At 33.2% G+C, this 71,194-nt stretch overlaps 7 protein-coding genes across 13 annotated transcripts in view; 2 read left to right on the plus strand and 5 right to left on the minus strand.

Annotated features, from left to right (window-relative positions):
• The window catches only part of LOC108987159 (probable GABA transporter 2), a 5,809-nt gene extending 3,131 nt beyond the window's left edge, over window positions 1-2,678 (minus strand). The window contains exons 1-4 of the mRNA XM_018960027.2: window positions 2,245-2,678; window positions 1,888-2,118; window positions 853-950; window positions 202-388 (exon numbers count right to left, since the gene is read on the minus strand). Of these exons, the coding sequence (XP_018815572.1) occupies window positions 202-388; window positions 853-950; window positions 1,888-2,118; window positions 2,245-2,329 (601 nt within the window). The 5' untranslated portion in view covers window positions 2,330-2,678. The remainder of the gene's footprint in view (window positions 1-201; window positions 389-852; window positions 951-1,887; window positions 2,119-2,244) is intronic.
• Window positions 2,679-14,865: 12,187 nt separating this feature from the next.
• On the minus strand, window positions 14,866-17,617 carry LOC108987126 (high mobility group B protein 6-like). Its single transcript, XM_018959989.2, has 9 exons — window positions 17,093-17,617; window positions 16,661-16,795; window positions 16,303-16,571; window positions 16,116-16,221; window positions 15,950-16,015; window positions 15,700-15,870; window positions 15,515-15,618; window positions 15,325-15,409; window positions 14,866-15,236 (listed from the first exon to the last, which is right to left on the minus strand). The coding sequence occupies exons 1-9, from the start codon at window positions 17,555-17,557 to the stop codon at window positions 15,108-15,110; spliced, it is 1,530 nt and encodes a 509-aa protein (XP_018815534.2). The 5' UTR covers window positions 17,558-17,617; the 3' UTR covers window positions 14,866-15,107.
• An 863-nt stretch (window positions 17,618-18,480) lies between these two features.
• On the minus strand, window positions 18,481-22,086 carry LOC108987161 (protein trichome birefringence-like 23). Its single transcript, XM_018960032.2, has 3 exons — window positions 21,635-22,086; window positions 20,826-21,103; window positions 18,481-19,719 (listed from the first exon to the last, which is right to left on the minus strand). The coding sequence occupies exons 1-3, from the start codon at window positions 21,861-21,863 to the stop codon at window positions 18,946-18,948; spliced, it is 1,281 nt and encodes a 426-aa protein (XP_018815577.2). The 5' UTR covers window positions 21,864-22,086; the 3' UTR covers window positions 18,481-18,945.
• Window positions 22,087-24,066: 1,980 nt separating this feature from the next.
• LOC108987149 lies at window positions 24,067-29,525 on the minus strand. 2 transcript variants are annotated; one of them, XM_018960017.2, is made up of 6 exons: window positions 28,928-29,525; window positions 26,831-28,680; window positions 26,331-26,695; window positions 25,324-25,384; window positions 24,997-25,220; window positions 24,067-24,267 (listed from the first exon to the last, which is right to left on the minus strand). In XM_018960017.2, exons 1-6 carry the CDS (start codon window positions 29,040-29,042, stop codon window positions 24,213-24,215), a joined length of 2,670 nt encoding a protein of 889 aa, XP_018815562.2. In that variant the 5' UTR covers window positions 29,043-29,525; the 3' UTR covers window positions 24,067-24,212. The 2 variants fall into 2 exon arrangements, with proteins under 2 accessions (XP_018815562.2, XP_018815561.2); XM_018960016.2 differs by having other exon boundaries at window positions 26,331-28,680; window positions 28,928-29,524.
• Window positions 29,526-35,128: 5,603 nt separating this feature from the next.
• LOC108987147 (mitochondrial adenine nucleotide transporter ADNT1-like) lies at window positions 35,129-40,136 on the plus strand. The gene is made up of 8 exons (XM_018960014.2): window positions 35,129-35,488; window positions 36,557-36,605; window positions 36,852-37,015; window positions 37,118-37,155; window positions 37,461-37,573; window positions 37,750-37,863; window positions 38,927-39,271; window positions 39,594-40,136. Exons 1-8 carry the CDS (start codon window positions 35,322-35,324, stop codon window positions 39,675-39,677), a joined length of 1,074 nt encoding a protein of 357 aa, XP_018815559.1. The 5' UTR covers window positions 35,129-35,321; the 3' UTR covers window positions 39,678-40,136.
• A 275-nt stretch (window positions 40,137-40,411) lies between these two features.
• Window positions 40,412-50,445, minus strand: LOC108987143 (COP1-interactive protein 1-like). Of its 2 annotated transcripts, XM_018960006.2 has the most exons (5): window positions 50,307-50,445; window positions 49,607-49,684; window positions 46,516-46,691; window positions 41,323-46,314; window positions 40,412-41,037 (listed from the first exon to the last, which is right to left on the minus strand). In XM_018960006.2, exons 3-4 carry the CDS (start codon window positions 46,607-46,609, stop codon window positions 41,342-41,344), a joined length of 5,067 nt encoding a protein of 1,688 aa, XP_018815551.2. In that variant the 5' UTR covers window positions 46,610-46,691; window positions 49,607-49,684; window positions 50,307-50,445; the 3' UTR covers window positions 40,412-41,037; window positions 41,323-41,341. The 2 variants fall into 2 exon arrangements, with proteins under 2 accessions (XP_018815551.2, XP_018815550.2); XM_018960005.2 differs by lacking the exon at window positions 40,412-41,037 and having other exon boundaries at window positions 41,162-46,314.
• Window positions 50,446-69,219: 18,774 nt separating this feature from the next.
• The window catches only part of LOC109021155, a 5,716-nt gene continuing 3,741 nt past the window's right edge, over window positions 69,220-71,194 (plus strand). For 4 of the 5 annotated variants that reach the window (XM_035687499.1, XM_035687502.1, XM_035687501.1 and 1 more), the window contains exon 1: window positions 69,220-69,793. In XM_035687499.1, coding sequence (XP_035543392.1) covers window positions 69,319-69,793 — 475 coding nt within the window. In that variant the 5' untranslated portion in view covers window positions 69,220-69,318. Of the gene's footprint in view, window positions 69,794-70,577; window positions 70,625-71,194 lie in introns of all 5 variants that reach the window. The other variant, XR_004800853.1, reaches the window with a different exon arrangement.

Below are 71,194 nucleotides of genomic sequence, written 5' to 3' on the forward strand. Positions count from 1 at the left end.
TTATAAAAAAAATGAATCCTACTATAAAAAATTATTATTTATTAGTAGAGTCCACTTTTTTACGAGTGTATATGCATGCATTTATACTGTTAGATTATATCATTCCAAGAGCCATAAGTATGATTAAAGTTTTAAAAGTCCATTTTTTAATGATAAGCTTTCTCCATATATAATACCATGGTTAGTTTGATTATTACGTACCTGCATAAATACAAGCAGCAACCACAAGGGAAGTGTAGCCCAAGCTAAGAAGAAGCGAACCCAGGTTGATGTGTCTGAGAGAGTGAAAGGTTGGAAGTTGTGAGAGAACTATCATTGCAAGCGTCACCATGGCTATGAATTCGTACAATTTCAGGGACCCGTTAGGAACAAGGTTCGAATAGACGATCTTTGACGGCCCATTAAAAGAGATAGAGAGAGAGAGAGACAAACACAGGAAAAATGTAAAAATGTTAATAGAAATTAATACCAAAATGAAAAGAAAAAGAGTAGCATTTTAGATCAAAATTACATCTTTAATTAATTTGTTCCAATATGTAATCATTCAATAGAAGAAGAAAATTAAGTAGCAACAGTCCTTGTGGGACCATAAGTATTCCAACCGATGTTGAAAATTTGAGGATCGAGATCATGACTGAATTGAGCATTTATCCATTATATATATATATATATATTGATGGTATTATGTTTTTATTGTTGAATATTTGTGTGTTGATTACGGATCATAGCATCACTTGTCCCGTACCAACTCCAAATCATGATTCTTTTTCACAACTTATTATTGTGAATAATCAGATAAAAAATGGTAGAAATTAAAAAAAAAAAAAAAAAAAAAAAAAAAAAAAACCATACTTCAAGGCATTCTGCTGCAAGTAGAATTGCTCCTATTCCAATTCCAGTGTTGATAGCCGTCTGAATGAATATTACAAAATAAAACATCCATCCCGAGCCTGTTTAAGAAAGCGCGCGCACACAGTTATAAATCACTTTTTTCTTGTTATTTTCTTTTAACTACGTACTCAGATCTATACGATATTGATCCTTTTAAAACATCTAACCTCAAAGATGAGTTCACCTCCCCACATATACACGTATGTATAATTTTACGCATAACATTATTAATATTGAATAACAATTTCATTTATCAGTCTTTTTTTTAATTTAAATTTTAAAATAAATCAGCATATATAATTATATGAATACGTGTAAACTACTTGAAAAATAAAAATCAATACCTTTCAAACGGTATATATCGAGTATGTACACGTCCATGCCACTTATTTATTACTCTTTCGTATAACATTTTAATTTTTTAATATTTTTAATAAAATGACACAACGAAAAGGAATAGCAAAAATAAAAAAAAAAAATTAATACTTGTAATCGTGAATCGTGATTGTGTAAATACCGTACAGTTATTTTAAAAAAATAAATAAATATAAAATTTACTTAAAAAAAATTAATTTTTTAATAATAAATTTTTTTTTTTTTTTAAACAACCGTATGAAATTTAAACATTCTACAATTTTACATAATATTACTAAAAAAAAAAAAAACAAATATCTTACGAATATGGCTATTAATGATATCATTAAGATTACACCACGTGCAGTGGTACACCACACTCCTTGATATTTTCTAGTCATTATCACATTGCTTTATTAATTTCCCGAAAAAGAATTAATCAAAATACGAAAATTTGTTTAAAATTCCGAATCGTTCGGGAATGTTGCTCAGTTGCTGTGATCCGTGATCATATTATATAAACGTAAACGCAACTTTTTCGCAGCAAGTGAAGGAGAAAAAAAAGACTTTTTAAAACTGGAAAGAAAACGTTTACGATATTTTAGACGGGAGCAAAAGAGTTTTGGTGCGGTGTTGATTTACCTAACACGTCTGCGGCGAGCTCTCGGAATCGGATGTGTCGGCGACCTTCTTTCTCACAGTGTTGGAGCACCTTCGTCATGAGGTAGTATGAGTAAAAAGTCACGACTCCCATTACCGTCAGGCAGAAGAACCCTAGGCCCCACCCTAACCCTCTGAACACGAACGGCAGCGCCAGTATCGTCGGCCCCACGATCGCCGTCGTCAGATGAAAACCCGCGTGCCACCATTGTCCTATAAGAAAAATCCAGAATCTATTTCATTTACATATATATGGCCTAGAAAATGTCGGAGAAAACCCTTTATATATAATACACTGTTACAGAGATTGCTCCCGGCGGAGGAGGCCGGACGTGACACCTTTTGATTGGAGGACGAAAACGGCTCCGGCATCTTCCTCCCGGCTGTTCTCGGGGAATGGGTCAACTCGTGGACGTTCACCCATATATTGGTGTATATATATATATATATGCGAGAGAGGAGGAGGGAGAGGGCGGGGGCGCAAGATATGGTATGGCGGTCTCAGTCAAGAGATCAGCACGTTAGTTTTAAGACGGAGGAGGAGATACAGGGTGTTGGAACAGGTGGGGGGTTCATAGGATGCGTCGAAACAAAGCTAAAATGCACCGTGGGGTAATTTGTGCTCTGCCGATCGCGACTATGTATAGAATATAGAAAAAGATACAAATCCTAAAGCATCGCATTCGATATTTGCATATAAAACGAGATAATTGAGCTGGAGACTTGGGAGAACAATAGCTATTTAATTAGGAGGTTCTTCGTCAACTATGAAGTAGACAACATTAGAGATATAGGAATATATAGATTACAGATAATAAAATATATATTTATGGATTTGTTAGAGTGACCAGTGGGCTCGAGAAACTAAAAGGAATGCTTTTGACATTTTCATCCAAGGAAATTGCTATAAACCGTCCGGCCATTTTGCCATCTGCGTTCATATTAAATTATTAAAAATTTATTTATAATTTATTGTTTACGCTCCTTTGAATGTTGAGATTAATCATTTCTTTTCATTTTTTTTCAAATATTATTTAAATATAAATATTTGATAATTTTAAATTTTTAACTTTCTTCATCTAATAATTATTTAATTATTATAATTTTTAAAATTTTTAAATAAAATTTAAAAAATAATTTAACTTTTTTAAATTTAAAAAAATTATAACAATATTATAATTTTATAATATTTTGATTCAATTTTTTTCTCTTATTTTATAAAATATTTTATTTTATTTTATTTTATTATTATTCTTATATTATTTTATCTCATTTCAACGTTTAAACAAGATGATAGCATAGCGACAGGAAAAGGTGGTCAAGAGGATGGTAAGAAAATTTTTTTTTATAAAACCAAAAGTTACAAGATTATCCATGATTTTTTTTTCATTAAACTATTAACAATATAAGGAATTTAATATTTAAATATAAAGGACAGTATTTTCCTTCCAATTTTTTTAAAAGTTATTTCACAACTCATTTTAAATCATTGTAATTGTGAAACTTCATTAAAAATAATTTTAATTTTACATAATTACATTTGATTTAAAACATAGTTAAAAAAAATTATAGCTTCATCATTTTCCTTCTCAAGATCAACACATATAAGATAGTTTTATACCATTTATTATTTATACATGTGTGTTTGTTAGACAGCATAAAATACTTTGTAAAACTGCTTATCTCTTTCATATAGAATTTTCAAATTCACATAAAAAAATTATAGGGATTTAAGTTCTTAATTACTAACTTTACTAAAATATCATAAGTCAGCATGGGTTAGATTAATTCTTAATTATTACTTATCATTCATATATCATACACACCAATGTATAATTTATTATTTAAAAAATATTTGAGCCACCAAAAAGTAGTTTCAAGACATTTTTTCAATTCAATTTTTTTCATTTTTACTTAGTGATTAAGAAGGAATTTTTTACTGATATTACAGATTTTTCTTTTTAAAATATTTAAGATATAAAAAAATATATGAAAAAAAATTTTAAAAATAAATAAATGACCTTATTGGGAGGATCCTCTGTAAGTGTGTGCTATCCTTGTCATTTTTATTTTTTTTATTTAAACTCAAATATCTACGCATAAAAGGTTGCTTTGTAACTTTGTTTTGAGTTCCGTAGGAATCGGCAGGACGATCACTTTTATGCCGTTTCGCTGTACACAGCGTGTCCTCCACTCCCTTTCACCAATAGGCTATAGCTTTGAATAACGTGTGCGTGTGGTTTTCTCCTTTCTCCTTTGGATAAAAGGAACAAACACAGGCAATGATTAAAGAAACTGGTGGCCGGTTTGTAGCTAAATCCTCGTAATTCATTTTATTTAATTATTATAATTTTTTTAATTATAAAATAAAATAAAATAAATAATTTATTTTTTAAATTTTAAAATAATAATATTATTAAAAAATAATATTTTAACAATATTTTATTTAACTTTTAATTTTCATATCAACTCAACTTAATTCAGTTCAACATTCAAATAAAATCTGAATATTAAAAATCTATTTAAAATTTGTTCAGATAATTTTAAACACTGACATGATGGAATGAAAATAAAAAGTTAAATAAAATATTATTAAAATATTATATATTATTATTATTATTTTATAATTTAAAAAAGTTAAATAGTTTATTATATTTTAATTAAAAATTTGAAAAAATTATAATAATTAAATAAAATAAGATAAAATATTTTTTGTATCCAAGGAGTGTTTGACAACGAGTATAAATGATATTTACAATTTTAAAAATTATAAATTTTATATATTTTTAAAAAGAATAGACAAATCTAAAATTCACATATTTTTATAATAATAAATTTTGTTTTATTTTAAAAGAAGTGTGCAGCGCTTACCATAATCACTGATTAATGATCACTTAATTGGAGAAGTGAGGTGCATTGATTAATTAATGATCACTTATTTTTTAAATCTTGATGGAGGGGACGGAGTTGAGGTCAATCCAAGTTCGGTTTACTCGCCTGCGGACTAGAGGTTGGACAAACATTATGGTAATTGATGATCACTAGGAAGACAAACCTCTACGATTTATTGGGTGTCATGCCACCATATAGGCATCCTAAGGAGAGTATTCATTAATTATCTTTTAATTATTATTATTTTATTATCTAATTGAAAATTTCTTATTAACTTGCCTTGCTTATTAATTCCTAAAATTTCTACACTTCAGTTCCATTTTTACGGGGTATCATGTTATCTTTGAATTGCTGTGTTTTTTTATTTATTATTATTATTATTTTGAATTTGCAAGCGCAGGGGAAGTGGAGCATTTTTTGTTTTGGAGAAAGGCATTCCACGTTGGCTTCGCTTCTGAATGCTAGTGATCAATGAGTTCAACATATATTCCGTTAAAAATCTTTAAGTATGTCTTGTGATATCAACAACGGATAAGAACATTAGGCTTCGTTTGGTTAGTTAACTACTCTCAACTTATCTCAATTCATCATTACAACTTTTTTAAATTTCAACACAAAATATAATAAACAATTCAACTTTTTCAAATTTCAAAATAATAATAATATTAAAAAATAATATTCTAATAATATTTTATTATCTCAACTCAACTCACTTCAACATCTAGGCTTTTATTTATTTATTTATTTAAATTATGTCTGCCTACTACATTTCACAATGGGAAAGATAATTGTTATTGGTTTTCTTTTCAACATAATACAGGTTAAATCTGTACAAAAACTAATAACAAAATATACAAAAGTCATCTATTACAAAAATTATCTAGATTGTAAAATATGAACATAAACTGATAGAGGACTAAGGAGTATCAAATTATAGCAACTTCCCATCTCTTCTTCCATATCTGTTATTATGAAAAAATCAACACCAAATCAATAATAGCACATCAAATAATTCAAGTCAATACCAAAGTAATTTAGTTTCTCTAACAAATGAGTGAAAATGAAAAGCATACCATCATGCAAACCATAAGTCTTGAATTACTCCTCATCAATATAAGTAAAGCTTGATTTTGAATCGAATTCTAAAAAAACACATGATGATTATTAAATTATATAAAAATAAACATTATAAAAATTTTAATAAATATGTAAATAAGAAATAAGTTCATTATCCAATTTCGCCTCAAACTTTCAATATTATCCAGGAAGGCACGAAAACAATGAAAATTTGATCTTTCAACCAATTTTGTGTACAAATGAGTGATTCAACTAGTCTTAGAGATAGTGAAGATACTTTACTTCATTGATCTTCCACCACTCCAAAATATCAAAATTCGGAACTCGTGCCTCACAACCATGTTCTAAATACTAATCAATCTCTGATTTGTTCATCAAATTAGAATCAATAATTTCTTACTCATACTCAATCCAAAAACTCTGTTGAGAATTAGAATCAATCATAATAGAATCAACTGAGGAAAGTGGCTCAGAATAGGAAACTCCACTTAAACTCCCATATACAACATTATATTCTCTATAAATGTCAATCATCATTTTGTTTTACTTTTACAATCATTTCTTGACTAAATTACCACCATATATTTTTATGAACAAAAAATGCAAAAGACTAAATCTGCATCTTAGATCAAGAACAATAGCAATAAATATCACCAAATTAGTCTTTTCGATTGATTCACAATATTTGTCATACTTAATCTTCATATTTGCCGTCATACATTTCAATACTGCATCATTACTTTGACTCATTTTTTACAAATGCGATTGGATATTACAAAACTCCTAAAAATATGCATTAAATCTGACAAACAAAGAGTCAAAAAGTCTCACAATAGCATCATAAAAAATCTTCAAAAATTTTATCAATACTCTAACTCTCTCCCAATCACTAGAGTTTGGGGGGCTCAAGTTCACACTACGACAATAACGAAAAAAAGAATTATCATCATTCTCCAATCGTAAAAATGGTTTTTTAAATATTTTTACAACTTCTAGCATTAGATTAAGTCAAATTCTATCTTGTAGAAACATCAAGGCATACCAATTTTGTACAACCAGTTTTCTCCTTCTCTATACACTTTTTGAATTTATCCATTATTGTGAGAGATGATCTAACATACCTAACCGCATTGCGCACCCTTGTGATTGATTCATCACAATCTTGTAGCCCATCATTCACAATGAGGTTCATAATATGAGCACAACATGCACCTTATGTGAATATTCTTCCTTATGTGAATATTCTTCCATTCAAACAAATGACCTTCCACGAACTTCCTTAAACACTCGATGGTAACATCATTTGAGGAAACATTGTCAACTGTAACAATAAAAATATTGTCAATACCCCAATCTTGTAGACATGAATCTACACACTTTTCAATAGTTTCTCCTTTGTGGTTAGGGATTATACAAAAGTTTATAATTCTTTTGTGTAGTTTCCATATACAGTTAATAAAGTGTACAGTAATACACATATAATTTAAGCTTTGAATCGACGTCCATGTGTCAGTAGTTAAACTAACCCACCCAACCGTCTTAAATATTTTCCTTAACTTCTCCATCTCCATTTTAAATAGTTTAATACAGTCTCTCGCTGCAATGGTTCGAGATGGCACTTGGAACCTTGGTTCAAGTGATCTGCATACCTTCCTAAATCTCTGGGCTTCTACTATCCTAAATAGAAGCTTATTGGAAATTATCATTTCAGTAATTACCATTCGTACATTTTCCGAATCAAACTTATGTACATTTTCTGAGTAATTCACATCACTATTTCAAATTATCTCAAGAGTCCCCTCACGACTCATAATTTGTTGATCCGTAAGTCTGATTTTATGAGGATGTTACTTACAAGTACCAAGATGCTGCAACATACTTGATACACCATGTCTTTTGAGATGACGAGTAAATCTTGTGACAATAATTACACTTCACTTTTGGGTCATTTAAAGGACATCTATCTATTTTAGTGAAATGGTCTCACACTGCTGAAAGGTCCTTATTTGTAAGGTTGTCAAATCATGTTAACGGGTCGTATTCATGTCGTGTCAAGATATGTATATTATACTATATGAGTCAACCCTAACTCGACCTGTTAAACTTATCGTGTCAAAATCTCAAATTCTAACACGACCCATTAATATAACGGATCTGTCGTGTCAACTTGTTTTGATCCGTTAATAAATATTATGAAATAGGTTAACACGACATGACCCGTTTCGATCCATTTATATAAATGGATTGAGCAGACCCGAAATTAACCCGTTTGACATATTAAATTTAGCATAATTTTAAATAAATGTTAAAATCATAATATCTATAAAAAATATATATATATATATATAAAACTAACTACAAGTTTAAAATTACAATCCAAACAATAAAAATAACAAAATTAAAATTCTAACAATTTTACTTTTAGGTATAAGAATATAATTTTAATTTTAATTTTCTTAACAGATTATAATGGATTATAATGGGTCAAAACAGGTTGATACATTATCAATCCGTTAAGCAATCTTGTCTTAACATATTAACATGTTTTGACCAGTACTTGTTATTATCGTGTCATGTTTATGTTGGATTAACGGGTCATGTCACATATTGTCTCTCCTAGTTATTTGCCCTCTTTATATGAGAAGGGAGACTTGTGTCACTAGACAAGTTAATATCTGAAGCCATTTGTGATCGATTTTCTAAAGGAATAGCAGTCTCATTATCTCTTAAATTTGTATGAATGTCACTTTTGAAGCAATTCATATATGAATTGACATATAATATAACATACAAAAATCAAAATATTACCATTTGGGCCCAACAACGCAATGAATAATAACAATAATAATAATGATAATAATAGATAATTTAGATTATTGTCTCAACTGGCTGAAGTTTGGTGTAGATAGGCTTGGCTTTACCAAGATTTTATGTCCAGTTTTAAGTTAAAAAGAGACAGAAACCATGTTCTATCACCACATAAGGCGATCTCACGAAGATCCAATTGATTCGTTCTAAAAAATTGGAATTACATAAAATGTTCCACTAAACTATTAGCCACAAGGATTTATTACATATATTACTTGGTGCTTTGAAACATCATTCCATAATAAAAGCAAGAGCTCAGCACAAAAGATGTATAAAAAAAGGGTAAAAACACCACCTTGAAGAAAAAAATGGATTATTTCCTGAGATCTGTATATAATAGCGATATTAATCCAGTGGATGGCAAATTAGAATTTCTGGCACACAAAACGACATATATTTCAAACACCACCTCCAACCACTATAATTTTCATACAAACAGTCACTGTACATCTTACTTAAATCACACAAATGCAAATTAGCTAAGGCAGGAAAAACTAACACAAGAACAGAACGGAGTGCAAATATGTTAATGCAGGCTTCTGCAACTGGTCAATGCTTAGGCTGCTTCTTCACAGTGTTAAGTTGCCTCTATCCTTATCTTGCTCGTTAAGTCTACAATAAACATATGCCCATAATTTTCGATTCTAATGACAAATAAGCATCTTTAACTCTATTATTAAAGAAAGGATATGTTTTCGATGATCAGTTTCGACAGATAATGGGATGTTTAAACCCGTATGAGAGTTACACCCGATGAACCTGGGTGGGCCATGTTGGATATCACAAACGGATAAGGTTTAGGGTCTTTTATGCACGTGCCTAAAGAGAATGATCAGCTCCATTATTGAGCTTTTTTTATGAGCAATATTTCTTTAAACTAAAAGAAAATACAAAACGAAGAAATGGGTAACTATGACAAATACTCTCTTATAACATACACAATGCATATAAATGTGAAGAAAAAACAGTCATGGTATCAAAAATATGATACGACACCATATTCTTCAATTCTAATGAGTAAAAACTGTTCATCTGGACCAGATTTTTTGTTATCTCAATCCGAAATTTTAGTAATCGGGAGATGTTTTAATATGAAATTTTTACTTCGCATTAATCTCATTCAGATTTTATCAACTTGATTGTATGATATGAAACATCTAATAATTTTTTCTCTAGGTATAAAACAAACCCGTGATTAATGAAATAGATAATACATGAGTAGTGCTTGCTTATATACCAAAATACTTTCAAGGTTGATATTTAACTTTAGTACTTTCCTTACCCTAATGATGACAATAGCTGATAACCACAAGACGGAAATTAGGACTTTAATGATGGGGTACACTAGTGATATGGAGTCATGTGCTGAGATTGAGGGGTACACGGAAGATGCAGGAAAGACCATAACACTATGAGATGCGCATGCGAATGATTGATTTTTAGTTTTATTTTCCCCTTTCTGCCATTATATATCTATATATATATATATATATATATATATCATCTAGAATCAAATTACAAGTGTTTGGACATTGGATCACATTGTGTGGAAACCTAAATCAAACGACAATCGGATGAAAATACCTAGAAAACTACTTCGTGCTGTAGAGGATGCTTTTCTATTCTTTCTTTCTTTCTTTCTTTTTTTTTTTTTTTCAGGGCTGCTATGATATTGAGGTGGACTCGGAATCTGGGATGTGTTTTTGGTGATGAGAAATTATAGTTACAGTTGTGAGTATGTAAGTATCGTGTAATCATTTTAAAAAAGTAAATAAATAAAGAATTTACATGAAAAAATAATAATTTTTTAATCATAAATCTTATTTTTTTTTCAAAATTATTGCACAATACTGCATACTCTACGATTACTTGTAACATTATTGTTTTCGTGACAGGATTGGGTCTATCTTTAAGAACTAAACAAGCATCAGTGGGCGTCCGATGATGTTGGTCTTGTGATATCCGAGAAAATATTCCTGAGCGTGAAGTTTTATGTCCTGTAATGCTTTGATTGCGGGGTACATAAAAGACTGAGCTGCTGAGGATTGTTTCATTTTTCCCTTACGATGTTGACTTGCACTAAGGATTAGAAGCGTGACACATACAACTATTATCATTCCGATCACAATATAATTATTTCTTCAAAATTGGTTAGGCTACAAAGTACAAACTATATGCTATATATTTCATGGATCAAGCTGTGATTAACGAAATCCAAATCGCCAACGTAGTCTTTCTAGAGGTGTCAAGTCGTATTAAATAGTTCCAGAGGAACAACTTAATCTTAAGATTTTTGGTTTGATTTGTTTTTTAAAAATAAATTGACCCAATAAACCTTAAATTTCTTTTTTGGAAGGGGAGGCATGCAATTTTGGCCCCCCTAGTTTCGTCTTTATGTAGTGTGGCGTTGGTGCATTGATATTTCTTTTGAAGTGTTTTTCATTTCTACTTTTTAGGGTACTCGTATATTTTGTTTCTAAATTTTCTTAGATTTGTACAAGTCTTATTTTTTGGAAGGGGAGTTTACTTTTTTAGGTGTTCTTGTGACTAAGATTTAAGTCTCATTTTCAATATTTTTAAACTCGTAAAAATTTCTCAAAGATGGCAACGAATTTAGTGGTTTCAGATTTTTCCTCGAGTAATGTTAGATGAAAAATTCTATTAATCATCCTCATACACCACTCACTATACTTCTTTCAAAAAAAAATATGGTCTATTATTATGTAGATTTCATATTTACTCATTTTTTTTTAAAATGAGTTCACAACGCTTACACACTCTATGATTGTAAATATAATTTCTCTGTTTTCTCTATTGACACATTGAAAATGTTGTTGATATTTTTTTAGAGAAAAATCATAATACTCAACATCATTTTATTTAACAAAATATTATTTTTATACAATCAATTTTTACTTACATAACAAGACGTGTTATATCATGTAAGCTATTTGATATGTTGAAAAGATTATGAAATTTTAAATTTTAAATTTAAATTTAAATTTAAAAAGAAAACTGATAAAATAAGTGTACATAATAAATAAAATTATAAATACATCTATTTTAATTATCAACATCTCACTATCTCTTTACTTGGGGCACCTGAGTTGATTTTTATATAAAATGATGACAAAAATGACTATTGGATGATAAAATCAATTTTTAAAAATTAAGTTTGGTTATTTTTTATGCAAGTTAATTCATTTATTTGCCACGTTTTTTAGTCATATAAAAAATATATTGCTGCTAAAACTTTTCTGAGACCAGTTATTTTTACAAAATATCTATTATATTTAACAAATTTACAAAATGTGCAGTTAGCAAATTAGTGCAATAATTATTATCTAGTAACAAATTTACAAAATGTGTAGTTCGGTTCACATGGAAAGGAAAAGAGTATGTGGCTGGGCCGGGCCGAACCGAATTATCTGAACCGAACTACCTAACCTAGAACGAAATGGGTGTGAAACGAAAGAATTCCATTTGACTTTCAAAATCATTCGGCTAAATCGGTTAATACCCGATAATCGTATTTATTGAAAAAAAAAACGTTGTTTTTGCTTTCTTTTATCGATGACCTTCTTTCAGACTCACGCACTTCCTTTAGCAATCTCAAGCTCTCAGATTTCTTTCTCACTCAGTCTCTTGACACTCTTCTCTCAAAAGTTCAAAACTCAGCCGTCAGCCCTCTCGCACTTTGCCCTCAGTCTCACTCTCGATCTCTCAATCGGACATCCACTCGGGCATTTCAGCATTTCTTTCTCACTCTCAGTCTCTCAGACACTCTCCTCTCAGAACTCAACCCTCTCGCACTCTGCCCTCTGACTATCGGTGTTTTAATCTCTCTCTCATACAAAAGGTATGGATGATTTGAACCGTCGGGGTTCTTGAGTTTGGGTTGATATTGGTTGTTGAACTTTTGGATATTATGGATTTTATGTTTTCTTCATGATTTTCTGCTCTCTAGCTTTTCTGTTGAATTTATATCCTATTTTTAGGTATAGTCTTAGCACATTTCACCAAGTGATGTTGACATTGGCTCTTTATCTGTGTATTGGAAATCCCCTTTGTGTTGATTAGCTTATCATCATCATTTCTACAACTGAGATTTTTTTTTTTCTTGAAACTACACGTGGCTCTATAGTTCTCAAAATGTTGAAACATTTTTCAGAAGTGTGAGAGTCAAAGCACAATGGCTCTGTAGTGCTAAATAAATGGGTTGAGGACAGATGGCGTTCTGAATTTAATCACAATGGGATTGAATTTGTTGCATTTGGTTTCAGTTTGAATTGGTAATTGTAGGGACTAGGGATGCGGGGAAATCAGTTTATCATAGGTGTGAATTCCATGCGGTTTAATGTTTGTTTGGCTTTTACCTCTTGATCTAGTTTTCTATTGCTGCGGTGGATGAAATTGGCACTTTTGGTAGTCATAGTTACTGCAGTTTCTTTTTATGGGTGATGATGATATGTTGAAAATTATGTCGAAGATGATGCTGTTGAAATATGACAAGTATTGGGGAGATTTTGAGAAAGTAAATAAAATCTTATTTATTGCAGTTATGCTTGATCCGCGCGCCAAGTTGGAAGTTTTGGAGTTTTGGCTTACAGATTTTCTTGGCCATGAGCGAGCGTCCGAACTTACTATAAGATTAAGGAGAATGATTGAGCGGATGTATAAACAATATTCAAAATCCAATGTAGGTTCAAGTGTGTATGAGAGTCAAAGCAACACAACGTCTTATAATGTGGAGGATATTTATAGTAGGTATCGGCAGTATCAAGCATCAAGGGGTGTTGTAGAGTCCAAATCAGAGTTAGATCAATATTTTATGGGGAGCCCCTTGAAGGATTGACACCCAACTTTAATATTTTAATGTGGTGAAAAATTAATTCAATCAATTTTTCGATTCTTGCCAATATAGCTCAAGATGTGTTAGTTATTCACATATCTACTGTTGCTTTTGAGTAGGCATTTAGCGTTGGAGGTCGTGTCTTAGATTCATTCCGTAGCTTATTGGCCCTTGCAATAGTTTAAGCTCTTATCTGCACACAAAATTAGTTGATAGCTCCTTCCGTTAATGATGACTCCCAAGATGTAATGGAAGATGCGGAAATCTACAAGTTAGATACTGGTAAAATTCATATTTGAAGAATATTTTCATATAATCATTTCAATTAATTATATTTTTAACATAATTATTTTTTTCATGTAGAGAGATGATGATGAATATTTTAAATGAGACCGATTGAAGATTACTTAAATTTTCCTTACTAACTCACGGTAATTATTGAAATTCCTTATTTGATTGTTTTCCATATATGCTGGCTGCTTCAAATATGCTTGATAAGAGGAGTCTTATACAATTTGTATGCTTGAATTACATTTGCAGGTGGGTAGTCCAAGAAGTTCTTCACTGAGTTGTGAGATTTGTCACTAGACTAGGAAATAAGTTGTAAAGTCTCCTTTCAAACTTATTATGTTATTCTGACTTGTCCACTTAAGTTTGGAAATGATACTCAGGATGAATACCATTATGATCATTTTATACCATACTTTTTGTATGTATGATACACATATTATTTATTGATGAGTGAGTATTTAGTTGGGCGGCTGTTTTTTGTTCGTCTTAAGTATTCAGTTGTGATTGAATTCGGTAATCATTCTCAACTTTCATAAACCCAACTGGATCGGGGGGGAAACAAACGGAAAGCCGAAGGGCACACCAATAGTATTTTGAGTGTGTTGACAATGTTGTTATAATTTACTCATTTAACTTGTAGAACCAAAAGCAGGAAGGTATTTACACCAAAAGGATTAACCAAACTATTTAGGTTCATCATAGATCAACACTACACAACTATCATAGATCAACACCATGATCACTTGTGACCATTTTCTACTCATAACCATTTCTGGTTCGGTTAATCAGCTAACCGGTTCAGTTAATCGGGTAATAGTTTCAGGTCAGAATAGTGGTTTTCGGGTCGGGCCGGTTGAACAGGCCCCAGGCATAAAAAGGGCTCAGTGGACATTGGATCATTTTGCGTTCAGCCTTGCTGACAAAATTACTAGTGTTTTCTTCGCATGAGCTTTATGATTTTTGGCCCAATCATCCGTAGGGTTTTTTAGTGACTCGAGGGAGTGTGATTCGTGAGAAAGCTCTAGAAGAGCTGGAAAATATGCAAATTGCCAAGACGCGCGTATATAAATGGACTTCTGGATTTTCATTCAGTTTGATAGGCAAGTTGCCATGGAGGAGGAGGAGTCCAAGTAATACTACAAAATATCAAAGATTAGCTATCAGTTTGATAGCCAAGTTGTCAACGCTACTGTTAGAACTTCCAACTATCGAAAAAAGCTTTTCATTTTGAGGGGTTCTGATCCAAGGTTGCAGCAGCAGACTTGTTGTAGTTCTCCATTTCCTTTTTGTAGGCTTCCATTGCCTCAGCAGCTTTGTCATTCCAAGTTTTTCTCTCTACTTCATTCAATTCCTGTAACCGTGGGCAAAGAGATTATTGAAGCCTCTCTCTCTCATACGTTCCTAACAAAAAGTTCATCTAAAAAACAAATAAAATATACCTTCCATTTCACAGAAATAAGAGCATTGAGGGTAGAGTTATTAATCCCAGGTCGCTCTTCCAATAGATTCTTCCTTGCATCTTTGCTGCATCAACAAAAAGCATGACACTTACAAATAAATCTTTTTTCTTGATTGCCACACTGAATTTAGCGCGCATTTAAGATTGAAGATGATTTGTAAACACCTTACCTGAATAGAAGGTAAGAGGATGCAGGCCTTTTAGGCTTGTTAGGATCAGACTTCTTGTCCTCCTTCTGCTGCTGCTTCTTCTTCTGCTGAATTTCTTTCGTTTTCTGCACATTGGAGAACTATATATTAGCAGCAGTAAAAAGGCATAAAAAAAATATTTTATGATTGATTGTTTGTTAACGTACCTTGATTATATTTTCAGTTTTCTCCTTCTTCTTCAGAAGCTGAAAGGCCTCATGCTTCTGAAGTTTCATATGCTCTTCCTCTTCCTTTCTGAGATTGGCAGCTTCTTCATCTTTCTTCTGCTTGTAAGCTTCCATTTCTTGCAAATACTTTTCCTTATTTTTCTTTGCCATCTGCAAGTTTCAAACAGAGAGAATTGTGAGACTCGAACTAAACAGGAATTTAAGCCCGGGCAGTTGAAAATGAGTTAACCTCTTCATAAGGTCCTTTCTGTTCTTCTGTCATGTTTTTCCACTCTTCACCAGTGATCCTTGCAACCTATTATTACGAAGCCCAAATTCATCAAATTAGGGGTGAGCAGATGGGCTAACAACTAGAACAATTTTGAAAATGAGAATTGTGATTATAAATAAAATACCTCTAAAACATTCTTCTTCTCCGCAAGCAGTGCAGCTCGCCTATCGTTTGTGAACAAGAAGAATGATGACATTGGATGCTTGGGTTTCAATGGATCCTTATCCTTCCTGTGAACAAAAACCAGAAATGTTAGTAACCCCGTGATGAGAGAGTAGAGACTATTTGAAGAAATAGATAATGTGATTTACTTCTTCTTGGTTTCTTTTTCTGCTTCTTGTTTGAAATGGAGATACTGTTCAAGCAATTCCATAGCAGTCTTCTGTTTGTGCTCCTCATCCAAAAGCTTCATAGCTTCACTCTCGCGCTTCTCCTTCGCAATCACCTGCAAATAGACTTCCTTTTCAGCCTGATACTTCTCCTCGTAAGGCTTCTTCTCTTCTGCAGTGACATTCTTCCATTTCGCTCCCAAAATGTTGGAAATTTCTTTGAATTCAGCCTCTGGATTTTCTTTCTTAGCCTAATAAAAAAATCCCACCAAAACAGTCACCTATATGTACATAGATCCAAACATCTTGTTAATTCACAAAACCCATTTCCTGTTTTTACCTCATTCCAGTTGTCTTTGCACCATAGGATGTACGGTGGAGAAGGCTTTTTCTTTTCAGGACACGCCTTCTTCTTCTTGTTCTCTTTCTTGTCTTTCTCCTTGTCTCCCAGAGATTGACCAATAATAGGGAAAGTCTGAACAAAGAATAAATGAAAGAAATGATAGAGACTTCAGATCCCATGCCAACTTAAAGAATTAAAAAAAAGAAAAAAAGGAGCTTTCCTATACTTTCAAAGTCTTTTCTTTAATTTTCTTTATTTCTGAGCAACCAAACTGAAAATCATATTGCCGATTTAGAAAAGACGGTCCTTTCGAATTTATAGATCGAGAATAATTTAAAATCAAACCAAATGATTAATTATAAAATTTCTCTTCATTTTGTGATCAAACAAACGAGGAGAACGTAGAACAAGAAGGTCAAGAAAACGTACCACCGTGGGTTTAAACTCCTTCAACTTCTGCAACTTCTTCAACTCCATCTGAAGGTTCTCGTGCTGTCGGTCTCTGTTCTCAAGCTCTTCCTCCTTATGCTTCAACATCTCATCCTTGGCCTTCAAGAGCTCCTCGGCCTTGTCCTTCTCGAGTCTCAACTGCTGCAGCTTCTCTTGCATTTCCAGCAAGTCATTCTCAAAAGATTGCGGTTGCTTCTTTGACTGCTTCTTGGAGGCCGCTTTGCCCTTCTTGGGCGAGGACCGTGGCTGCGAGAGGCTCTCGTGGTTCTCCTTTTCTGGGTTATCGGCCGGCGGAACGGGGATCGGTGAGGGCTCGGAGACCTTCCCGGACAGGATGTTGGCCTCTTTCGCTGATGAGTTTTTCTCCTTGAGTGCCTTTCTGTTGTTTCTAGTCTTTTTTGTAGGGATTGGGCCAATGGGCATCTCGGCAACGGTCTCAGCCATGGTGGAAGAGAGAAACAGAAATACTAACAGAGAACAAGGGGTTTGGGTTGGTACGATTTACATTGTGAAGGAAGGGTTTCTTATAGTGAAGGCATGCAACGGTAAGATTTTTCAAATTTCAAATGGATTTTGAGGATTGGAGAGCTGTTTGGGATCCAAGTTTTATCTATTAAGCTAAATTTGACCGTTGGTAGCCTTAGATAATTCTTACTGCCAAATAAAGAGGGCGATTTGAGGTTTTAAAATTTAAAAGGCTTCCATGCCAAATATGTCTGTCTGTAACCAGTATTATAGAAGAAAATGCTACTCAATCGTCAGATGTATTGCTTGGCTTGTTTTTAGTGTATTAATTTTTTTTTCTTTCCAATATTTTTTAAACTTCTTTAAACATTTAAAAAAATATATCAATTTACTAATAGTCATTTCCTTAACTATTAAGTAAATAAAATAAAATACACGTGCGGTCAAAATAAGAGAGCAAAACTGTAACATTTTTCTATTATATATGATGGTATTGGAAAGGTACAAGACCTTACAACTTCAAGCTGTAAGATCGTGATTCGTGGGGGCATTGAAAGGACTGTTCCATAAAAAATGTTGGCACTTTCAATTGTTATTGATTTGTTGATGATTAAATAGAAAATAACCAAATTACTGCTTAATTTGCCTAAAATTAAATTTCTAACATGTTATTACAATCATGATTGGTAATGTAAGCTCAAGATTTGTGCTGACATTACTCTTTATTTTATGAGATGTTGGGAAAAATATTACATCAAAATATTAAAGATTACAAATTAATAATCTATTGTCAATACCAATTTGTACCACACTACCAAAGAGAAATTACTTACATCAGCCTACTGTTAATGTAAGCCTCAGCACATCAAGTGTTGTTGAGTTTAAAAAAAAATATATATATATATATATAACCACAGTGTGCAGAGAGTGCGGCTGATGCGTAGCCGCACTCCACTACCAAATGCCATTAAAGGGGTTGGAGTTGTAGTCATCCACCCGGTGCTTGGGTTTAAGATTGATCTTACATGAAGAATTTTACACCTCAGCTAAAATATGCACAACTGTTTATTTTTGTATTCTAACAACATTTCACACTATGCTAAATCACCGGTGGTTCTAAAAGACTTAGATAAATTTAATTATTTAATTTATAATTTATAAAAACACTGAACAGATTACCCAAAGGAAAGATGAGCTGAATGGGATCCTGAAACCAAATGGATCTGAAAAGTGTAGTATAACATACGTGGTGTGGGAATGTACCATTTGTCTACAGCTCTGGAAAGAAGAATGCCGCATCCAATATTTTCTCATAGCCTGAAATGGTTGAATTATGGATTTCATGCACCAAAACTATGGATGAATTTTTAACCATTTACAAGCATCTCCATTATCACGTCATTCCAAGAGTCTATTGGCCCAGGTAAGCACCAATGCAAACAGTCGGTCTGAACTTTTGCGTTTTTGTCGCCTGCAAATGGATGGAACTCTCTGTACGCACCTGGATGCCCATCAGGCCGCAATAAGGAAAGCAAGGTGAGGTCAAGAAGTTTAAGGTTCACGCCATCTCTGGAAGCTTCGGGTGCTGCCTTCTCAAACTCCACGAGTTCTATGTTGCGCAAAACCCTGTTCAAGTCCTTCAATTCAATCTCACCTTCTTTGACTGGTGCTGTTTTGGGGCAATTCCCTCCACTAGACCACTCTCCATTCTCGAAGTGATCTGGTGTGGAAGTCCTAAAGAATATCAGGCCCTTGTGATTGGATGTTACAATGAAGTTTAATACATATTGGAGGGCTTTGCGATAAGAAAAAACAAATCCCAACTCTGTCAAATTCCTTTTAGGACAGTTATGGCAACCCACAACAGTGTTGTTCTCGTGAAAGATTGCAGATTTGAGAAACCATTTGCCGCTTGAAAATATTATGTAATCCAAGTTCTGGTATATATCCGTCCATTTCTTGTCCAGTTTGTCAAGATACAGCTCAACTTCAGATGTTGAAACACCATTGAAATCCTCAAAAATAGCAGATTCGACAAGGAAAGGGGACCAAATATACGAGATGGTGAAGTTGTACGAGGGAAAGTGCCATCTTCTGGACCTATATTGTTCATCATGGTAAACTTCAACAGCTTCTTCCACCTGAGGGCAGTATAGGTCAACTGAATAGGCCAGACATCAGAAAATGAATGCCAGTCTCTAAGTAAAGATGCAAATGATAATTCAAGATCATCAACACCCAAAATAGTGACAAAACTAAATTAAAAGTCACAATAATCCAATTCCCAAGAAAGCATTTGAAATCAAAATAACACAATCCATAGCCTCCAAGACATGTTAAAATCATGACAAAGTGTCAGTGAGAATGGTCCCTTGACTAAGGAAAAGCAACTGGCCCAAAGTATGGGCCAAGATGAAGTCATATAGGTCAAGTACTTGACAAGGTTAATAGTAATTGGGCCTTCATGAATCCAATGTTGAGCTACAGCGTATAAATACCATTCACTCATTCAGGGAAAAAATGAAAATCCATTTATATACTGCATACTAACAAAGAGCAATACAAAGTCAGAGATAAAAAAATGCAGTTGTGGATAAAAGCAGGGCTGTGTTTTTTTTATAGGTAAAATAAATAAATAAAAAAGCAGGGGTATGTTCGAAATCTATTTTATCTAGCTACCACAACCGTACACTATAATTGTATAGGATATATACATACATATATATATATATATATATATATATAATAGCTTATAGGAATTAAATTCCATATATAACCAACACAAGCACCCTTGTAGAGAAATAATGGGAAATAACTTTTAACACTTCGCACAGGCTACTTAATTAGAATACGAGAGTTCGTTGACAACCATCTCCATATCAGGACCCCAATTCTCTGACATTTACATCCATATGAGTACAAGAATGTCTTGTGTGAATGCCTTTGGGGTATATAAAGCTGCTAATAAAAACCGATCAAAAAAATAAATAGAATGAAGAAGAATTGCTAAAACAATCAACATATAAAACCTCTAAATGAGTAGAAGTTACAGAGATAGCTGTAGTGCAGAAGCCAGATCTTTTAAGTGACTTGACGACTGGAAGTAGTAAACACCATTTAAGGATACGCACTATAGGTATAAAGAAAGTGTTTAAAAAGCAAAATAGCAAGGCCAGGACCAACAAAGCTTCTTGCTCAATAATCCAAATCCAACACTCGAATATGCTATAACAATCTTAACAAGTACCGTTGAGAGCATGCAGAGCAATGACTGCACATGGTTGCGAGATATTGAATCACCAATTAGTCCCCATGTTTTGTGCCTCATCATCTCAAGAAATCTTTCTGGATCAAAAGGCGGTAACTCGCAATCTCTTGGGTTCCACCTCCAGTGTAGGTACCCTGTATCCGGCCGCCCATTATTCATACAATTTTGATGACTTTCGATTGACTGGCAGCTCCGATTAGTGTAAAGAGGACCTGATGGATTTGCTATCCAATCCCCAGTAAAAAGATCACACTTTTCTGCAAATTTTTTTGCAACCAACGTTTACTTCAAAATACAAACGCACATATAATTATAAGAGAATACAAAATGACAAGGGAATCAACAATATAAGAGAATCAACTGTATGAGTAGTTTGTGTAATCCGGGTGGGATTCAACCGAGCGCAACTTCTGATGTCCATTGTAATAGGGTCGTTGATTTGTACAAGTTAGTTTCTGCAATTTCTTAAGCTGTTAATTTCAATTCCATCGTCATCTTCATTGCATTGCCAAATCCAATTAATCATTGCGTTGATAAAGTCCTCTTGATGTAGGCATTACTGACTCCCCTCGGATTCACTAGAATCGAGACTCAGAAAAACGATAAATCAACGGTACTAAAAAAAACAAACTATTAACAAAACCCCTAAAAATGTCAATCTCAAACTATCCACACTTGTCAAGAATTGTAACTTACCCTTCATTTGACCCTCTAGTGCATCCAATCCTAAGAAATAAGGTAAAATAACCAAAAGAAAACAACAACCAAGTGTAGCAGAATTCAATTACCTTTCCGAGGAACCTGATCTTCATTTTCTTGAACTTGCACAGATTGAGGTGGCTCTGAAAGCACGGTTTTCTCCGGTAAAGGGCTTTTTTCTTCCAAGACTGACGGAAGCCCCGTGGAACGAAAGAACACTAGACGAAAAGAAAGACCCATCAACAGAATGGCAATCATCAACTTCAGGAGCATACGGTTCTGAAAGTTTCGGAACCACTGCTTCCAATTTAGCTTCATTTTCTATCCCAACACCACTTGCTTTGCTCTGAGCTCTCGAACTCGGAGCAAAAGTGAGAAGCTTTGAAATATTGATTCGATGCGTGTTTCTGGAGCATTAACTTAACTATATGGGCTTTCGAGCTATACTCCAGACTCTGAAACTAGCGTGATAACAGATCAAAGTGACCGCGACATTGAAGACTTGAAGTATGTCATTAAATGCTCATCGCATGATAAGCCATTGGGAGACAGTAAATTGATAATAAGATAGATAATTTGAAGACATAAATTGAAATATTTTATAATTTAAGCTGTAAAACAAAAAAATATACAATTACGAGGTTCGTTCCGCTTTCCTATTTTTTGTCGGGATCTTTTGCTTATATATTTACTTTTGCTTATGAAAAGTAAAACCATTTTAGACTTTGAATGGTTCTTCAGTAGAGTATTGGTAGTATTTTTAAATTTAAAGAATATCTTTAAATTCATCTATATTAACTTATGTATTTTTAAATTTTTGCATAGTTATAAATAGTGCTTCTTTAAATTTGAAGAAGTACTATTCATTCTTCAAATATTATTTTATTATTTTTTTCTCTCTCCTATTCATTAAAATCAATTTTGTAGAATTTATATTAAGATGATTTTGATACATAAAATTTATATTAAGTTGATAATATAAAGTGGATGTTAATTGTAAAATATATATAAAAAAATAATTTTAGGAAACAAATAAAAAATAATAATATTTTATTATTATTTGGTTCAAAGATACATAAGCTAATGTGAGAGTTTTCTTCATATATAAAATCATTCTTAAAAAAATATGATTTTGCATATAAAAATACATAAACCACTACCAATGCTTCGTAATGGGCAGACTGGTTCTTCAGTTGGTGAGCAAATGATGTTCAAGTCTGGATCTTAGGTTTGCTAATGTTGACGTTTAGTTTTGGTTGGGTGATGACTAATTGATACACCAATTGAATTAATAGTCAACTATAAAATAAACCTTTGTGCCCATCCATTTTTTCCTTTTTTTTTTGTATTAAGAATTCTATTTCTAAAATTGTTTATTGACCCATCAAATAACTAATATTACAAGTACAAGTGAGGTGGTCTTACAATATCAGAACATTTTTTTTTTTAAAAAGTATATCTTCTCTCCATTATTGCTTAGCTATCGAAGGAAGATTTTGACGTAATTTTCGCAAAAGTTGAATTATCTCTATCTAAGTCCTATTAATTTATTTTTAGATCGACCCTTCTCATGTGCTATAAATAATTGATTCTTAAAAAGGGTAAAGGAGGAGAATCCAATGATACATTAGAAACCCAACTAGTTCCATTATCAAAAAATCTTTATAACCTCCTAACACTCCACACTCCGCATTATTTTTAATTTTTATTATTTTTTTCTTTTATTAAATATTTATTATATGAATAATGAATAAAAATTTTGAAATAATTTAAAAAGAATAAACTCAAAAAAAAATTTAAAAAAAATATTAAAAATTTAAAAAATTTAAAAAAGTGTGGAGTGTGGAGTATGGTGGAGGTTGTGTAGCAATGCTCATTTTTCACCCTATAAATCATGAGTGAACATTAAAAAATTAATTTTTTTTCATGTTTATTTTGTATATATTTACTTTTTTTTTTCAAAAGTATTATACTATGCTTGTACATTTCACGACTGTAAATATTATTTCTCATAAAGATATTGGCGTGAGAGCCTATCTGCATGTTATTTTTTGAATTAATGTTGAGTATTTTAATAAAAATAGAAAGTCATTGTTGATCTTAGATTTTATTATTTCAATCACATTTGATAATATGGTACATTTATGTCGTTGCCATTTAAAATGTACAACATCAACAAATGTGATAGATATAATAGAGTTTAGAAAGAACGAACGAACATATTTAGATATTAAATCACAGTTGGAAGGTTTTTTTTTTAAAACCAAATTCAGATGTGGGAACCAACATTCTAGTGGAGGGCCACTTGCTGGATGCCTATTGCCTGACATGAAATATACAAAAAACTTTTGGCGAATGATTAACAAGGTTTTTGCCACATCAGCTCTATGTACTAGACAATTTGCATGGTATAATCAGCTTTACCCACAAAGAGATCCATGGGTATGAACAAGAACATATATAAGTTGGTGAAAATTGTTTTTAGTTTGTGTTTTTTTTACAGATACATGTTTCAGTTTCAAAAGATTTTGATCTTGCGTCAACTATTAAAACACAACCAAGAAAACAGACCTTTAAGAGGGAATTGCACCCATCAATTTCGTTATAAGAAAACTGAAGCGCTTGCATCTCAACAACATCATTAAAAAACCAAACAAATATCAGAAGTCACATGATACTTCTGGGAACTTTCATACCAAATCCATGTTTTGCTTTCTGGACTCTGTTTAAAAGAAGAAAAAGAACAGAGTCAATGAGACATCACAAAGAAAGCAATTTATCGTGGGAAAAAAATAAATAAAGACTTGCTTTAGAAACTACATGTTTTTTTTTTTACACTTGGGAATTGATTCCAAGATGGGGGCAATTTAAAGGTACCGAGAAGGAAACTCATGCTATTTTAAATTAACTAACTAACGTAAGGGAACAAGTTCAACCTAGTGGTCAATGGACAGACTTGGGATGTGTTGTAAACTCAGACATCCTGGGACCATGTATCTAGAGTTTACTCTCCAAAGGTGGGTCCGAAGGACTCCATCTCGACCAGGTTTCACTTCATCAAAAATATTCCAAGAACTGACCAACTGGAAAATTAAATTTAAGATTCCTTAAAAAAACTCGGTGTGATATCTGCTTTGGAGCCATCTACATGGTGGATATCAAAACATTTTAGCTTTTATTTTTCAGTCCATCAGATAGCATTAAAATGTTAGAAAGAAGTGAAGATGATACAAAATAAAGTGAGATTTTGAAAAATCCTGAAGAGCAATTAAGACAAAATGATTATAATCTCAACCACTGTCAACAACTCGATGGACAAACATTTTCTAGGAGAATGAAATATAATGCTTGCCATGCTTTCTTTACTCTGATAACTAGTTTATAACATTTTCTCAGGATTTCAAGCATGCTTCTAAGTTCTAAGCAATCATAGATGAGCAGTACGGCTTACGTTGGAGCAAGTTTGCCCAGGCCATCGAGTTCTTCACCAGTTTCCTCATCTACAACTTTTCCAGAAATATCAACACTATAAAATCTATCTTCTGTAGTTGGTAGTCCTCTGCTGGCAAGTAGGTCTAGATCCCTTTTATTAAGTTCTCTCCCATTCACATGGACACCTGTGTTTCCACCTGCACAATTTGTTGGTATGGCATGGTTGAACTCTTCAATAAAAGGCTGCAAAACAAAAACCAATATATTTCCTTATGAATTCATAACATTAGATTATGTCACCAAACAAATGAATTTATAAACCACACCATGAAACAATAAATCTTACAGGTATTATGCCAAAGCAAGGATGGCCCATCACACCCCAGAATCCAGCTTGAAAATCATACCTGGTGACCACAGAATAAATAAGTGCAATTAATCAAAATTTTGCTTGCCACAATACTGCATGTTGGCACCAAGACCTTCATTATAAATTACAAATTATTAGAAAAAAACCATAGTTTTGAACCAATACTCAAGGTATAGGTTAAGCACTGTATTGAAGATAGTCATGAAATCCCATAAAGTGCTAGGGGTCTTGGGCCAAGTTATCCCTGGCCTACAACTGAGCTAATGCTAAAAATCTAGCACAAACGAGAAAATACAACTATCTTCACACCAAATTTAAGAACCCAAAGAAAGTTCAAGTCACATTTGGGCCAAAACTCCAAAAGGACCTGTCAAATTTATAATTGTGGTCCCTTGGAACAAATTCAATCTCTCCCTTAAATTCATGACATCCTCGTTAGCCCATTCTAGGTGGCAACTCAAGTCCCATACTTCTTGCCGGTATTGGCTCCAATACCATTTATAATGACTTAAGCAAAACTAAAGTCACATTTAGGCCTATTCTTAAAACAAACTAGTCAAGGCTATGATTAGAGTCCAATGGAATCAATTAGAAAAGAGTAAGAATTCCCTCATTGGCAATGTAGAATCCCATTCCCACCCTGATATACTCAATACAAGGTATTATACATAGAAACCACCCTTGATTTCTGCCTGTGAAAGACCTATTATATAGCCTTCATTTGTAAAATTATTCAACTATGGCTGAAATTTGACAAGTATCTAATAACTTCATAACATTTGGAATTACTTGATTTATCAGGTTAGAGATCAATAAAGAAAATTATATAATATAAACTCCTAAAGTCGAATTACCCAACAATCTTGCACTTCTGCTGTCATCTACATGGCACCATTCAAAATATTTATTTTTCTGGCAAAGATTAGATATGCATGTTCTGGAAGAGATATGAAGTACCAAACACTTGATGTATATTAACCTACCAATAATCTCCAGGCTGAATTGGCCCAGCTTGCTTTTCAGCCTTCTTAACCAGACGATCTGGTATAGGTTGCCCATTAACTGAAACATTAGGTCTTTCATTTTCCAGACTTTGAGTTGACCTTGAGAATTCTCTAAAGCTCTTCTTGATCAAGCCCACAAAGAATGACTCCACACCATTGTTGATTTTTGGTCGATCTTTCTCTTTGCTTACCTCCACAGAGTCTTGAGATAAACTTGTATGAAGATAATCATTGAATGAAACTTCCAGCTCCGTTGCCGCTGACATGTCTTTAACAGAATTTTGCCGAGAAGTGATCCTTCCCAAGACCATCTTGTCTTGGTCCACACGTTTACTGTTGTTTCCCTGCCCATTTTTACCAATTGCATGATTAGAGGGACAATAAGAATAATCCCGCAACGGTGAACTGGAAAGTTTTGGAGACAAGTCATCTCTTAAGGGCTGCTCAAAGGAGAGAGAAACATCTCCCTGGACACTCACAGTATCTGGGATCTCCTCAGATGAAGAGATGGAAGATGTAGTGAGGCCCTGTCTGTTTTCAGACTCGCTTAAGTTCAACCTTTGGCCTTCTGACTGCAAATAGTGTCTATTATCTATCAAATCCAAGTCATAACCAGAATTATCAAAATCATCCGAGCAGGAGTTGATGATGCCAGCATCCAAAGAAACACGAGAACTTGAATGGCTTTCATTTAATACCTCTTTAGAACCATCCCCACCCTTAGCGGATGTTTGCTTCGTTTCCTGTGGAATGGATATAATTAGCTTCCTGTTCACAATTTCAAACAAGATAATAGTTGAACAGCCACCACATTGCAGTTTCTGCATCTTGTTCTCTGTCATTTCAAGTCTTCTAGGCAGTTTCAGCAACTCAAAGCAAATATAGCAAGTTATGAATGGGGCGCCATCCCCTACAGGATGGCAACGCTGTCTATTCTCGTAAGCTGCCACCACCCTTCTCGGAGAAATATGACCAAGATCATCAATGTCCAAGTCAAAATCACTTGTCCATCTTGTGTGCCTTTGTGGATCCTGTGAGGTCAACTGAGGAGTAATGGAAGCTTGTGGATTAAAACCATGTGGCTCAGGATTGTCATAATGGTAGAAGTTAGAATCAGTAGGTTCCTTCTGAATCCTTCTATTGCTAAACGAGATGGGAGGAACTCGTGGAAGAACTTGCCAATTATGGTTGAGGCAGCGTAAACAAGAGCATGCAGGCTGGTGATAAAAGGTTTCAGGTTGATATGAAGCAAAGGGATTGGACTCCATGTACTGCCCACGAAAGTATTCATTAGGTGCTCGTTGTGGATATTGACTGGGTGGTTGATTAAGAGGCCTCCTTCTCATTCGTGGCTGATAAGGTTCCTCATATAAAGGAAACTCATCTGTGACATGCCTTGGAGGAGGATAGAAGTTCTGCATACCCATGTTATGGTGATTTGTGAAAGGAACATTTCCATGTGTATGATCCAAATAAGGGGGCCTTGGAACATGTTTATCCATGGCAAAAGGCTGCATTGAAACATTATATACATCTTGGCCACTAGGATCAAGACGAGTCCCATCAACAGGGGCCCTCGGTTTATTTTCTATAGCACAAGATCTGCTAAGTTGATCTTTCAACTCATCCAACTTCCTAAGCAGTTCAGCTCGATCCTGTTCTAATTGTTCAACTTTGTTATGCCCATCTAGGTCATCATCATGCTTCATCTGCTTGCCATAGTCATAAAATGATTCTGGCTTATAGCTTGAGGGTCCCTCATCAGGATAAGCAAAAGTTTGGTATCCCCTCTGATCAGCAACCGCCCTAGAGTTTCTGTAGAATTCCCCAAATCCATCTCTTTCCACACCCCGCCCGATCATATTTGTTGTAGTCCTTAGCCAGGCCAAGTTTTCTCCAGTACTCAAACTAGAATACTCGGACTTATTCATGTTCATATCATAATCATCCCCATGAACCCGATAGTCATCCGGGCATTCGGACAGTCCCATATATCTACCATGAAACCTACTTTCCTTCTCGGTGCCACTTTGTTCAAGCCTTAAGCCCTTAACCTCTTCCCTGACTTTTATACCATTATTACTCGGATCCTCTTTATTCTCTGGTTCTGATACTGAATTACCAATCGAATTGATAGCTTTTTCCCTAAAGATTCTCTCTTTCCTCCTATTCTCTTCAATCCCATCACTCTCCCTCTCAGTCTCAGAAGCACAGCCTACACTACCACCCGCTTTCTCTGACAAACTCTCCAATTTCTCAGAACCCCCTCTACCCCACTTTTCATCGGATTGCTCGATGACCCTATCACTCCCAGGCGCTTTCTTCTTCGCTGTATAATCAAAATTACAATTCAACCTCCCGAAATCACTAAATCAGTCTACATAATTGCTTTTGAAATCGTAAAAAATAAAAAGGAACGCCATAAAGAATAAAACTTTGACAAGCCTGTTTTAACTTTCCGACTCTTTTTTTCCGTTAAGTTCATTTTGATTTCTCCTAACCAAACGAAGGGGAGACAAAAGGAACAGAAGAAAACTCGGACGGAGAAACGAGAAAGAATGGAAAAGTTAGCGTACCTCGAAGAACAGCACCACAACCACCACACTTGTAGACAGTGTAGTCAGGAAGCTCTGGTAGGACGTTTTCACACTTTGGGCAGCGAACTAACCGAACTTTGGAACCCTCAGACATTAATAAGCATCAAAATCCAAGATTCAAAACCAGAACACCAAACAAAATCGTCAAAACGCCCAAAACAATCCCAACCCACCTCGAAACCCGTAAGCCCTTTTGCATTAAAAATCTTAAACCCGTACAAAGCAACAACAATTTCTATGAAAACATCATTGTGCTTTCAAAAGAGAAGGAAATAAAGAGAGACAGAAACCCAAAAAAATATAAAAATAAAAAATTACATAAACGAGTAGACGACATTCTACACGGTCCTAGTGCAACTGAGATTCGCGGTAGGCTTTTAAAAACTCAGACATTTTTTCCTTTCTGTAAAAACTAACAAATTCTAACGAAACTTCTCTTTCTGACTCTTCTCAATTTTCTAGAGAGAGAGAGTTGGCCCGAGAAAGGACAGTTTGGAGGGAAGGACCATAGTTGACCCGGTTCCCGACATCTTCCTGGAAAATAAAAGCCAGCCGTGACAATGACAAGAAGATGTGCTTGTGTGTGGCTGGAGAGTAGTTTTGGGACGGTAGCAATGGAAAGTAAGAATGATTTGTGCTAGTAGTTGTTATTGAGTTATGATGTATACATACTATATTGTATAATAATTATAAAACGAATATATTTTTATAAAATAATATTATTTTTATATGATGTTTTATAAAAATATTCTTTATTTAAAATATTATTATATAAAGTGTTATAAAAGATATTACGTATAAATTATTTTTCTCATTAGAGTCGGTGTGCCTTATGATTTATGATTTTATTATAAACAGTTATAGCAGCCGTTAGAAGTTGACATAAATACTCACATGACTGTTCATCACAAACAGAGAGCTTCCAGCCATTTATAAGCTGGTTTGTATACAGAATTGAGACGTGATAAGTTGGTGAATAATAAAGAAATATTTTGGAATTGAAATGAGATAAGTTATAAATAATTTAGATTAAAATATTTTATTGAATTTTGTAAAAGAAGAGTAAAAAGTTAAATAAAAATATTATAAAATTAAAATTTTATTAAAATATAATTTTTATTTAAAAATTTAAAAAATTAAATTATTTTTTATATTTTATTTAAATGTTTGAAAATATTATAATAATTAAGTAATGATTAAATAAAAGATTAAAAAATAAAAAATATTTATATTTATAATATTTAAATATTAAAATAAGATAAAAACATATATTTATCCAAATCAGAAACAAAGCTGTTTATCTTCATTTCTTTTGACTTACTCAGAGCTTCTCTATTTCACACTAGACAGTGACATTTCTCTATTTCACTGGCATTTCTCTGTTTCACACAAGACAGTGGCCTTTCAGCGTACGGTTGGGTCCAAACAGAAAATTCTATAATTTTTGTCTATAATATGTGGCCTAAATATTTCTTACAATTTGTTCGGGACAGGTTGTACGATCAAGGGTGTAATCGGCCTGGATAATAGGTCGGTCCATTTGTTCGATTCGATTCATGAACTTTTTTTTACTCTTTTTTTTAACAAAAAAATTAATTAAATTAATAAAATTAAAATTAAATAATCTTTTTAATATTTTATATATAATTAATAAATATTAATAAAACTATTCGTTCGAATCGATTTTTTCGATTTGGACCGATAATCTTACACCCCGAACATGACATATGCATCCTGCGATATAGACATAGTATATTTATCTATCTTTCAATTATAAACTGTGTTTAAGATAAATAATTTAGTTAAAAAAGATTATATAAAAATAAATTAATAAATTGATATAGATCGATGTAGTACGTTAGATTGTAAAGTTAATTATAATATATATCTAAACATCACATGAAAGAGCATCGATTTATGAGTTTATTTTTATTAATCTATTTATGTATGTAATAGCACTTCTATGTAATTAAATAATAATAATCAAATATTTTTTCCCTCCATTTGATAATTAAAAAAATTAAATATTTTTGTGCTCCACATGAATAGCGTTTATATATATATATATGCTGTATGAGCTAATCTTAATCATCATACCATTCTTTGTATCCTATAGGCCCCAGAGGTTGAAATCTTCCAAATCCAATAATTTTTCTTTCTTTTATCCATTAGCTCAGCTAAATCAAAACAAGAAGTGTCAGTTCATATATGATTATAACATCATTTCCTACGAGTTGTTAGGCTCTAATTTATTTGGAATAAACTTTATATGATATTCTGACAAATGTCAACATGAATCTTTTATTACAAGAAATCCGATGCAATTAATTAAATATATTTTTTGTAAATTTTTTTTTTAAAATATATTTAACATTTTAAATACGTGTTGTTGTGGCAAGACAAGTAGCCATGTGGCAGAGTTGTCTGCAAAGACATTAATTCAAGTTTTTTTTTTTTTTTTGACCATGTCATGGAACGAGTACTTGGTCAAACCTGGCATATTATAGTGTCAATTTCCGAACCGATTGATTGGGCAGATTCATTCCTGAGTCCTGACTTTACATCTTTTGGTTGTTGTTTTATGAATTCTGACTTTTGAATGCCCCCCAATAAGGAAAATAAAAATAACATCATCGTCTTAACGAAATTTGATACGATACGAACTCAAAAACACGAACACACGAATTAACCAATCACATTAATTCCTGCAATTTCTTATCCATTCTACTTTTCTCCAAAAGAAAAATCATCATTTTCGTCTTGACTGGATCATTCAGCCCCTTCCCTAAAATACCTATGGAATCTCCGATTACAATTTTTTTTTTTTTTTAATTTCTTTTGGCACAAACCTTTTACACATGAAAAGCATCCTTCGCAAATTCCAACTTATCTACTTTTCCATCATCGTGAAATACGCTTTTATCTGGTCTAGTTTTAGAAAAGTATATATAGATTAAGTCATTATTTATTTTCATATTTTATATTTATAATTTTTTATAAGATATAGAAATATTTTTTATAAAATGTAAAATATAAGATGATGAATTGTGACTGATGAAAAGAATTTTTCATAATTTATTATTTATTGAAATAGTTTTAAAATGTTTACACATTTTCTTTTAAATATGGATAAATTTGAGATTAATTTTAAAAAAAGCTTCTTAATAATAAAATTATTTTTTATTTAAATAAAATAGATAAAAATTACACATCTTACGTAGCATCATCTTTATTTATTTTTGCTCAGCGGTTGCGGCACGGATTGATTGATCTCCGGGTTTTTTTTTCCGTGTTCTTTTGGGTTTTGGATGTTCAGTGACTATTCAAGGTTGGGCCTGCCATGTGAACCCAAGGGACCTAACACGGACTTCTGTACACGTTCAGCACTTTTGGGCTGGGTTCAATCATTATCTAGCCTAGTACTCGAGTCTCAAACCACGCTTAAAACTTCTAACGCATGAATACAGAGCTCAAAGTTGGGATAAAAATAATTCTAGGAGTCATGTTATTTAAAAGTTTGTTATATAATACACATTTTTTGTAAGAAGGATTATATTCATAGGAAAAAATATATATATTAATACTTTCTTTTATAAGTTGATTTAACGGGTTTCTATTGGCTAATTCGTCAGTAGTATGCTTGATGGGTCAATATAAAGAATCAAAACTGCTATGGACAGTCGCCTTATGTAAGCGGCGTGCAAACGGCTTTAAAAAATAATAATAATAAATATAAAAGAAAAAAAGACCAAAATAAAAATAGAAAAGAAACACAGAGAGTGAGAAGAAAGACATCAGCTCTTCGTGTGAGTCTTGGTCATCATTTGTGTCTCTCAAATTTCTCAGAGTTCGTCTCGTCTAGGTCTTCTTGTAGATGAAAAAGGTAGCTCGCCTGTATCTTCTTCGTGCCTGTGCATGATGGAGTCATGACCAAGCCAAGGTGGGAGGTTGGGTTCGCATAACAACAGCAACAACAAGTGGAGTTTAATGTCACTGCTTTGCAGACTGAAATAGCTCTATAAAGAGATTAGACGAGTGAAAAAAATAGAAGGAAAAAAAAAGGATGGGTAAAGTTGTTTGATTGACTAAGGGGAGATGTAAATTAAAACCCAACTCAAGAGAGAGAGATTAAGGAGAATGAGTTCTTTGTTTCTCTTGCACACTTCTCATTTGTCCACGCAACTTCATTTTTTTAATCTAAATCTTCTTATTACTAGGTACTTTTCCCCTTATTTGATTGACCAGAGAATTTGCTGATTCATCATAACTTCTTATGCTTTTGTAGATGGCAGTGATCTAATAAAATTTGTCTTTATCATGCTTTATCTTCTTGTTTTCAATGATAAAATAGTGTGAAGTTGCAAAGTATAATGTTAGAACTGATTGCGAAATGGAGAGGGAAAGGGAGATGACCCTAGGGTTACGAAAACGAAATGGAGAGGGATTTCATGAAACACACCGTTTTATTCCTAAAAGAAACACAAATGAAGCACAATCGTTTTATTAAATGACATGGTCACCACGTCAACGTTTATATGCCGATTGTGCTTTGGCCGCTTGCATCCAACGTTTTTCATAAATAATTGTAAACAGATTTTATTGTAATTGTAGATACTTATACGAATCTAACAAGTGACAATTAGAATTGATAACTTTTTTCCTAACTTGTAAACTTGAATACAAACTTAAATGAATTAGGGTGAAACTATTCAACCCATTAAATTAAATGAATTGTGATAGAGTTATGAAAAATGATATTTGTAATTATAAAATGCGTAAGGAGTACGCATGTCGTACAATCCATGACTACATATAATATTATTCTAGAGTTAATGATCAACTTCTCAAATTCCAATTGACACTGACAACATGAATTGTAGTATTAATATCATTTATAAGTGGCAAAAAGCCATGTTGTTATTCTAAGTGCTATAATCTAATTAGATATAGGGAAATGGAGATACAAGGGGCATTGAATCTGTAATATTCCACGGGACATATTTCCTTTCATGTGGTCCACGAATAATCCCTCTCACAAGGCTCATCAAGTTGGGTAGAATAATAAAAGTAAAGATCTCAGGTTTCATATTCCTTAATTCTAGATTTTGATTCCGGAAAAGTCGATCCATGAATGGTAAAAATATGCGAGACATCAAACACAATCTAAAACTGCCACGTAATATGTTTTCCGGTAGGAGTGTGCGGCCAGAATTTATTGTTACTGGGCAAGACATTGACAACAATTTCAACAACACCCATCAATTTGCATTTGAAGTTGTGGATATTGACATCAGAACCCTCCGTGTGTGGACCTAAAAAAGAAGGCACCAGATTAGCCACAATTTTGGGGCCCTTTAGGCTTTTCCAGTTCAATTGGATAAACCTTGAAGTCGTAAACACCACAACACCATCCTGTTATCCAAGACAAATCAATGCCCAGTGCACAAATGGCTCGTCTTCCACAGGATTAGTCGAATCCTGTCGTGTTCGAGGCCAACAAGATGAAAAGGAAGGGTGAAAGAAAAATAAATTATTATCTTTTGTTTTTTAAAAAAATTTATTCATCATCTTATATGATATTAGATGATAAATTTATAAAAAAAATATAATAAATAGTTTCTAATCATTTAATACTATATCATAAAATAATGAGAAAATTATAAAAATTAAAATGATAAGTAGCATTACTTCTATTTTTAAGTCTCATTTCCATGCAATTTTTTTTTTTAAATATTTTTATGACTACTACCTCTAAATGGCTGCAATTTTCCCAAGTTGTCACGAGAAATTTAAAAGAAAATATCGACATAAAATTCAAGAAATTATATGGATTTAAGTTGGGATTAATTTTTTTGAAAATTTCTGAAATTGAAAATTTAATTTCAATTGATTTTCTGTAAATATAAATATATAAATTTAATTATTCTAATCGCATTAATTGATATCTTGCATTTGAATCATTTTTTATTTATTAAAAAAAAGAATATTATTCTTTAATCTTTGGTTTTATGAAATTGCAAAATCTAATATAAATTATAACATTTTTTCCCACTCGTTTGATTGGTAAAAGAAAATTATATATATCATATTATCATTTTATATTTATCTCACATATAATGTAATATATTTATTATTATTAAATAATATGTTATATATCATTTAATACGATCGAAATAGGAAATGACAAGACAAGGAGAGTAACATCTGATTTTGCCTTCGCTTCTCTAACTAAACAAAACAGAAACGCTCCCGTCCCTCGGAGCGCGTACCCTCCGAGTATGCGTACTCGCTCTCACGGCTAAACGACGTCGTCGATCGCCAGAACCGGTCAACGGAGACATTTTGAACGCGAACCCTAGGGTTTTTCTCAGCGATGGCGTCGGAAGACGTGGTGGGGAAGACGACTAGTGACTCGGCGGTGTCGACGATCGTGAACCTTGCGGAGGAGGCGAAGCTCGCGAGTGAAGGGGTCAAGGCGCCGAGCCACGCCTTGCTCAGCATCTGCAAGTCACTGGTCGCCGGAGGAGTTGCCGGTGGAGTGTGAGTTTTCTCCTTTTCTCTGTTTGGTTTCTGTGATTGTACTGGACCCTCCTCTTTTATTTTTTTCCTTTTTCTTTTTGTGTGCGAATCATTTCTCCTTGATTTTTGCTTTTGCTTTTGTTTTTCGTTTATCTTATTATCGTTGTTTTTCGTACATCTGACTCTATAAATAGGAACATACAAATTTTCGTTTGGAAACATTTTTGGTTTCGTTTTAGGTTATTTGTGTGTCTATTTGCAATGAACTTTGAGGTTACGTTTTATATATTTGTCTTTCTTTAAGACGTGTTTGTGCTCGAGGTGATATTCAAATACAGTGACGATTTTTTCTTTTTTAAGTATGGTTTTTCCTCTTGAAAATTTGATGTCTATCTCGCATTTCCGTGTTGTTCAATTTAGCAAATTGGGGTGTTTTTAGAAATTGTCACTTTTAGAGATGCATGGGTTATTCGCTCTCTTTTTTATTTAAAAAAACCGTTTACATGCGCCCGATAAGTTTGGAACTCATGAATTTGACCCTGTTCATACAGGGGCCAAGGATGGCTTTTGTGCTGACAAGTTCCTCATATTGTTTTTAAGTCTTCAAATATATAGTGATGGGACTGGTAGTTAAGTCAAATCTACTGGGCTTAAGGAATCAAGATACTGTCTGTTCTCCACGATAAAATTTTGAAGCATTGATGAAATTGGCTCTGTTTTGGGAGCAAACATATAGGTTATGGAAAGTGGACAGAAGATGTGAGGGATTAACATGTGACATTCCCATGTTTGGTATGCGAGAAAGCTTTTAGTCATTGTAATTGGAAAAAATTATCTAGGACTTTATGCCTTGTTTTAGTAAGGTTTCCTGTTGAAAGCATGGTTTTTCTATGTATCAGAATGTGATTCTCATTTGAGGTGCTTGGAATGGAATAGAAAATGTTTTACCTGAACCCATGAATACTATCACTAAAACTATTGTTATCAGTAGGGCTAGAGACAAAATTTTCTTGCTGTTTGCTTTCTTGGGAAGCTTTTTTACTCTATATTTTTATACGTGAAACATTTCTCATATACTTTCTACTGCAGCTCACGAACTGCTGTTGCTCCACTAGAAAGATTAAAAATTTTGCTCCAGGTAGTTTCTTCTTCATCACCTAGACTTTTGCTTGGGTTTCCTAACTTCTTTTACCGAGCAGTTATGATATCATGATTAATTATATATTTTTGAGAGTGAGAGAGAGAGAGAGAGAGAGAGAGAGTGTGCGTGTGTGCGCTATTATTGTTCATGATTCTTAGATTGAATCAGGGAGATGCTTTACTTTTGGACATTTGATATTTGATTGTCTCTTTATCTGGAATGGATAATTTTTGGAATATGCAGGTTCAAAACCCTCATAGTATCAAATACAACGGAACAGTTCAAGGGTTGAAATATATATGGAAAACAGAGGGAATAAGAGGATTGTTCAAAGGGAATGGAACTAATTGTGCTCGTATTGTCCCAAACTCAGCAGTCAAGTTCTTCAGCTATGAGCAAGCATCTCGGTACATTTCTGCCCTTACACCCCCTTACTGGCTCATTGATTCTCAGTGATATTTGTTTATGTATCCCAATAATTATTCTGTCATTTGTTCACCTGTAAACAGGGGTATTTTATGGCTTTATCGACAACAACCTGGAAATGGTATGACCATCCTTTTTTCTTGTGTTACTTTTAAAAAATGATACTTCTCTTTTCTTCTATTTCTTCTTCTGGTTAATTTTGCCTAATCTATCCTTATGATCAATAAAAATTTATTTACCGATCAAAATTATTTTTTGTCTATTCTATCCTACAATGGTTACTGTTCTGTTGTTTAATCTCTATCTCTCTCTCTCTCCCCATTCTCTTTCTCCCTTTTTTTGAGGTTAGAATGGGGGTTGTATAGAGATAGATGATAATGATGAACTTGAATGGTTAAAGTTACATTTCTTCATCACTTAATGCAGAAGAGGCTCAGCTTACTCCTGTGTTACGACTTGGAGCTGGTGCATGTGCCGGAATTATTGCCATGTCGGCAACTTACCCAATGGACATGGTACGAGGTCGACTAACTGTACAGGTATTGTCTGGAGTCTTAGTTTGGGATTTCTATGCAACTGGATTTTCTAGGTAATTGGCTTTTCTAAGTACTCTTTGTAGACTGACTATTGGGCCAGCTTTTCAATCTATTCACTCTAATGGCTCAACTGTGTGTGTTTTACTTATAAAAAAACTGTGTGCGTTTTTTTTTTACAGACAGAAAATTCGCCTCGCCAGTATAAGGGAATCTTCCATGCTCTTTCTACGGTCCTTCGGGAAGAAGGCCCTCGGGCTCTTTATAGAGGCTGGTTACCTTCTGTCATAGGAGTTGTGAGTAAACACTTCTTTTTTACTTATAAAAAAGAAGTAAATACTTCTTTTGCCTTTTGAAGCTCCTATGCTGCTAACTATTGAATATTATCCTTTATTAGCTCATTAATCATTCACTGCATGCTTTTTTAGTGAGGTCTGCACCCAGATTCTGGCCAACAAAAGCTCTGGCCAGATTTGATCTTATACTTAATAAAAAGGACTAGCCCATGTAACATTGGTTACTTATCAGAAGTCCCACTTGGCAAGGAACCAATGTAGGACTTGGCACTTAATGCATCTGTATCATGGTTTATTCACTTCTTTCATTCATTCTTCATCCACTCAACATTGGACATAGCGAGGCGTTGTAATTATTGTACAGCCCAGTCCCATATCGGGTGGAAGAAGTATGATAGGTGAATGAGCATGATAAAGGTGCATTGAGTGTTAAGTCTCACATTGGTTTCTTAACAGGTGGAATAGGCGCTATAATGATCCCAATGAGCTCCAACTGCTACTATGACTTGTTATTTTGGAGTATAAGATTGGATGTGACTTGGGATTTCATTTGGTCGTTACATATGAAAGCTGACCTACTAACACCATATGAAGTTAGACGCTTAATGTGATATGGGGCCTGAGGACTTTGTTGGAGATTTGATTGAAGCAGATCATAATGCTCCATTACGTACCACGTTGAGCAGGAGAAATATGATAGCGGTGAATGAGTATGATTAGGGTGCATTATTACTTAGAAAAAAGGGATGCATTAAATGCTATGTCCAACATTGATCCCTTTCCAAGTGTAAGCGGACTTTAAAATGATTCCAAGGAGTTCCAATTATAACTTGACCAATCCTTTCAAAGTGTAATACTAGACATGGGTTGAGCTTTTCTTGAGGCATTACATAAATGCATGTAACTTTTTTGGATGAGACATGAGCATGGTGTACATATAATACCATATGTTTACACTCTTTTATATTTGAAGAAGATTTTGACTCCTTTGTATGAGAAACAGCACATTTTTCTAATTAATAAAAGAAATAGGGAAAATAATTACCATGTGGTCTTTATGCAGATTCCATATGTGGGTCTTAACTTTGCTGTGTATGAATCTTTGAAAGACTGGTTGATTACAAGTAGACCTTTTGGACTGGTTAAGGACTCTGAGCTGAGTGTGACAACAAGACTTGCATGTGGTGCTGCTGCTGGAACTGTTGGCCAGACAGTTGCTTACCCACTTGATGTCATTCGACGAAGAATGCAGATGGTGGGATGGAAAGATGCTGCGTCGGTCGTGACTGGTGATGGGAGGAACAAGGGAGCCCATGAATATACTGGTATGGTTGATGCATTCAGGAAAACAGTTCGGCACGAAGGAATTGGAGCGTTGTACAAGGGTTTGGTCCCCAATTCAGTGAAGGTAGTATAATTTATCATTCCATGTTCTACTTCATTTCACCTATTAACCCATCTGTTACTAGCTACCGCCTTTGTTTTCTGTCCCTTTTTTTTTTTTTTTTTTGTCTTTGAAGGAGGTTTATATTATCTTTTTTCTGGATGAAATCCTTTCTGTTTTTAAATCTAATAGATATTGACCTGTTTTAGCTCTATTTTTTTTTTTCCATTTTAAAGTAAATGCAGAGTTAGTTTTGTATAGGAGATTATTGTATCAATTTATGTTTAGAATATGAATGGAATTATTCAATATTGTTAACCTTTTGTGTCACTGTTATTTTCTTTAGGTGGTCCCATCCATCGCAATTGCATTCGTTACATATGAGGTGGTTAAGGACATTCTTGGAGTTGAGATGAGGATATCCGACTAAGGCAAGAGGAACTTCAAGCTGTTTGTTCAACTATTGTGCTAATTTTGCAAGCAAGCGGAGATGATTATTAGGAGAAGGTATATGCCTGGACTTACGTATTTTCCAGTTAGGAGGAATCTTAGAACTAGAAACCCACCTTTAGTATCGTATCGATATTCCTTACCATCTAGACCCATTTCTTTCTATCCAACCCAACCTTAGTTGTTAGCATTCATATTTTTATGCCATGGCAATAAGTTTGGTGCACTAGATGCATTCCTATGTCTTCCCAGAGAAGTCAAGTGATTCGCTACACTGTTGTATCTGTGGTAACTGTTTTACAAAATAGAATTGCCGCCATAGGTCGTTTGGTTTTTACTTCCTTCCCTTTTATATATATATATGGTCTTATACTCACAATTACTTATCTTGTATGTTCTCTCACTTGGTTATGTCAATTAGTGATTGTGTGTAATATAATGGATTTGCTTGTAACTTATGTTCCTCTTTTTTTTTTTTTTTGGTGGGGGCGGGAGAATTTTCACTTCTTTGTTGTTCGATATGCTTGCAATCCGATTCTAGTGGGTTTCTGCCTTCATGCTTCTGTGGTTAACATGAAGCTGGATTCCCCGACCAATTTGGAAGTCTGAACTGCAACTTGGGGCATCAGATAAGGAAAGAGGGCTGCATACACATTAATGCAATTTGAAGCTCAGATTTCTGAACAAATTATGTAGGAACTAGTTTTTTTTTTTTTTTTTGAAACATCAAATTTCATTCACAAACATTATGGCCTTCAGCCATTACATAGTTGAGATCAGGAACAGACACAACATTATCAGGGCTTACAACATTGACATTAAAATGTACAAGACCAGGAACAGACATTGCCAAACTTGAATTTACAACATTTACATCAGACTGTACTATAGCTATTCCACTTTCACAAAAACCTGATCTTTGTTTTTCAGCCATAACCTGAGCACTAATAACTGGGTTGATACAGTCAATATCCATAATTTCACAATTTTGATGAAGTGCTTTCTTTGATGGCTGGTGAGCCTCCTGATTAGCATTCCTTTTGACATGTGATATCTTCCAACTAATACCTGCCAAGATCGAGTGCACATCTTCCACAAGGCTTTGAAGCAAACCATTGTTCTGAATATTCTGTTTTACTGCATTATGTAGGAACTAGTTGTGAGGAAGCCTCGCCCCTAGAAAATTATATGCAGAAAACTTTGATAATGCCGGGGGGGTTGTCTTAGCTATTGTTTTGAAAGATCGTCGTTCCTGGGGAAGAAGTCATCTAGCGTCACCTAAGCTCTTTCCCGGCGGTCATCTCCAAGCAAAAGACTCGAGTTTAAACGGCCTTTATGAGCTGTCAAGATTCAATTAAATCCCACGTCTCATCTCCTCGATATAACAAGTTGAACAAAGGGGTAATTGGTATGTACGTACAATGTGAATTGATGAATAAGGAAAGCTAAGTTTGGCAAACCAAATTTCGTATAAAATGCTGATATTTTAGAATTAAGCATCGCGTAAAATGTTTTAACAACCCAATTGCCTGCCTGCCTGCCTCTCAGGATTAAATAAAAAAGGAAAGAAAAAGAATCAATAGAAACAATAATGGGTGCAAAAACTGAAATGGACATACACATACATGTAGAATAATCGGACAATTAGCGTGTCCTCTGCCCTCTGACAGTCACCTTTGAGAGCATTTCCTTGAGATAATCAGACCGACTGCTGTGATAATCGATCCACACGCACAGCTGCCTTATGGCCTCCCTCTTCTCCTCCCCAAGACCCAACATTCCATCGTCCTTTTCTTTCATCAAGTGTTCTAACTCTGCGACCGTCTTCTCAAGCTGTTTTAATGCTTTGCTCATATTCTCTTTCTCTATTTCTTCCCTCCTTGCCTTGACCTCTAACTTCTCAACCCTCTCTCTAAATGACGATTCCTTGTCTTTCTCATCTTGTAGCTGCTCTACTAGATGGTGTATCTCCTTCTTTAGTTGCTCTTTCTCCTTGTTAGTCTCCATGACCCAGTTCTTCGCAATTTGAAGCTCATTTGATATTTCCAACATACAATTCTCATATTTTTTGTAGTCTTCTTCAAATTTTAGGATCACCGTTTCCAGTCCTGTCAAGGTACTGTTCACACTCTCAGAGATGTCCGTAATCATCCTTCGATGAGCTTCATTGTTGCTAGTAATTATTCCAGTCAATGTATCTATTCTTTCTTCAAGTGCTCTCTGTTCTTGCTGGAACTTCAATTCTATAATTCTAAAAGCTTCTTCCTTTTCAGTTAGTAACTGTTCGGTGACCCGGAGCTTCTGGTTTGACAGGCGGAGCTTAACTTCAATTGTACGGACATTCTCAACTAAAGAACTATGTTCATCTTCTTTTAATTCTAGATCTCTTCTTAGTTCTTCAGCCACTTCTTCCAATTCAGCTACCATCTGATCTTTGGATTCAATGATCTTACGGAATTTCTCTGCTGTTTCCTCAATCTTCTTCTCTGCAACTCCAAGATTTAACTTGCATACCTGAAGCTGACCTTTGAGCTGTTCATATTCCTCATTTAGTTTGTGGTATGCATCCTCCTGTTCTCTCAGCATTCTCTGATGAATGGTGATCTTGCTTGTTAACTCAATTTTTTGATTCTCCATTTGGGCCAGACTTTCTGAAAGTTCCTGTTTCTCTCTTTCAAACTGCAACTCTATCTCATTTTTCTGGGTTTTGAAGGATTCCAACTCCTGTTGTAGATTGCTAATCTTTGCCTCAAAGGTCATTATTTGAGCAGTAGTTTCATTCTCTCCACTTTTAAGTTTTTCCTGCAGAGCAGAGAACTCGAACCCTCTATCTGCCACTGTTTTCTCCAGTTCAAATATCTTGTCCCGTAGCCCCCGCTTCTCCTCTGTCCATTGAATATTCTCGAGTTCTTTAGCGCCAAGCTGCTCTTCAAGTTCACTTTTCTGTCTGCGGATAGTGTCCACCACAGATTCAAGATTCTTTACTTGCACTTCTAAACTTTCTTTCTCTTGTAAAACTCCATGTTGGGCCAGAGTCTTGCTTGCTATCTCCTCTTTCAGATTTTCTACATGAATCAGATATTCTGAATTTTCTTTAGTTTTTTTCTCAAGTTGTACTTCCAACTCGCTTTTCTCGCTATGTAGGGTCTCCAGTTTCTGCTGCAATTCATTGACCTCATCCCTTAAGCCCTTTACTTGAGATGATGCTTCATCACTTGTACATACAATCTGTTCTTCCAATTTACCTTTCTGAGAACGTAAAAAATCTAAGTCCACCAGCAGATTATTGATCTCTGCCGTCAATTCAGTTATTCTAGACAGAGATTCATTCTTGTTCTCCTCAATTTCCCTCATGAGAGCAGATATCTCATCTTCTCTGTCCTTTGACATGATTTCAAATTCTGAAACTTGGGCTTGCAGTTCTATATTTTGTTCTCCCAGTTCTCTTACTTCAGCTGCTTTACTCTCTAACTGCACTTCCATCTCTCTTTTCTGGTTTTGCAATAATTCCAGTTCTAGTCCCAGGCCTTTAACATGACCCTCCAATCCCTTTATTCGACTTGATGATTCGTTCTCATGCACCCCTTGCCTCTCGGTGAGAATTGAAAATTCTCTTTCCCTCTCGCCTAAATTCTCCTTTAACTGACTTGATTCGGTCATGAGTCCCTGTATTAGGTTCTGTGCCTGCTGAACCTCATTTGAAATATCTGAGACTTTCATAGTCAGAGATTTATTATCTTCCTCAGTGGCTTTCAGAGCCTGGCTTAAATCTGAAACTGTCTGTTCGGCAGATACCAGCTGCTGCTTTATATTGCCAAAATCAGTTTCTTTAATTTCAATCTGCACTTCCATATTGCTTTTCTGGGATCGCAATGACTCCAGCTCTTGTTCCAGGTCTTTTACTTGTGCCTCTAGCCCATTTACTCGAGTAGATGAGTCCTTCTCATGTGCCTCCTGCATATACTTGAGATTTGAAAGTTCCTTTTCCCTCTCACCCAATTTCTCCTTAAACTGAATTGATTCAGCTGCTTTACTCTCTAATTGCACCTCCATCTCTCTTTTCTGGTTTTGCAACAATTCCAGTTCTAGTTCCAGGCCTTTAACATGACCCTCCAATCCCTTTATTCGACCTGATGATTCGTTCTCATGCACCCCTTGCCTCTCAGTGAGAATTGAAAATTCTCTTTCCCTCTCCCCTAAATTCTCCTTTAACTGACTTGATTCGGTCAAGAGTCCCTGTATTAGGTTCTGTGCCTGCTGAACCTCATTTGAAATATCTGAGACTTTCATAGTCAGAGATTTATTATCTTCCTCAGTGGCTTTCAGAGCCTGGCTTAAATCTGAAACTGTCTGTTCGGCAGATACCAGCTGCTGCTTTATATTGCCAAAATCAGTTTCTTTAATTTCAATCTGCACTTCCATATTGCTTTTCTGGGATCGCAATGACTCCAGCTCTTGTTCCAGGTCTTTTACTTGTGCCTCTAGCCCATTTACTCGAGTAGATGAGTCCTTCTCATGTGCCTCCTGCATATACTTGAGATTTGAAAGTTCCTTTTCCCTCTCACCCAATTTCTCCTTAAACTGACTTGATTCAGCTGCTTTACTCTCTAACTGCACTTCCATCTCTCTTTTCTGGTTTTGCAACAATTCCAGTTCTAGTTCCAGGCCTTTAACATGACCCTCCAATCTCTTTATTCGATCTGATGATTCGTTCTCTTGCACCCCTTGCCTCTCGGTGAGAATTGAAAATTCTCTTTCCCTCTCACCTAAATTCTCCTTTAACTGACTTGATTCGGTCAAGAGTCCCTGTATTTGGTTCTGTGCCTGCTGAACCTCATTTGAAATATCTGAGACTTTCATAGTCAGAGATTTATTATCTTCCTCAGTGGCTTTCAGAGCCTGGCTTAAATCTGAAACTGTCTGTTCGGCAGATACCAGCTGCTGCTTTATATTGCCAAAATCTGTTTCTTTAATTTCAATCTGCACTTCCATATTGCTTTTCTGGGATCGCAATGACTCCAGCTCTTGTTCCAGGTCTTTTACTTGTGCCTCTAGCCCATTTACTCGAGTAGATGAGTCCTTCTCATGTGCCTCCTGCATATACTTGAGATTTGAAAGTTCCTTTTCCCTCTCACCCAATTTCTCCTTAAACTGACTTGATTCAGCTGCTTTACTCTCTAACTGCACTTCCATCTCTCTTTTCTGGTTTTGCAACAATTCCAGTTCTAGTTCCAGGCCTTTAACATGACCCTCCAATCTCTTTATTCGATCTGATGATTCGTTCTCTTGCACCCCTTGCCTCTCAGTGAGAATTGAAAATTCTCTTTCCCTCTCACCTAAATTCTCCTTTAACTGACTTGATTCGGTCATGAGTCCCTGTATTAGGTTCTGTGCCTGCTGAACCTCATTTGAAATATCTGAGACTTTCATAGTCAGAGATTTATTATCTTCCTCAGTGGCTTTCAGAGCCTGGCTTAAATCTGAAATTGTCTGTTCGGCAGATACCAGCTGCTGCATTATATTGCCATAATCAGTTTCTTTAATTTCAATCTGCACTTCCATATTGCTTTTCTGGGATCGCAATGACTCCAGCTCTTGTTCCAGGTCTTTTACTTGTGCCTCTAGCCCATTTACTCGAGTAGATGAGTCCTTCTCATGTGCCTCCTGCATATACTTGACATTTGAAAGTTCCTTTTCCCTCTCACCCAATTTCTCCTTAAACTGACTTGATTCAGCTGTGAGTTCTTGTATCGTGTTCTGTGCCTGCTGAATCTCATTCAAGATTTCTGATATTTTCAAGCTGAGAGATTTGTTCTCTTCCTTGGAAGTTTCCAGGTTATGGCTTAAATCAGACACATGCTGCTCTGCAGATTCCAGCTGCTCTTTCATATTGGAAACTTCCAATCTGACAGCTTCTACCTCTTGCTCCAGGTTTACTTTTTCATCTTTCAGCTGATCAACCATTGTTCTTAAGCCTTCTGTAATTTTCTCTCCCTCTTCAATCCTTTTTATGGCAGTCTCTTTCTCAATGATCAAACTATCTCTCTCTCTATTCAATTCTGCTTGTACCTTACCAGCAGCCTCCAGTTCTTTTTTCAATTCACTATTCTCAATCATAAGTTTTGACTTTTCAAAGTCCAAACTTTCACTGTTAGTCTTCATATCTGCAATGGTTTTGTCTGCTTCTTGTATCTTACTCAAAGCAGTGAGATATTCCAAATTTAGACCTTCCTTTTCTTCATTCTTAGCTGTCAACTTCCTCTCCATATCAGCAACTTCTCGACGTGCTGTTTCAAGTTCTTGCTTAATGCTATCACTAGCTTTCTGAATTTCACTTCCCACTTGTCCATTCTTACTGCCCCTGTCCTTTGAAGAATAACCCGAGTCCGAGTCTGAGCTAGATGAAGAACCATTCTCTTTTCCCTCTCCATTAATTTTGTTCCTTAGCTCTCCTGTTAGATGATCGTATTGTGCATAGAGTGACTGGTACTGTTTGTGGAAATCATCAATTAGTTGAGCAACTACTTCATTTTTGGAGCTTTCTGGGGTACCATCTCCTTCTTCAGGATCTGGGTCTTTTATAAGCTTCAGGATCTTTTTCACATTGTCCTCAATTTCTGCAAAAATCAGGAAACTTCTCAATGTTCTATTTGATCATCAATCAAAGGTTATATATAAGGGACAGGCCATAGCTTAAGATACAAAAGCAGAACATGTAAATCCTGCCAGTTGCTGCCATAAATTTGATAGTGTACTCCATAATACCATTTCACAAGCTTGAATCTATGAATTAATGTTTTCTTGATATAGACAATCACCTATTTTAGCCCCTTTCAGTTTTTCATCATTCTCTGAATCAATGTGACTCCCAAATAAGGACTTTATAGAATCTCTGAAGCGATGCTTTGTCATCTCTTCTTCAGAATTTCAAATCTACTTATCAAGTAGTCCTCAAGATGAGGTGGACTCTGTCTTGATTTACGCAGCTCAAAATCTGAGAAAACAGAAGAAATCTGGCATGTAAAGCATAATGATTTCAACATGCTAAGATATTCTAGATGGTGAGCTTGTATAGATTGTCATAAGATGAAGTTCAGCTTCCGAGCAAGATGGAACACAATAGATACGCATAAAAAAATCAAACAATAAATTTCCAATGTTGTTATCATACCCTGGCATTGCAGTCAATAGGCATGATTGGTACTATCATTCGGACAACAATGTATCCCCATCCACAGTTCGCACAATACTCATTCAGTGCTAAACCGCTGAAAAAATATTCTCTCAAGTTCTTGCTCGAACTTAAGGGTTTTTTTATATGTCTATCTCTCTTCTATTTGAGGTTTTAAAAACCTTAAGTTTGGACAAGAACTTGAGGGTACCTTAATACTAAATTGTTAGAATTTTAAATTTGAGAAACAAAGTATGATGGGTCATTCCTTCACTTATGAGTTGTAAAAAGGGTCGCTCTTTATTGTAAGCGCAAATCCTTAATTGAAATCTCCATGCAATTAGGACATAATTCCTAAATGAAAATTTTATACTATAAATGTCCTGGAATCTACTCAGCATGTCTATTGATCCACATTTTAAGCCCATAAATATTAAGAAATTGATGATGATACCCTTCCACCTCATTTATTACTAATTGACTACTCATCTTTTTTTTTTTTTTTGTTCGTTTTGCTATTTGAATCGTAGAACATAACCTTCTTGCATAATCTATAAAAAAATAAATTCAATCAACTAACGTAATCATGTAATTTAATTAAAAATAAATTCATTTTATAAAAATTGACTTAAATGGCAAAAGAAGATCAATTTTAAGTCATTTAAGTCAATTTTTATAAATTTAATTTATTTTTAATTAAATTACATGATTATGTTGGTTGATTGAATTTATTTTCTACTAGATTATGCAAGAAAGTCATGTTCTGAGATTTTTAGTCCAGATTCAAAGAGCAAAAAGGAAAAAAAATAGTTAAATAGTAAAATAGTAGTAAATGAGTTAGTGTGACATTCCAATCCAGTGAAACTGATATCAATTTCAGCTGCTGAAATTAAATGATCATTAGTACATTGGGTCCTCGAATCTATAGGCGGTACGGGGGGAACCATAGCCGTTAAACTATATATATTGGGCCCAACTTAATTATTCTTCAATTAATGATAATTGCGCTGAAGGCTGATGCTTTTTTAGACCAACACACCCATCTAGAACGAAAGAGAGGGTGAAAATAAAAAAAAAACCAATTTATTTATTAAGCCTAAGTTTGGATTGAGAATTAATCTCAACCCATCTCATCATTATAATTTTTATATAAAATATAATAAACAATTTAAAATTTTCAAATTTTAAAATAATAATAATATTAAAAAATAATATTATAATAATATTTTACTTAATTTTCAACTTTCATTAAAATTCATCTCATCTCAACTTTCTATCAAAACCTAACCTAAACATGAAGTAGCATTGTGATTTCCGAATCAAAACTATGCAAAACACCCACATTCAAAATCTTGTTTGTTCATATAGATTAATTAATCAACGAACCATTTCCAAACTTGTTATCGGCATTAACCGTGTTTAAACATCGTATGTGGAGACGATATTAATGATCTGGCGCCAGCTCAGCAAATTCCAGAGGAATCCCCAGGAAAGCCAAATCTGGATTCAGATGAAAAGACAGCCACTCTCGCTACCATGTCCCTCAATTTGCTCATTTGGTGTCTTTAGTGAAAATTTTATTTTATTTTTATTTTTTTAAATATTTAAAAAAATATTAATATATTAATAATTACTTTTTTAATTAAAAAAATTAAATACATAAACGATCAAATTGAAAAAAAGCATATTAACATTATTCTGCAAGAAAGTGAGCTGTTTTTTTGTTAGCATTCTTCCCGTTCACATTTTGGATAATAATTAATTATTGCTGATCTAAAACCACTAAAAACATCTAAATCCAAAAAGATCGGTTAGGGCAAAAATATCTGACTTTAGGAAAAATAGTAACGTTAGTTATAAGTACTAAATCGTGAATTCTTTTATAAAAAAAGTAGATTTCATTAAAAAAAAAAAAACGAAAAAAATCACCCCGACAGAGCAAAACGAGAAATAATTTTAAATTTATAACAGTAGGTTCCTAAATTCCTAAATTTGTTCACTATAGTAGTTCCCCAAAACCTATTTATATTAATATTTTATTAATCCTCAAAAAACCATTTGATTAATCCTCAATCAATTTTTATGAATACAAATAAACTAAATTGTGATTAAAAGAGCAAGTCCACTTATTTATACGCTAATATATGACCATTTGGAAAAGTTCAAAAATCTGGCCATTAAAAAAGAAAAAAGAAGAAGACAAATTGTTAAGAGTTGAAAACATGACAGTTAGGAAAAATTTTAAAAAAATGTCAGATTTTTTTGCAATTAAAATTTGAAAAAATATTATGTACGAGATTTTGTGATTTTTTCTAAAACCTTGGAAAAATAGGTTTTTTTAATAATATTATTATTACAAAATTACAATTTCGAAAATATTACCGTTTGCAAAAGATAAATGTTTAAAGTTTTTCTATAATTTTCGTTAGAGATGAATGGTCAAAAAGCAAATAAATGAATAGTTAAAAATGTGAAAATAAATAAATTAAAAAATTAAAAATAAATTATTTAATAGAATAAAAAATAAATAATAGAATGTACGAAGTTTTGGAAACGAGAGTGGTTAAAATTAAAAAGAAAAATGATTCTTGAATAAAATTTGACAGAAAACTTTAGAGAGACTAATCTGAGTGCTCTTGACGGAAAGCGGTAGCAGTTTCCTATATCGTAATAAGTTAATAACAGTAACCGATTCATCATCCCCTACAAGTTACCACGCAAAGTCAGATATGACTCACCCAACTACAGTTCTTTCACTTTCCCTTTAGCTCTTCCTCTTCCAGCTTCTTATTCCGGCAACTCAAATCTTCATCGAGCTGAAAAGATCAAGAAACAGATAAGCGAATAAATCAACGAATCAAGAGCAAACTATGTAAGTTAAGTAGGAAACAATAATTAATACCTCTCAAAATTTTGAGTTAACTCGGTAAATTGTTTTGAATTTCGGAATTACAAACAATATATTAAGATTTAAATTCAAATGATCCGAAAGATGAAAGGGATTCGGGACTTCGAATAGAAGTTAGAAAAAATACGATCTTAAGACAGTTCGTTAATAGCGATCAGGATTAAACTCGTATCAGATGCGAGACTATATCCCAATAAGGACTCGAAAAAATGCGAGCTCAAACCAAACACTCAAGAAAAAACGCCAAGTCATGCAAATTCAAGCATGGAATAGTGAATACCGTACACGAACTTGATCCTAGCAAAATTTAAAAGCCAGAGAAGAAAGAAAGCGAACGGAAAACCAGGGAGGGGATTTAAAAACGAGAATCCGGAAATTTCACCGGAATTCAAGTAGTACAAAGGCCAATTTCCTATTGCTAAGTTCAACTCGAAGATCGAAACTTTAGTTGACAAACTATGAATTAAGAACAGGAAAAAAAGGAAGAAGAGAGAGAGAGACGCAGATTAAATCAAAGAACGAAAGATTACCTGACAGTCTGAGAGGAAATCCTCAAACCGACGATCGAACTCAGGGGAAACGAGAAACAAGAAGGAAGCTCTCCTATGAGAGAGAGAGATACATATAATAATTTTTTCTAATTTTTTCAAAATTGTTTTTGAGTTGTCTGGTTTGGATTTGAGCGCACAAAGAGGCTGCTACAGCATTTGTAGCTTCAAATTTCAGAAGCTGGAATCTTTGGAGCTTCCTTTTATATATTTGCCCTTTGGCTCTACTTCTATAACATCAGTGCCATCAGTCCTTCAACTAATAACCGACGCATGGTTTAGGTAGGGTTGGCAAATGTGTTTTCGGCTCGTGTTGGTATCGTATCAAGTTGAATATTCGATTGTCAATTTAAATTTGATTTGTTAAGTTAAATGTATTAAATTTTTAAATTTTAACTCAATTCATTTAAATAACGGATTATGTCGTGTCACCCATTTTAATCTATTTAATAATATTAATTATAAATATATTAATACGATACAACTCATTTAAATCTATTTGTTTCATGTAAATGAATTGAATTAAAATGTATAATTCATTTAACTTGATTAACATAATTTATATAAAAGTTAAAGTCTATATTTATTAATAACCACAATATCTTAAAAAATATATCAATATTTTTTTAATTTTAACATAAAAACTAGGGCTGCAAATGGTCCGGTCCGACGATGGACCGAATATTTTCAGTCTATCATTTTTCCAGACCGGACTGGACTAAACACCCAAAGGGACTAGACCAAACCGATAGGTCCAGTCGGTTCGGCTTAATTAAGTGACTTATTAATGTAGATTATGTAACAAATTCAATAAAAAAATATTTTATATGGTCAATGATAATAAATTAGATGAAAATTACATTATTAATTTATATAATTACTATATAATTAACTAATTTATATTATATATTAGTTAATTCATATAATATTAACAAGTGTTAGTAACATATTTAAAATTTTCTATTGTTAATAATGATAAGTTAGATGAAGATATATATATAAAATATTGTTAATTTATAGAATATTAACAAGTATTAATAATATATTTAAAAATTTATATTGTTAATTTTACAATTATTATATATAAAAAATATATAATTTTTTTTATTTTTCATTCAGTCCGGTCCAGTCCGAAAAAATCCTGGACCATGGATCGGACCGAAACTTTTCGATCCTTTAAAATGTAGACCGGACCGGACCGGTCTAAGTCTCGGTCCAGTCCAGTCCGGTCCGGACCGAAACGGTCGGTCCGTTCGGACCGTTTATCACCCCTAATAAAAACCAATATTACAAACCATACAATAACAAATATGAGCATAGATCTAAAATTATAATCTCAATAATAAAAATAAAAAAAATATATACATATTGAGAAATATTAATATTACAGCTTAACAATAATAAAATTTTAATTTTGAAATAAATTATAAACTGTTCAAAACATGTTGATTTCGTATTAAGCAGGTTGACCTGTTATCGACCCGTCTATAAATAGTATCTTAACGGGTCAACCCGTTTTGACCCGAACCCATTAACATCAAACTCACTAATTTCATGTCATGTTCTTGTTGGGTTCACGAGTCGTGTCACATATTGTCACCTCTAGACTTATGCTTCATTTGGTTCCATAGATTATATAAAATGAGATCAAAATTGAAAATTGAATAAAATATTGTTAGAATATAAATTTCTAATATTATTTTTCCTTTAAATTTTAAAAAAATTAAATTATTTATTATATTTTATATAAAAATTTAAAAAATTTATAACAATTAGATAATAAGAGATGAATTAAGATGAGATAATTTGTAATAAACACGTTTCTTAAGATTTAACCGTTATTGTTAATTACATTTTTACCTTCTCATAAATTCTGGAATTTTAATTGCTTTTACTAGAAAAATGTTTTTCTTTGTTTTGAAATAAACAACGTAACAATTACTATGATTTAATAGTCTATAAAAAAATCTTACGCAATTAAATTTATAGATTAACATGAATTTATGAACTCGTCAAACTATAAAAGAAATTTGATGTCTGGTGATGTACATCAATTAACACCATTTTTATTTTTATTTTAATAACTTAATAAATCGTGGGAGAAAAACATGGGATATGTTATTTTTGCTTTAAAAATCTCACGACCCATTTTATGTGGTGGCATGAAACCCGGTTCCCGCCTTCCGTTGTTGGTCGTGTCCAAAATGGGAGCTTCGAATTGGCTGCAACCAGTGCAGAGAATGTGAATGTACCAAGTCTCCATGCTTCCAGGGTTTTTTGTCTGCTCTAACGTAGCTAATTAGAGGAATCTCAATAACTTCTTTATCTCATCTTATAATTTTTTTAAATTTTCATACAAAACATAATAAATAATTCAACTTTTTTAAATATTAAAATAATAATAATATTTTAAACTTTAATCGAAAAAAAATTCTCATCTCATTATCTAAACCTATCATAAAATGACTTTTGTTGGACCCATAATAGGCAAAGAAGTAGTCACCGGCGACTAAAGACCACGGTCGTGCGAGAGCTGCATGACGGGAGATGATTAGGAGAGGTTTGGATTTGAAACTCACATCAATCCACCTCAACTTATCTCAACTCATTATTACAATTTTTTCAAATTTTTACACAAAATATAATAAACAATTCAACTTTTTTAAATCTCAAAATAAATTTCTTAAATTCTCATATAAAATATAATAAATAATGTAATTTTTATTATACTATTTATAAACTATCTTAACTTATCTCTGAATCTAAATCTATAGTAAGATTAGTTAAATGCATCGTATGAATTCAAATGTAAAAGTCAACTATCATAGATTCATATATCATATCCATATAATATCGAAAATCTGCAAAGATATGCCCCAAAAGGACGTAATCAACATGAAAACTTAATAAACCGTATCACGATGAGACTTGGATATAAAGACAAATTTGAACTAGATATCCATGTCGGATAAATGCCATTAACGATTGAATCATATAAGAGAGAGTAACATACCAAAACAGGACATACCCAAGCACAAGTCTTACCATATCGAGTCAATCTAACCTTTATAAATAATTTGTTGGGGTATATGTGGAGACTGGTTTGGAGCTAAAAAAGGTGTTTGCTAAAGTTGGCTAGACTGTTGGCTCGAGCCAAGGTTCGCTCGACATCGCTCGACGGACCGCTAGAGCAAAGGCAAGTCAGAGAGGTTCGCTCGAGTCTCGCTCGAGCGGAGGTTCGCTCAACATCGCTCGACGGACCGCTAGAGCAAAGGCAAGTCAGAGAGGTTCGCTCGAGTCTCGCTCGACACGAGCGAGACTCGAGCGAGACACAAACCCTAGTGTTCGCTTGACACTCCGCTCGAGCCAATATTCATTTGGCTGTTCGCTCGAGTCGCGCTCGACAGTCCGCTCAAGCAAAGTACGCAGTTTTTGCCAATTAGGGTTTCCAGCGTCACTCACTATATATATGTCATATTAGAGTTGTGTTGTACGGCTATAAGCATATTTTGAGGGAGAATAATTGTCTTGTGAGTGCATATTGTGTGAGAGAGCAAAAAGCCCTAAATAGTGTGAGTTGAGATTGAGTGATTGTAATCTCCTCTGGTTAATAAGATTTCTGCAGCTTCTATAGACGTAGGCAATTTGCCGAACCACGTAAATAATGTGTCGTGTTTTTTATTGTGTTGCTTTTACTTTATTTGTCATCGTTAGTGTGTGTCCTTTGCATAGGATTTCACAACATAACCAACCAGGTTCGCATCATATATGAATTCTTCTTGGGTTATAGAAATAACACAATCTATCACTAACTTTAGGTATCAAAAGCATTCTCCATTAGATAACCCTGAATCCTTTTAGGTTAAGGGTTGTTAGAGTGCACCATAAGCATACTGAAAATTGCATTAACAACTTGTAGTGTGCAGAGTTAAAAATATATGACTTGTAATTTTTTTATTAAATTTAATTGTAAAATTACTAGTCTTATATAAAAGTTAAGTCAATGAGAAATAATGAGTTTAAAAATAGTAATTGTAGCTCTCATCCAACAATTACAAAAATCACTTTAACGCTAAAGTCAAATTATAAGTATGGACCAAGAAATCTTCTATTCATAGATTGCTAAATTTTATATATCTCAAAAGTTTAATCGAATTAAATATTGTTGATAAGTGGCTTGATTTTTGTTAAAAAAACACTTCTACAGATTATTCCCTCGTGTGGTGACTTTGCTGCTGATAGGTGGCTTGGTGTTCTTTGTGTAATTGTCGTATTTACTTTTGTTTTGCTTTCACTATTTCACTTTAATTTAGTCACTGATAACCAGTTAATCTCAACAAATTAGTATCAAAGCGTCAGGTTCTGTGCGAGATCTTGAGGATGGCTATGACAAAGTTTGAAGTGAAAAAATTTGACAGTGAGAACAGTTTTAGTCTATGACGCATCAAGATAAAGGCTATGTTACGACAATAAGACTTGGTAAAGGTCTTCAATGAGAAGGTGTCGGATGAATCTTCTACACTGACGAAGGAAGATGAAGAGAAATCACATAGTGTTATTCTATTGTCTCTCTCTGATGGAGTATTGTGAGAGGTCGCTGATGAAGAGTCTATCACTTGTCTTTGGAAGAAACTCGAGAGTATGTACATGAAAAAGTCACTCATCAACCTTTTGTATTTGAAGAAACGATTATACACTTTCAAGATGAGGGAAGATACTCCTATTTTCAATCATTTAGATGAATTTTAAAAAATCATTATGGATCTGAGGAATATTGATATTAAGCTTGATGATGAAGATTAAGCCTTAATTATTTTGTATTTGCTACCCATGTCGTTTGATAATTTTATGAATCCAATGATATATGGTAGATATACTATTTCCTTGACAGATGTGAAATTTGCTTTGAATTATAAGGAATTGAGAACTAAGTTGAATGTGAAGGGCACTGATAATAAAGTCAGTGGTTTATTTGTTAAGGGTTCCTCTAACAGAGGTAAATCCAATGAGAGGGGTTCAAAGAAGAACATGGGTAAATCCAGGGGCAGTTCACAGTCAAAGTTTAATAAGAAAAATATTAAATGTCATTATTGTCATAAGTTCGATCATTACAAAAATGAGTGTCCTAGACTAAAAAATAAGGAGAGAGGAACTAGTTCATCTGATGTCGTTAGCGTTGCTGATGAAAAGTCTAATGGCTCAGATATTGTCTTAGTAATTAGCGACTTTAATAGTCGCTTTGGTGACAAGTGGGTTATGGACTCAGGATCTACTTTTCATATGTGTCTCAATAATGATTGGTTAATTACCTATGAGCCAGTCAACGGCAGTTCCATTTTGATGAGGAATGATATGACTCGCAAAATTGTTGTGATTGGTTCAGTTAGGATTAAGATGTTTGATGAGATTTTCAAGACATTTTCTAATGTCCAGCATATCCTAGATTTAAAGAAAAATATTATTTCATTGGGCACTCTTGATTCTCTGAGTTTCTAGTACACCGGTAAATGTGGAGTTATTAGAGTCAATAAAGGCTCCATGATTGTAATGAAATGAGATAAGACAAATGATTTTTATTTCCTTTAGGGCAGCACAATGACAGATGCAGCTACAATGTCTGTTTCAGATGATCTAAACTCAAACATTACCCGTTTGTGATGCATGAGTTTATGTCATATGAGTGAAAATGGGAAGTCTATTTAGAGTAAGCAGAGTTTGTTTTGTGATTAAAAAATAGGAAAACTTGAATGTTGTGAACATTGTGTTTTTTAGAAACAATGCATGATTCAGTTTACTATAGGAGTTCACAAAACTAAAAGTATTGTGGACTATATTCATTATAATCTTTGGGGTCTATCTTATGTTCCATCGAAAGGTGGAACTCAGTATTTACTCACTTTTATTGATGATTACTCAATGAAGGTTTGGGTCTATTTTTTAAAGCAGACAAGCGATGTATTTGCTAACTTTAAATAGTGGAAGATTTTGATTAAAAATTAGACAAAGAAGAAGGTGAAGTGACTTTGAACTAACAATGGTATGGAATTTTGTATAGGTGAATTTGATGAATTATGCAAAGATGAAGGTATTGTCAGGCACCGCATAGTTAGACCTACTCAACAACAAAACAGAGTAGTTGAATGGATGAATAAGACTCTCTTGGAGAGAGCCCAAAGTATGCTTTCGAATGTCGGTTTGTCTAAAGATTTATTAGTTGAAGCAGTCAACATAACTTGTTATTTGGATAACCGCTCTCCAGCCACATCTATTAAATTGAAAACTCCAAATGAAGTATGGTCTGGTACTTCTACTGACTATTCAAATTTAAAAATTTTTAATTGTCCTGCATATTTTCATGTTAATGAAGGAAAACTTGAGCCAATGGCAAACAAGGGCATATTCTTTAGATATGTCAGTAGGGTGAAAGGATTCAGGTTGTAGTGTACTAATCCTAAATCACCCAAGTTTGTAATTAGTAGGATGTTGTATTTGATGAACAATTCATGTTTAATCCGAGAAAAGGGTTTGATGTGTCTACAGGTGAAGAGCAAGGTAATGGCAAGAAGGTGGAATTGCATGTTGAAACTTCACAAGGGGTGCCAAGCAGCACCCGAGATCAAGTTATTGTTGGTGAACATGATTCTGATTCTGATAGTAGTGCACAAAATGAGCAAGACTATAGTATAGCTACTGGTAGATAGAGGAGGTAAGTCAGGCCACCTCAGAGATATGCTCATGCAGACATGGTGATGTATGCACTTACTACGGTAGAGAACATTGATTGTCATGAGTTTTCCAGTTATTCAGAAGCTATCAAGAGTAAGGAGTCTGCACAGTGGTGCCCAACGATGACTGAAGAGATTGAGTTTCTTCATAAGAGCCAAACCTGAGATTTGGTTAAGTTTCCAAAGAAGACAAAGATTGTTGGTTGCAAATGGGTCTTCAAGAAAAATGAAAGAATTCAGGATGTTGCATATGCAAGGTACAAGGCATGCTTAGTTGCAAAATGATACAATCAGAGAGAAGGTGTCGACTTCAATGAAGTTTTCTCACCAGTTTTGAAACATAGTTCAATCTGAGTGTTACTTGCTATGGTTGCATTGTATGATCTAAAGCTACAACAACTTGATATTAAAATAGTGTTCCTGCATCGTAAGCTTGAAGAGACCATTTATGCATTAGTTAGAGGGGTTCATTATTGAAGGTAAAGAAGAAAATGTGTGCGGATTGAATAAATCATTATATGGTTTGAATCAGTCTTTGAGGTAATGGTATAAGCGTTTTGATTCTTTTATAATTGATCATGGTTATTTGAGAAGTAGTTATGATAGTTGTGTTTATCACAGGCGATTGTCTGATGGATTTTTCATTTATTTGTTATTTTATGTTGATGATATGCTTATTGTTATCAAAGACATGTCTGATAGCTTGTTGAAAACTCAACTCAATAATGAGTTTGAAATTAAAGAATTAGGTGTTGCAAAGAAGATCTTGGGGGATGGAGATCCACAGAGATAAGAAAGCTGAAAAGTTATATTTATCCCAAGGAAGGTACATTGAGAAAGTTCTTGAGAGATTTAGAATTAATATCTAATTCCAAACTAGTATGTATACCACTTGCTACACATTTTAAACTTTCAACATTCATATTTCCTCAAACAGACGAGGAGGAATAGTTCATGGCTAGTGTTCTATATTCTAGCAACAATATTATGTATGCAATGGTTTGTACTCATCCAGACATTTCACAAGTAATGAGCGTTGTTAACAAGTACATGGCTAATCCGGGTAAGGTTCATTGGCAGGTTGTGAAATAGATACTCAGGTATTTAAAAATTACTTCGAATCTTAGCTTAGTCTTTGTTAGAGAAACATATTTCAGTCCCAAGGTTGTTGGTTATGTTGATTCTGATTATGTTGGAGACTTAGACAATAGAAGATCATTTATAGGATTTTTTTTCACTTTGTGTAGTTCTGCTATTAGTTGGAAAATAAAAATACAATCCACTTTTTCTTTATCAACTACAGAAGCAGAATATGTGGCAGCATCAGAAGCTGTGAATGAAGTTATTTGGTTGAAAGGTCTGATCAATTATTTGGGACTACAGCAAGATGGAATTTCAGTGTTTTGTGAAAGTAAGAGCGCAATACATCTGACAAATAATCAAATGTATCATGAGAGAACCCAAAACATTGATGTTAGGTATCAATTTCTTTGAGAGATTGTTACAGAAAGTGTGATAGAAATTCAAAAGATTGCTACTACTAATAATCCAGCAGATATAATGACAAAACCAGTTCCAGTGTACAAGTTCAAACTCTGTTTTGACTTGATTGGTGCCCAGGGTCTGTGATTCCCTTATGGGATTTGGTAGAGGGGGTCAGCTCTTTGTTTAATGGATTTTTTGTAGGCTTGATGGAATTCAAGTCAAGGTGGAGATTTATTGAGAGGTGGCTTGATTCCTATTGAAAAAATGCCTCTATAGATTGTTTGGTTGAGCGGTGGCTCTGCCGCTCGAGCGAAGCTTCAGAAAGAGAGTTCGCTCATTAGTTGCTCGACAGTCAACTCGAGCAGGACACAACTCGAGAGTTCACTCATCAATCGCTCGACACTCAGCTTGAGCAAGAGTCAACTCAAGAGTTCGCTCATCAGTCGCTTGACACTCATCTTGAGTAAAACACTAATGTTCGCTTGAACCTCGCTCGATACGCCGCTTGAGCAAATGTTTAGTTTTAGGGTTTCCTACGCCGTACAATATAAATACATGTTATTTTCATTGTATTCGTGATTTTGACACTTTGAGCAGCTGAATTACACACACACACACAGAGATCCTTTTGTGAGAATCCTAAAAACTCATTGGGTGTATTGGGGTTCTGAGATAGATGATTTTGTGATTGATCTTTTATACTCCACTTTTGTTGATAGTAAATTCATTGAGACCGACCCATCTAATGGACCGACTTAAATCTTGGTGTTCTTTATGTGATTGTCGTATTTGTTTTTTATTTTACTTTCACTAACTCACTTAACTTAGTCACTGATAACCAATTAATCCCAACAAATACATATTGCGTTTGCACGATTTCTAAATTCTCTCACGGTCAAAAAAGTATATCTCAATGTAAATAAAAAAGGAGAGCTATAGAAGTTGGTTGGTACCATTTTATTTACTTTGATGACTAAATGATATTGGACTAATTCACTTCCTTCGTTGGGGAAAATGTTACCCATTATATAAGCATCATGTCCTTTTATAAATCCAGATGTCACGTAGTGCAACCAAACACGGAGCCCCCAAAATTCTAAATTTTGGAAACTTCCTCTTCTTCATCCATGGCCTCCATCCCCAAAATTCTAAATATACACCTCCTTTTTTTTTTTTTTTTTTGAGAATACACCTCCTTTGTTAACATGACACTTATAGCCCAAAAAATAATATTAGTATCCCCCCCACCCTTAAAATGCTCACCTCCAAAAAATATTAAAATTACACAAAAATTATTAAGAAACTCGTGTTTTTTCCTCAAACTTAAGCAAAAAAAAAAAAAACGTATTTGGGGTTTTGTTAATCTTTTTAAAAATCAACTTTTTGTCCCAATTTTTTTTTTAAAAACCAAAAAATATATATTTTTTGTGAAAATATTTCCTATATCTTTCTTTTAGTGTCTTTCAATATTTCTCTCTCACTTTTTTATAACTATCAATTTGAAAGGGAATTGAATGACAGTCATATTGAAGTTGGTAAATCATTATTCCGAATGAGATTTTCTATACACGAGTTATTATTCATTCTCATACTTTACACTTGATCATTTCTTTTTTATAAGATTTAGGATGTGAAGATAAATAATAACTAATGAGAATAATTATTCATTTCGAATATATGATGTTCCACTATAATTGACGTACGCTACCATACTCAAGTCAATGGAAATATTAATGATATTTTTTGTACTTTAAATGCGTTTATATTGAATTTTTTATATTAGCACTATAAATAGCAAAAAAATAAAATAAAAAACTGTAAAATCTCCGATATTGGCTATTCAATTACCGAAGCTAAAAATATCCCTAGTTTTGTTTTAGGAAAAAGCATATATTTCTTGCTTACAAAATGATCTAATTAAGCATCTGATATTAATGTCATGAAATCGAAGTTCATGTGGCTGGATATTTATAATTTATAAATAAATAATTAAATAATTTGATTTTGACAGCACGAACCACGATATATAAGGGTCCATCAATATATTTAATTATTTCTTTTGTCTTATGTGACACATGCACGAGGTTTGAGATGATTCATGATATTTACAATATTTGTTTTATTTATGTAAATATAAGATTGATAAATGATAGAGTAATATTGATCTTCATCATGTTAATTTTTATCATTTTAATTTTTATTATCTTTTTATTATTTTATTATATGATATTAAATGATTAGAGATTATTTATTATATTTTATTTATAAACTTATTATTTAATATCACATCATAAAATAGTAAAAAGATAATAAAAAAATAAATGATCAATATATATTTTTTTGTTTCATTATTGTTGCAAGCTTTGCTGTTTTATGATGGAATATTAATTTGTCATTGGTTTTTCAGTCATTCTGATGATTTTGTGAACTAATTTACTGATTCGTTCTACCATTTTTTTATATGAGTACTGCTACATCCATGCACAAAGGTATTATACACAAAGATTTCATAAAATGATGTAGTTTTATCTGATCTGTTAGATCTACTTTACAATAAAAATAACTTTATAATTCGAAGAATCACATCAAATCACATTAGTTTGTGATATTATTTTGTGTAATCTCTTTGTTGCTAAAATATTTTTCTAAAGTTATTAGTTTTGTAGCAATATTAGAGCAAATAGTAATATTATAGTCAATTTTTTTTTAAAAGAAAATATCATCATTCATTCATTCATTAAGAAAAATTTATATCCATAACCGGATACATGAGAGGATATCCGCATATCAATCATTTAGAACTCTACCAGTAAGTACATTTCTGGACTGGTCTGGACTTTACTGCTGTTGATACTCTTTACAGACAAACGTTCAAGAGACAATATTTTGTCTAAACAGAGACTCAACTTCACCCTTCATAAAAATTGAGGACTCAACCTCTATAGATAAACCGTCTAAGATATGAACTCATTTTATTTCTATTATACAATAAGGAAAACAAGAACGAAAAATGATGGATTACAATTTGGATCAATTCTGATAGATTTTGACGGTGCGTGAAGGTAACAAGTTTGTCTCTTTTCAACCACAAAAGTCAAATATAAAAAAAATATTGTGGTGGTGGTTCCGGTGATCCGGCGCGTGAGGACCACACATGATGATTTTAGCAAAATTGCAAATTTCCTCTGAATGATTTGCGACCTATGAGTCTTCTTATGCTGTCTATGTCTCTCGAGAGTTGTTGAAAAACTGCAAAATTGACTTTTTCGACCTTGAAAGAAGAAAAATAATAATAAATGAAAAAATTATAGGGAGAATGAGAAGTATAAATGAGTAAGGAGGAAAAGATGGAAAAAGATGAGAAAGTTGGTGCCTCTTCCTTTGAAGAAACTCAAATTTGTAGGTTTTTTTTTTTTTTTTTGGAGTAAGAGAGAGGGTTCCCAATATCATTGCTAGACAAAAGTACCCGTTGACTCGAGGATTATTACGCCAAAAGCCATTAAGGGTATGTTTTGATATTTAAATATAATTTTATAAATAATAATAAAATAATTTGAGTAAACGTATTTTATTAAGTTTTTGAAAGATAAATGTTATTTATCATCTCTATACCATATATTAATATGTGATTTTTTATTTTTATTTTATTTTATTTTATTTAAACACATATATTTATATATCAATATGTGTTTAAATAAAATAATAAAAATAATAAATCACATGTTAATATATAGGATAAGGAATGATAAATAGAATTTTAAATATGTGTATTTAAATAAAAAAAACAAAAATAATAAATCACATGTTATAGTGTGATGTAGGAGATGATAAGTTAATTTTTCTTTGAAAAAATTAGAAAAACAAATTGAATAAAAATATTATATAAAGTTAAAAAATGTTTAAAATAATTTTTTAATATAATTTTTATTTTAAAATTTGTAAAATTTGTATTATTTTTTTATTATAAATTTTATAAATATTATATTAATTTTTATGTTTAGATAATCAAGAATAAAAAAATTAAAAATTTAAAACTAAATAATTGTTTTATATTTAAAAATATTTTAAAATTTTCATGGATCTTATATTCAAACATCCGAATCAGGATGTCAATTTTTCGTCGAGTTGGGGGAGAAAAAGAGCGTGAGATGTTTGTAAGTAAAAATTATAATGCCAGTCACTCAGTGTGAAGACACGGAGGCAACTCCCGCATTTGTCACATCTCTTGTCTGAAATTAGATCATGCGACAACGAGGGTATATCCTCTTTTGTCGTACCAGTCTTTCACCGTTCGAATTTTGTTAGGAGTGGGGGTATTCTGTCGTCACATTTTTACTGCTAACAGTAATAAGATCAAACAAGTCACAAAAAAAAATAATGTACTGGTAGAGCTCCAAATATATTGATTGGTTTATGAGATAATAGTTGATATGTAGATATCTCTGCATATATTCAGTTATAGATATAATTTTTCTTGACGAATATATGATGACAATTTTCCTTTAAAAATAGTACGTATACTCTACTTAGAAAAAGATAGCTTATTAGCATTTTGATTGACTAAAATATAAAAATACCCCTCATTTCATTAATGTTGTAAACTTTGCTTTATGGTGAAATATTAATTTGTCATTGATTTTTCAGTCGATTTTGTAAACTAATTTACCGATTTGTTCCTCCATTTTCTCATACTCTATTTCATTCTGCAACATATATTTGATATTTCATCTGGAACCATGTTCTGATCTATCCCTAACAAAATTACATTACTTTCAGCTTATAAATCACTTTTCTTTAGATAATAATAAAATAATACTCTGCTACCTGAAAAATAAAGCTGTAAAAGTTAACATATTACATATATATATATAGTTAAAACCATTGGCTTTGTTGTGATATTAGAGCAACTTTATTATTTCATCTACCTTAATTGATATTGAGCGATGCTAAAAATGTGCTTTAAATTGATGGAGTAGTAATAACATTCGAGTAATGTTATTTTAAGACTTCTATACCGCACATCAACTACAACTATATCGTATAATTTGATTTATAAGATTTAAATTTTAAAATTTATTTTTCAAATTAAATTATGTCATTTTGATTGTGTATAGTGTAAATGTTTTAGAATAAGTTTAGTCTTACTATTATATGTAAAATATATGATATACGCTTTTTTCAACTTCAATCTTGATTTGCATAATTTAAGTACCATGCAATATTTTTTTTAGTTTCTTGATTATTGAATGGTAGAATAAGCACGTGCGCGCCAGACTATAGTATAAATAAGAAATTTCTTATACTTTTCTTGAAGAAATCTAGAGCAACCAAGCAGAGAAGATATATAATTTAACTTATAGTCTAAATTTTTTTTATATATTAATAAGTCACAATTATAATTTCAAGTCATAAATTCTGTTTAAAAACATATATATATATATATCAATTAAATTTTGTGTACACATGTTTCGAGGGATAATAAATGTGACATGGACAGTCAGAGGAAATTGTAACACCCAATTCTTCTGGGTACAGTCGCTTTGTGCAAACGGTGGGAGTCGCTGACACCACGTCAGTGAAGAAAAAAACAAAAGATAAAATGCGCGAAACAAGAAACAGAACTTTTGAGTTTCAGCATATGGCTGTAGTAAAGTGCTATCCAAAAAAACTGGGTTACCGAGAAAAATAATCCAAGCAACTTTTCAGACAATTGGCCAAAAAAAGTTTAAATTTTCTAGAGAGAAATGTATCAAACGAACAAGAGAAAAGAATATTTTTTAAAAGAAAGGACTAGTCTCTAGCAGTGGAGATCTAAGAAAAACCCAAATTACTCAAATTTTTTTTTTTTTACTTAATAAATCTCACGTTATCTCAAGAAGCATACCCAGAAAATACAAGAAGAAACAACTATAAAACAGATTAAAGATTGACCGAAACAACTTTCAAATTTTGCAGATCGGTTTGAAATAAGGGAGAAAATAAGAACAAAGCACAGCATGAAAGTAATTCAATAATATTACCAGAAAAATTAGAAATTAATATTGAAAAGAGAATCCAGTCCAAGTTTGAGGACATCCACCAAACATGGAGTATCCATACAATGCGAGGAGAAACCCACCAAGAGATGTCCAAAGCAATTATAATACCAACAAGCCCAAAATTTCACAAATAAACGATGAGCCATGTACTCAATAGATTAACTATTAAAGTTGCCAAAGACGCCCAAGCAATCACAAAAGTCTTGAGCTGGGACTGCAAGAACCGTTGCACTGGAAATAGAAACCCAAAGGCGAAAAGCAACGGTAAGAGCTAGAGAGCCACCAACTCCACCAACTCTGCAACTTCGTTGGACTGTCCTAAGGGTTTTAGAATTGGAGTGTCAAAAATGTCTCCAATGCGGTCGTCATCCCTGACTGCATTTCCAGCTCTCGGAATATTTATTCAAATACAAAAGAGATGATTCTAACAAAAACAGAGTACTAAAATTTATGAAGTCAAATTAAATGGTGCGTTTTGGATTTTTGCCACATCAGTCGCCGTTTGCACGGCGGCGCTTATAACATGCGACTGTATATAGTTTTTTTCTACCAAAGCGTAGGGTGTAGGATAAGAGGAACTACACCCACACCTAAACAAAAAGTGAAAAAATCCAAACGAAGAATGCATACAATCCATAACGAGGGAATAAAAAGGAGGAAAGTAACATATTAGACAAAAGTACCCTTGGACTCGAGGGTTATTACGCCGAAAGCCTTTAAATCAGTATTGTCGATTCTCGTTGAGTCGTGGGGCAAAAGAGCGTGAGATGTTTGCAAGTAAAAATTATAGAAAATGTTCTTTTAATAAAAAAAAAATTATAGAAAATGTTAGTGTGAAGACACGTTAGGCACCTCCCGCGTTTGTCCGATCTTTTGTCTTGATTGGTTGGAAAATTAGATTGTGCAGTAAGTGTCGAGGGTATATCCTTAGGTAGTAATGCTAATACACGGTTTAAATAGATAATTTTTTTATAGTTATTTTTATAAAAAAATAATTTCATTAAAATATTTTTTTTACGCTTTTATGGTTGTATTCATTTTTTTACAAAGAAACTGCGATGACAAATCCTTTATTGTTCGAATTTTTTAAGATATAAAGTAATGCAGTCTAATCCCCCATGACATAATTCTGAAAATTAATTACATTAACATAAAATGCTATATATTTTATATTTTTCTATTTATTATTCTATTTCATTAATATGATCTTTAATTTATTATTTTAAAAAAAGTAATCTACTGATTACTAGTGGTGCTAGCATCCCCCTCCTCGCATGGGCAGGGGGTGGGGGCGCGAACTCTCACTACCTCACCTCTATTTTACTTTAATAATAAACTATAGTTTACTAGATAAAAAAATTATTTCTAGATTCAAAAGTGATCAAAAATAAATTTTTGGACTCAAATTATAAATATGACTATAATTTAATAATTATGCATTTTTTAAATTTTTTAGTGCATATTTTGTGGAGATTATAGTATACTATAAGAATCTTATATTATTTAAGTGTGAAACTTTATATTGTCAAGATAATCTATAAAAAGGTTATCTTGCTATATTATAATTTATACAAAATATTAAGTAAAAATTATACTTAATAATATATTTTTATATAGTAAAAATATATACAAATATATATTTGTATAAAAAAAATAATTGGGTGCAGGTGAGGCCCCGTTGGACCATACCACCCACCAGCGTCTTGCCCTGCAGGATAAGACGAACGGGAGCAGGACAGTGGGATGTAGGGCGCCACTGCTAATTAATGATTACCGAACAAGAACAATAATATTGCTACGTTAACACAATATGTTATAAGACTATAACTATAATACATAATATTCATAACTCATCTTATTACTATTTATAATTTATCTCAATTTATTTTCGAATTCAAACGATACCTAACTATAATACATGGTATAATTCTTTAAAAATAGGCATAGTTCACAAGTATAATGGGAAATTATTAAAAAATTGAAAATTTTAATTTTAAAGTCTTGCAATTTGAATTGACGGTGTCGTACCATGCATACATCTTTAAATTTGCAGCTTTTAATTTCTGATTCATCAGTTTATTAAGACCGTGCAGTAAAATCTATACTATCTCAGTATCTCGACATTAAGCACTCATTGTCCCCCCTTGCGGGCCGGCTTTGCATTTCACTACAATTAAAGTCACTTTCTGACTCAAAAGAATAAAAGAATATACGATTTAGAAGTAATCTAGGCATCTAACTCTTCAATGCTCATGTGGTCCACCGATGAAATTAGACAACTCTTAACTGAAAATAATGCTTAAAGCTTGCGTTTGGTTCTTAAATTCAATTGAGTTAAGTTAAATTCAGTTTAATTTTAAATTAAATTTAATATTTAAATATTTAATTATCAAATTATTAAATTCATTCTAATTAAAAAGTATTAAACTCATCTTAATATTTAAACACATTTTAAATTCAATTTAAATAAACTCTACATAACTCTTTTTACTATTTAACTCATTATTATTCATAAAAAACTTAACTCAACATCTAAATGCAATTATAATGGAAGAAGCATCAGTTTCTTCCACTGCGGTAGCACAAGCAAACAAGGAAAAGCTTCTTGCAATTGAATAAAGCATAAGAATTTCAAAGCTACAACCAATATCGGCATATTGACAATTTATATGGACCAAGTACTATAAAAAGGACCTTAAAATGCTATACTTATTGAATAAATAATTTTTAAATAATAAAACTTGAAATCTATTCCTGGGGATAGTTGTGGGCCTGTCACACCCTACTAAAAATCTTGATCCTGCACTTCCATAAATATTAAAAAACAACGGTAATCCAAGTTCAAGCATGGTGCTTTAGCCCGTGAGTCCAAAATTTAGTAATTAAACCATGACCTAAAATGTTGCCAAACAGGAAAAAATAACATGATTTTAGATGAGATGATTTTAAATGAGTTGAATAAAATAATATTAAAATAATATTTTTTAATAATAATAATATTATTTTAAAATTTAAAAAAGTTAAATTCTTTATTATATTTAGTGTGAGAATTTTAAAAAATTGTAATGATGAAATGAAATGAGATGATTTTTATATCCAAACAAGTACTTAGAGTTATTAGTTTTCACGGTGCCAATCAAGTCAATTTTATGACACCATAACATCAGAATCTAATGAAAGAAAGACTAGTAAATTAGTTATACGTACCCAGCAGGACCGTCCTCAGTTGCAATTGGCCTGCTCTTTTTGAGCTTCTTTGGCAGCTTAGCCTGGACTAAACCATCTATATAGAACGAAAGAGAGAGTTAATTTATTAAGGCTCGGTTTGGATTGAGAGTTAATCTCAATCATCTCATTTCATTTTATCTTATTATTATAATTATTATAAATTTTTATATAAAATATAATAAATAATTCAATTTTTTTTAAAATTTAAAATAAAAATTATATTGTAATAATATTTTATTTAATTTTTAACAAAACATCTCATCTCATTTGAACTGTATAATCAAACTAGGTCTAATAATCGAGAAACCATGTATTTTTGTTTTCCTTTTTAATTGTTAATAGAACTTTTTTGATAAGTAACATGTAATAGGAATTTGATGGAAGACATTGAAAGAAATAAATAAAAAAAAACACATAACAACAGACAGCACGTAACTCTTAATGCTCATAAAGATAAGAAACAACTAAAAAGACAAGGAGTAATGAGAACAGTAAATAAGAATGAATAAGGTTGTATTTGGATGTTGAAGTGAGTTGAGTTGAGTTGAGATGATAAAATATTGTTAGAATATTATTTTTTAATATTATTATTATTTTAAGATTTAAAAAAGTTAAATTATTTATTATATTTTATATTAAAATTTAAAAAAAATTATAATAATGAGTTGAGATGAGTTTGATAATCCTTAAACTGCATTTTAGGTTGACTAAAATAAGGAATGCCTAAGCATGTACTTTCCACAACATTAATTCTGGCATATCCAGAGCTGGTTGGGCAATCATGAGCTCAAAAATAGCCCTAGATTGCTCAGTCTCATACAAGATCTCTCAAAAATAGTAGCTGCTGCATATTTACTTGATCAAAAAGTTACCATAACTAATTTTTTATAATAACCTAAGAGAATGGAAAGAGCATATAATAGTTTGAAATAATTCATAAGAGATGATGGAAATGATAAGAGAGAATAATTCCTGAATTTTCCTCAAAATCTCAAATTTGTATTCCCTCTAATCAGAATAAATTAGTAGAGATGAAATAGATTGACGGAAAGATGGACCAAATTACTATAATACTTTGTATACTTTGTGAAAATCCCATACTACCCCTCTTTCTATCATTTTCCCGGCCAATAGACTCTTTTTGTTTTTTTGTTTTTAAAAAAAATATAAAGACTAAAAACAGATGTACGGTGTAAGGTTGTTGAGTAAGATTTTTCTTAATTTTTATATCAAGACTAAAAGCAGATGTGTGGTGAAGTTGGAAAATTAATTCGAAATTCAACAAATTTTTATTTCATTTAAATTTTAAAATCTCTATAATCCGCTTTTGTAAAACTGACCACTGAATACGGCGCCGTTCTAGTATATGAATTGTTGGTCGCGTCCCATCAACTCCACAAACCTTTCAGCTCCATCAAACTGACCCAAGGAAACCAAAAGGCCTCACTTTTCTCAGACGAAAAGGATAAGCTGAAAATCTCTGGATTGTTTCTGTGATTTTGGTTCTGGGTGAAAGAAATGGCAGCTATGTGTGTTTTAGACAGCGACAACGAAGGTAGCGCCAGTGATCGAAACATTTCGGAATTGATTTCTAGATTAAGAACCGCTTACCGGACGAAGGATTTCGACCGAGTCGAAGAGATTCTGGTATCCAGAGAAGTAAAATTGAAGAGGGAGCTCAATAAGCAAAAGTGCGAGGTTGAGCTTTGGAAGAGGAGGTTTGAAGAGTTAGGGATTAGAGTTTCTAAATTGGAGGAAGATACCGCAATGCTGATGGATATGGGGCCTCAGGTTTCAAATAAATGTGGCGATAACGCGTCGGTAAAGGAGGAGAAGTGTTGTGGAAAGGGGAGAGTTGAAAATGGGACTAATACTGTAGACGTGAGCATTCAGAATAATGGATTTGGTTGCGACGAAAATACGAGTGTAGCAGCTGGTGCAGGCCTTAATTTGCGTTCGCCCACTAAAACAGACGGGGATTTGCAGTGTGCAGGTATTACCGTATTAGAGAGTTAATGGATCTTCACAGGTGCACATATCCCTTGCTCCTTAAGTGACCCTCTCCGAATTTTCATGTATAGTTTTGCTTTTATGTTTGTTTGGGATTAAACTTATAATTGAGGAAAAAAATTGGTGCTATGCTCAAATGTTTCATAGACTGTACCAACACGGAGATAAGGCAGTTTCTGACGTGCTTATAACATGTCATATATTCCATAAGAAAGCATAAATGAAGAAAGATATTTAAAAATGTAAACAGTCGTGTTAAATAATTTCTAATTATCATCATACAGTGAATTTTCTTGGTTGAGAATCTCTTGATGGCTGTTTACACCTCTACCTGTACAAGTATTGGTCCTAACCTTTTAGCCTAAACAAATGTAGTAACGAAAAGAATGACCATATGATTAGCATCATATGCAGAATTCCCGAAATGCCTTGTATTATAGATTGATAATTGGAATGTTCCCCAGAAAAAAGGATAATACATGGATAATGTGGTAAGATTTACTTTGAAGCTGTGCTTTTTGCAGCTTAGTGAGGAAAAGAGTAGCCATGGGATTTAGAAAGCTGATTAATAGAAATGAGCCGTGGGAGTTATAGCCATTAACTGAGCCAAAGTAGTAGAAATTAGCTTTTCAGTGGGTGAAAGTTTTTGGTAAATTGATGTAGGACTTTATGGCAGTATGATTTTTTTTATTTTTTATATGTATGACAGTATGAATTAGGGTGACGTGGGATCTCTAGCTCCATCTCACGTTTGTTTTCATGTGCAGAAGCACTATAGATGATTTCAGTTGTCACTGGCTGGTGTTGTTAGTAGGTAATGGGTCGTCAATTTGTAATAGATTTTAATACCTTTCTCCATTGGTCTTTTGTAATTGATTTCAAAGGATTGAACATCCATGATTTTCGTGCATCACTGGACGCCCATGCTTAGGTGTCACTCTTGTATATGTCTCATGTACTTGGGCTATGTATACACCATCATCAATAAAACTCTTGTTTACCAATAAGTAAAAAGTCATTGATGTCAATTGGTTTGCTTCCCTTTCCCAGTTGCTCCCCTAGCATTGTCCATATGGTCTGATGGTGTAAAAAATGTCCTTTTATTATGAGGGTTTTATTATGAGGGTTCTCTACCATAGTAAGGATGGGTGTTGCTGTGGTGGAGTTATCATTTTTTTTTCTTTGTTTTTCCTAATAAGTGGAGTTATCAATTACTTATAAAAAAAAAAAAAAAAAATCAGTGGAGTTATCAATTTGTAAAGGGCAGAGTACTTTTTTTCAAATGGTTCATCGAGATCAAACTTGTGATAAATCAATTGCTGTAGTTTTCAAGCTTATCAAATTGTTTCCCATCCAGAGTTGACCTTAGTTGTTACATTCACTA

This window comes from Juglans regia, chromosome 2 (assembly GCF_001411555.2).
Source record: "Juglans regia cultivar Chandler chromosome 2, Walnut 2.0, whole genome shotgun sequence".
Taxonomy (NCBI): Eukaryota; Viridiplantae; Streptophyta; class Magnoliopsida; order Fagales; family Juglandaceae; genus Juglans; species Juglans regia.

What these genes read in the sequence shown, in the direction of transcription:
- LOC108987126 (XM_018959989.2), bottom strand. Translation starts at nt 17,557, where the DNA reads ATGGCTGAGACCGTTGCCGAGATGCCCATTGGCCCAATCCCTACAAAA. An exon ending in AGGAGTTTAAACCCACGGTG is followed by an intron (nt 16,796 to 17,092) that starts GTACGTTTTCTT and finishes TTCTTTGTTCAG; the next exon opens with ACTTTCCCTATTATTGGTCA. An exon ending in GCAAAGACAACTGGAATGAG is followed by an intron (nt 16,572 to 16,660) that starts GTAAAAACAGGA and finishes TTTTTTTATTAG; the next exon opens with GCTAAGAAAGAAAATCCAGA.
- LOC108987161 (XM_018960032.2), bottom strand. Translation starts at nt 21,863, where the DNA reads ATGAAGCTAAATTGGAAGCAGTGGTTCCGAAACTTTCAGAACCGTATG. An exon ending in AGATCAGGTTCCTCGGAAAG is followed by an intron (nt 21,104 to 21,634) that starts GTAATTGAATTC and finishes AAAAATTTGCAG; the next exon opens with AAAAGTGTGATCTTTTTACT. An exon ending in TGCTCTGCATGCTCTCAACG is followed by an intron (nt 19,720 to 20,825) that starts GTACTTGTTAAG and finishes TACTGCCCTCAG; the next exon opens with GTGGAAGAAGCTGTTGAAGT.
- LOC108987149 (XM_018960016.2), bottom strand. Translation starts at nt 29,042, where the DNA reads ATGTCTGAGGGTTCCAAAGTTCGGTTAGTTCGCTGCCCAAAGTGTGAA. An exon ending in TTGTGGTGCTGTTCTTCGAG is followed by an intron (nt 28,681 to 28,927) that starts GTACGCTAACTT and finishes TTGATTATACAG; the next exon opens with CGAAGAAGAAAGCGCCTGGG. An exon ending in ATTCAGCCTGGAGATTATTG is followed by an intron (nt 25,385 to 26,330) that starts GTAGGTTAATAT and finishes TGTGGTCACCAG; the next exon opens with GTATGATTTTCAAGCTGGAT.
- LOC108987147 (XM_018960014.2), top strand. Translation starts at nt 35,322, where the DNA reads ATGGCGTCGGAAGACGTGGTGGGGAAGACGACTAGTGACTCGGCGGTG. An exon ending in GAGGTCGACTAACTGTACAG is followed by an intron (nt 37,574 to 37,749) that starts GTATTGTCTGGA and finishes TTTTTTTTACAG; the next exon opens with ACAGAAAATTCGCCTCGCCA. An exon ending in TGGTCCCCAATTCAGTGAAG is followed by an intron (nt 39,272 to 39,593) that starts GTAGTATAATTT and finishes TATTTTCTTTAG; the next exon opens with GTGGTCCCATCCATCGCAAT.
- LOC108987143 (XM_018960006.2), bottom strand. Translation starts at nt 46,609, where the DNA reads ATGACAAAGCATCGCTTCAGAGATTCTATAAAGTCCTTATTTGGGAGT. An exon ending in ACTGAAAGGGGCTAAAATAG is followed by an intron (nt 46,315 to 46,515) that starts GTGATTGTCTAT and finishes TGATTTTTGCAG; the next exon opens with AAATTGAGGACAATGTGAAA.